Consider the following 60,948-nt stretch of genomic DNA (forward strand, 5'->3'; position numbering starts at 1 on the left):
GGAGGACAGATAGGTCACAGCTCTAAACTGAACAGGCACAGACATAAACTCACAGCATTCCTTTAGTCTGGGAAAAAAATAAAATGCGGTGGCTGCCTAGACTCAAAAATAGACTGATGATAATTGAAGAGTATGTCCTTTTTGGGCATTTATTATTTTAGTATAAAAAGGAAAAGTTGCACATTCTGGGAAATATGCTATCTAACACAGTTTCCAGTATTTGTGCTAAGCTTGGCGTACAAATATGAGAGTGGCATCAATCTCCTCTTCTAACTCTCGGAAAGAAAGTGAGTGCGTTTATTTCCCAAAATGTCGAACTTTTGCTTCAAGTAGTCCATTTGGGAGTTTGTGTTTCATCTCATAATTACAATACTTTAACATATAAATGTAAGACTTCAGTAATATTTGGTGTTTCATGCCATCACCTGTCCGTGTTGCTGTAAATGCACTCGTCTTACCCAGTATCCTGAGTCTGTTGACAGCCCCATGCAGGGTGAAAAAGGCCCAGAGGACCTGAGAGGTGTCCACACAGAGCAGCCTGCCACGTCCCACTCCATTCACCCCGTGGAGCACATCGCCGCTGGGCAGCAGACTGAAGCTGAGCACATCTCCAGAGCAAGGCATGGGGAAGCCCCGATGCACCACCCAATACTCTTTACGGTCCAGGAGAACCTCAGGGTCTGCCGGTAAATCCGCTGCATGTAGACTGGCAGGGTCACAGGATGTTAAACCAAACAACAGCGCCCCAAAGTAGGGCAGGCCCAGGTGGCTGACTTCCACGTATAAAGTCTCACCCACATGCAGCGGACGGTCACTGAACACCAGAGTCCGACTGCTGTCCAGAAAGTGGATGCAGGCGGCAGAGCGGTCTGCAGAGAGTATTACATCAGAGCCACGGACGGGGTGAAAGTGCAAGTCATTGTCCAGCGGGGAAGGAAGGCCCCGGACCACCCTCGGGGTGCTGAATCCAGTGGAGGCAGATGAGGACGGTGTGGAGGAGGAAGAGGTGGAGGAGCAGCAGGGGATGAGCTGTGTGTAGTTATTGAGCTGGAGGTTGGCCATCTTGGCAGCAGCAGCCTGGTTGTTCTCCAGTTGATTGTTGTTGTAATTGGCTGAGTCGTGGCTACTCTGGGGCAGATAGGCACTCAGACGGGCCGCACTCAGGCAGCTGGATCCCACGTTCTCAGCAAACGTGCTTTCTGTGGTAGAGAATATAAACAAATAAGTCTGTGACTTGGACATGATATGATCTGTCCCAGGTAAGCTTGGGTCACTTCCCTTCTTTTTGCTTCTTTTCTCTTTTTTCTAGAGTCCTCATTTCTTCTATGATGCCTGAAGAATAGCTACGTGCTGAGATACTATCTGCATGTGTTACTGCGGCCTCATTGATATCTGTTTTTGCTCAATGAGCGCTTTTGTTTATATGGGCATATTTTAGGACTGCAACTAATGATTAATTGCATTATAGATTAATCTGCTGATTATTGTCTCAATTGATTAGTCATCTGTAAACCATGAGAAAACTGAAAAATGGAAGACAAAGAAAACAAATATTCACAAAATGATTAATCAAACTAGTTGCCAATTACTTTCTGACTAATCGATTAATTGACTAATCGTTGACATGCTCTTGAAATTTATGACATGACATTTCTACAAATTTGTTAATAAAGGTCCAATATTGTAAAAGGTGAGCTTTCTTTTTTGATGATTAAATAGGTTGAGGCGCTGTATAAATACTGTGAAAGTATCAAAACACCAAATCCACAGAGAAAAGTACACAGCCCGTATTGAGAAACGGTGCCTTTAAAGGTCCCATGACATGGTGCTCTTTGGATGCTTTTATATAGACCTTAGTGGTCCTCTAATACTGTATCTGAAGTCTCTTTCCCGAAATTCAGCCTTGGTGCAGAATTAGCCACTAGAGCCAGTCCCACAATGAGCTTTCCTTAGGATGTGCCATTTCTGGGTCTGTAGCTATTGAGAAGGAAAGAGGGGGGGCAAGGTGGAGAGTGGGGGTGTGGCCTTGACCAACTGCCACTTTGCTCGTTTGAAAGCCATGATGTCTCTCTCTCATGGGTGGCCAAATTCTCTGGGCGGGCAAAGCAGAGAAAGGGGAGGTAACCTTGCTCCTTATGACCTCATAAGATCGGCCCATCTGAGCTTTCATTTTCTCAAAGGCAGAGCAGGATACCCAGGGCTCAGTTTAAGCCACTGGAGGACCATAGGCAGGCTGGGGTAACGCATATTAATGTTAAAAAACCTCATGAAGTGAAATTTTCATGCCATGGGACCTTTAAATGAGCCGTCAGGACTGTGATGTCACAACTATACTATATATTGGTAGATAAGTCCTGCTACGTAGACTTTACAATCATTCACCGGCTGTAATGAAGGTGCAGAGAGCGCAGATGCGAAAGACCGAGAAAAACCAACCAATCAGAGCAGACTGGGATTTTTCAGGAAGGGAGCTTTAAGAGACGCGCTAAAACGAGCGTTGCAGACAGAGGGTGACAGAGGGTTTTTTTTTAACATTAAAGCATGTAACCCTAACCCATGTTCTAGCAGAAACCCAAAATATAAGTATGAATCTAAAAATTAGCATGATATGGGACCTTTAACCAGAGATGCTCACAAGTCTCTGAGCTAGAGTCCAAGTCAAGCCTCAAGTCTTGTAGTCAAGTCAATGTCAATGTAGGTAGGTTATAGGTTATGCAGAGAGGGTAATAACATTTAGCTCATCAGACGTTTCCTGAAAATAAAGTCCCGAGTGGTGTCTGAAGTCTTTCGAGGACAAATCTCAATTCAAGACTGAAGTCACTGTCTGTGCGACTTAAGTGCGACTCGAGTCCGAGTCTCAAACTTGAGTCCCCATCTTTGCTTTTAACATATTTATTGTATATGCACTTATTTATTACTTTTTCCCAGTGTGAATGACAGCAAACAGTTTAGAAATACAAGATGAAGCATGTCTTTTACACAGTATTCGCTGTCAAGGTATTGGATAATACATGTTCATGGACACTCAATAAGAGACCTAGAATAACTCTCTACGCTGAGAGCCCTTCGTATGGTACTTTAGCTCTGATGTTTCTTGTGTGGAGTTAAATAAACCTTTGTTTTTCATACAAATAAGCTGTTGGGCAGCAGTTTATTTGACAGTCACCAGTATATTTAACTCCCTTGTTCATTCCCTTTCTTCCTTAACATGAGCTCTCTAAACTGCCAGGCTCATAGTACATAGTTATAAAGTTCATAGTACAGCTGAATTTCTCCATGTGTGATATAAAAAAAAGTCCTGCGCTAGCCGTCCCCCTTTGACTTATGATACATTCCTTCATTACTATTTCTAGTGATGCTGGAGCAGTTGAGTGCACTGGCCCCTCCAAAGCTCCTGGGATCTGCCGCCTTGACCAAACATGGCCATAGCTCTTGTCAGACTGAAGATAAACACATCCAGTGAGTATGAGAGGGAACCACAGGGGAGAGGGTGATGCAAATGAAGGAAGAGGGAGAAAGTGACAAAGTGATAGCAAGAGAGTGGAGAGTGGTTAGGAGTGAGATGTTCAGGGGGGATTGAGATCCGTGGTCCACATCCTGTTTATCTTGGGATGTTATGGTTCTGGTTTTCTAGACACACTAGTTGTGTCAAAAAGATAGTAGATCATTGTGCCGCCCCAGGCCATACTACCTACTCCTACTACATTGGCCTCCGCTGCTGCGGAGCTTCACAACGCAGCTGCTTTCTTGACTCTCAGGAAGCTGATTAAATTAGCTGTGAATGTGTTGACACTATAAAAATAAGTTCTCGAGGTTTCGGGGTTGTCAAAGCAATGATGAAAATACATGGCCTTCTGGCTGACACCGATTCCAGTCAAAAAATATGTATTACTCAAAACTTTATTGGGTATATATGAATTGTAATGATGGATTGCGTTCAGATTAATGACCAGTCAGCTGTGAAATTTGTTCATCACACTTCCCTTTGGAATATGACTCAGCTTCTGCTCGCCTCTCTCGAATCTCGCCGAGTCATGACAAAAACAACAAGTATTTTATAGGAGTCATTCCACAGAGCAAGTAAACAACTTAATAAAGTGCTTACCAAGCAGTGTGACCTCCTGAGTGATGCCATAGATGTCTATGATGGCCCAGAGTGGACAGCCGATGCTGAGGCCACAGTGGAAGAGGATGGGCTCTCCATCGTTGATGCTGTAGAAAACTCTTCCATGGCGATCAGCCCAGAATGACAAAACATTGTCCTTCAAGGCCAGTCTCTCAGGCAGAGCTTTGGCCCAGTAGCCGGGCCGTGTCACCAGGTCTGGGCAAGCATACTTGGGGATGTCTGTAGCGACCAATTCGCTGGGGTCCAAACTGGTGAAACCGAAGCGTAGAGCTCCACTCCAGCCAGTGTGCACGCCACTCAGGCGAAGACGCACCTGAATGAATGGTATTAATCAAAATGTAACTTCAATTCTTTAAATCTCTAGCTGTTAAAAGTACAGTAATTAATACAAATTAAAAAACAAACCTTCTCATAGAGGTGGACAGGCCTGTGGCTAAAAGTGATGCCATTACAGAAGCTGTTCTTGCGTGTGGCACGCCGAAGCTGCCCATCCAGCCTGATATTCTTGCCTTTGGCGTGGGGGTGAAAGCGGGGTGACTCCATATTGATGCTGACCGGAGCGGCGGATGTTCTTCTCTCCACACCTGCCCCATTCTTAGGCAGGGTGTAGTACTGCCTGCTGGCCACCGGGCGGGGTTGCAGAGTCGCATCTGTGGGTACCAAAATATTAGGGGTACAGTGAGAGGAAAGAAAGCCCTCAATAATTCAACCTCATCAATCAAATTAGAAAGCAACATGGTCTGCTTTTATGCGACACAGACAAGGTCAAAACAGGAATGTTAGTGACACCAGCTGTTGGAAAAAGAGGTGAACATATCAGCACACAATAACTTGTTTGCAAGTTGTCCACGGCAGTTGCTTTAGAGGGCAGAGGCCAGTTATGTAAAGGAACCCGCAGTCTCACACACTTCCTTTCCCACACTGACACATTAAAGCCTCTCTGCTCCTCTCAACAAGTACATTAAATAGTCTCTTTTAGTATGTAACCCACATTTACAGTATAAAAGGCAAACTGTCCCAAATCAGTCTACTTACCACATCCATATGGGACATTTATATCCCAGAAATACAACAAGGTAAATTTAGACAAAACCCTTGTGCATATATCACTGGGAAACATAAAAAGGACATTTGACTTATTTAAAATCCACATATATTTGAGCAGTGCTAATATTAATAGCATCACAGGAGAGTCGACAACAGATGTGATAAGCCTTCCTCTTATTTATGGCCTACTCACACCCTTGGCCTACAGCATAAACAAACCATGAATAGCCACTTTCATTCCTCCACGTTATCTTCAGAAGTGAGAGAGAGGGAATCACACAATGAATAGACAGTGAAAAAATACCCAATCTCCAAAATACTCAAACGCTTAATCTTTGATCTCATCTTCACAGGAGTCAATGTTCTACTTGGGAGAAGAAATTCTTCATGAGCATCACAAAACAAAATTAACGGGTCAGAAATCAAACAAGTCAAACTGGGCCTTGGCTTAAATGAGACTTTGGGGGTTTTATATTAAATCAAATGGAAACTGTAGATGAGTGTTTATGGTATATATACTGGCTGAAATCCAACATTCAAAGCAAGTCTGTGTTTCTACTCGCCTTCAGGGCCACACAGTGATTACATTTCTGTTTAAAATTCACTGTGATCTGGTGCAAAGACAATAACTCAGTGAAATGTTCCACAGTACATTTCCTAAATTAGACATTATCACTGATTATATTCTAAACTACGAAGCAGCAGCAAGAACATCTGTAACATCTCAAATGATGTGCGGGTGCCCCTTTCCTTTCTACTCCCGGGAATTTGGCTTTTGAGGGAGTAAAATACACTTTGGGTAAAATGTGTGGACAAAAAGCATGCTGAGGATCAGCTTTAGGCTCAACTGCCTTGTTGAAAAAGGAACACACTGGGACTCTGCAGTTAAAGAACCTGCAGCGAAGACTGTTATAGACACTTGTTTGCCATTATAAGATGTAAAATGTGAAAAAAAACCTTAAAGATACCCTGCAGAGTTTTTGACCTCTAGGAGCGCTGTGGAACAGTTTTTTTTTATGAGTGGGTCCCCAATTTGGTTGACTTGTGCACACGCACAAGGACACATTGATGCAATACACAGCCCTGCCAATGGTTTCACACCATGGTGGCGGTAATGTGCTAGGAAACGCAGCAATGTGCCAACAAAGACGAAGACAGTTGGCAAATAAACACGAATAACTGGCTAACAATTTGAAAACTAATAAATAAACAATTTAAAAAAACTTTTTTTTCAACAATTTGAACTTTATGAAAATTAGTAAGGTTGATGACCACATTGGTTAGACTTCAAGGTTACATACACAATGCGTTTTGGTGAGTAAGGGCCGTTTTACAGTAGCCGCAGCCGAGCTTGGGCGCGCCAATGTGACATCAAAATGACATAGCTCTCGCTGGCGCGCCAGGATTTTAAGTGCGTGACCAGAGGGCGTGCACCACTCTATTTTTTTCAGCGGTGCGCAACCAAGCGGAAACAGGAAGCATGAACGAGCTCGAGGGCAACCGGATGCCAGGTCGCTCAGAGTGACTGCAAGTCTCTCTTGTAAACTAACTGGGTTAAGATGAGTTCTTTTATGGCGAATGAAAGGCTTAATCCGACGAAGTAGGTCATCGAATCAAATCGAAGCATTGACGTCAATGCTGCTGCCAGTTCTGCCGTTGTTTACCTTTTTCTTCTTCTTCTAAACTGTAGAAATATCAAAGTCGGTAGCCTTTCCACATTAGCACCACCTCTGTTCAGGAAAAGACTGCAACTAGTTTCGCGACCACCATGCGCAAGTATAAACAGTCACGGCGCTCCCATGACGTCACACTGGCGCTCGACAGGTCGGCTGCGGTGAGCATACACCACGTTTAACACCGAATGCATACAAATTTTTAGTTTGTTTACAAGAAAACTCTACAGGGCCTTTTAATTATTTTACTGTCACTTATATTTGTCTATATTGACAAATTAATGCTTTAATTTTTTTTTAATTGTTGCACAAAAAGAGCAAGGATACATGTTGTGTCCAGCTACCTGGATAGCATACAGGTTAATAATTTTTATTGTGCAGCTGAGGGAATGCCAGATGGTTAATGACTCTTTTTTTTTGGAAGATCAGGCACATAGCTCTGTGACTCGAGTGTAATGGTAATGTGTGTCAGTGATGGATAACTACTCCGACCTTCTGTTAGGAGTACTTAACAGCAGTATAGGTGAGATTTGCATGCTGGACCATCAAAGTCATGAGAACAGCAAAAGATAGGTGAGAGACAGACATACATCTTGGGAATTAGGACTGGAAAGTGATGAGACAGAAATTATAGTGGGACCAGACAGCGACCTCATCAGGATCATAAATGTGGTCATCATGCAAAGCTCAGTCTCAATAATACCGCATATTTCTGCTGAATTATAGGAATGATGTCTCCCTGACAATCATAAGACTGCACAAGACACACAGAGAGGAGCTTTAAGAAATGTAAGACTGATTATGTGCATTCGTCAGAGCTATCTTTGGCCACAAGATGATCAGGCTCTTTATTCTCTCATATCTCTAGGCTGTGTGTTCATCATACTAACTCATTCACTGAGCAAGATGTGATAAGCCTCTGTGGAATTTTGTCAGATCTTTGCTTCTAGTTGTGAACATGAATTTCTTGGTAAAAAAAAAGCCAATGACATCACTTGATACTCTTTTCACAGCTGCTGTTATGACTTCTTCCTCACACATAGGCCTGCAAAGTGACGATATACTGACTGAGAGGAACCTATACAAACCTGATATGTTGTGCACATCTCTAATACAAACCCAGTAAACACGGGTATTCTATTAATTCCATGTTAATCAAACCCATACATTGCAAGCAAGGACCAATGCTGCTCCTGCTCCTCTGTGACCAACTTACTGTTCTCAGTCCAAACCCTACAGCTGGCTCTGGTGGCAGTAACCACATCATTTAGCCACTGAGTGGGTCTGTTGGGGGCGTGGGACTGTGACAGACATTAAATCAAAGTGATATGGGGAACTGATTACCAAGTAATGCGCTGTAGGTGTCATGACAAAGTGATTTTCTGAGAGCTCGTAATGACAGCTTAATGCAATCAATTCACAGGAATAATTCACTTCAGATTGTACATTATATAAGTCAGCTTTGATACTTGGGATAACTGCAGACTATTGTATGTAGTATATGTATTAGAGAACGGTCCTATTATAAAGTGTTTGATCAGTTTGGAGTTAAGATTGTAGTTATTCATGTTTTTTTTTTCTTATTGACCAGGTGTCCTCATCTTAGTTTTGTGATTTGTGTGACTGGGCTGCTGCAGGCTATCTATCTATCTATCTATCTATCTATCTATCTATCTATCTATCTATCTATCTATATATATATATATATATATATATATATATATATACTAAACAACAGTGTATGGCAAACAGTAATATTTCCTATCTGAAATACAAGCCGGACTTACATAGCCTATACTGTATCAGAAAACAATCTAATTATATGAAAAAAAATCATAAACTGATCAGCCATTTAATGCACAGGCTTAGAAATTGGTAATTTGTGTTACAACCAGCGATACATTTAAAACAATGCTCAATACAGTATACATTCTCAACAACCAAATTATTATGATAGAATAGTTTCAAATTAGATTCACTTTTTTTTACGATCCTGCTAGATGATCATCAAAAGTCAAATGTTGTCCTTTATGTGACTACTCTTTGTTCTTCATTTTTGGCTATTTCACTGGTTATAATTCTATAAATTGATGAGTTAAAAAAGTGCGTTTTCAGAGAGCGCTTGTTTGGACCTGCTCCCTGCAGGGAATCGCGCTCAGCTCCCCCCGTGATGGGAAGCGCGTCTCCACGCGGAGCGAACACAAGTGGAGGTATCAGGTCTAGCCATGTGTATCTCTGGCTATCAAGCGGTTTCGCGCAGACACCGCTTCGTGTGAGTGCATTGCAAGCCTCGTGAATGATACATGAATTAATAACAAGTCTCACCTATCAAAGGTTTAGGTGTCGTATTCCCCATTATATCCAGAAATTCCTCGCACCGGCTGACAAGTTAATTCCGATTGCACTATTTCTCTGTCCATCCATGTATCTTCAGTCTGATGACAATCTGCCTGGAACCGGTTCAATCGGAGTATCTCAAATTTCGCCGTAGATCCCCGCTGAAGCATTGGACGCGCTCTTCTTTAATGTCAACACCAAGCCGCTGCGACAGGCAGACACCTCCAACTGGCGCACAGCAGCCCCCCTCCTCTCTTTAGTATAGCTCCCCTCTGCACGACTTTAAAGACACAGTAAGCAGAGATTCCCCCTCAAGAGCATCACAGAGCCTCTGAATAATTCAGTGAATTATTCACCCAAAGCAAGATGAAGCCTAATGACTGTGTAGCCTACTGTACACAAACATAATGACTGAATCCAGTCTAGTCTAGTCAGTAGCTACATTTGCATACAGAGGGTCATGCAGAAAGCACAGCACAAACTTTGATAACAGTAAAATGATTATGTTCATCTGGTTGTTTCAAAAAGGTAGTATCATCCTGAAGGGGTTAGACTGATCTGAATACAGAGAAAAGACATTTACACGATGCAAGGATCCTTGGTGTCAGATGTTTAAATCACAGATCCCACAGACCCATTGTGAGGGCTTACCAAACATAAATTAATCACATATTCAAATATTGGACAAACAGAAAAGCACTCTTTAATAAAAGTCCAAGCACCATATGAGGAAATCCCCTTATTTCCCCAACCCTATCCTCTGCCCTCCCACAGCCTTGACTGCTGGGCTTCTCTCAAGCTGTTTCCTGTCTTCTGGACCACACCACTCTCCGAGGAGCCATGGCCTACGGGGTTTATGGGACTGAAACCATCAGTGAAGGGAGTGCCGGGATAGCGTCAGCGTATCTCCCATAGTGGAGAATTAGAAGAGGCCAGGGGCGCTTCAGCAGCTGTGTGTCAAATATCCCGAACAAAGCCTGCTGGTTAATAAATGAGAATGCGTGAAAATGTAGATGTGTGATGTCAATATGATGTTCGGATTGTGACTAATTGGATAACGTTTAGCAGAAGGGGTTTACTTTCTGCTTTATGTATGCAGGTTGACGATACAGACATGATCCATAGCACATATGGAGGAAAAGTGCTTCTACTGCCCACATGGTCATATATGATCTAATTCAGTTTGAGGGCAAACAAGTCTCGTGAGAGACGGCGTTTGGGTGACGGCAGGCAGGAACTAAATATAACTCAAAGACAAAAGCATTTGTTTCTACCTCCTCAATGCTGTTTGTTTTAGCAGGATATGTGGCTCTTTATATGAGCCTTGCGTGAATGGTGTTTGGGGTGAAGCAAAGCAGAAGTGAAATCCCCCCCCCCACCACGCCCTCGCCGTTGCCTCAGAAAGAAAGATCTGCTATGGCAAAGGGGATTAACACAGGAAGTGAATATGAGGCTGCAATGGAGTCTGCAATCAAGCTTTCCCTGTAAACACAGCAGAGCTGTAGTAACAAGTGCTGCTCCCCATCATGTCTGCTTTACTGTGAAGATTATGGGGTGTTAATGAATGCATAATGATTGCTGGGCTAAATATATTCCAAAGGAAAGGAAGTGTGCTTTTAGGGTCATTTTTTTAGCACAATCATTTAAGACACTGTTGGATGTCTGCAGGAGTATTCAAACGCACAGAGAAATGTTAAAGGAATTGTTCAACATTTTGGGAAATACGTTTTATTCCAGACAGCCTCCCCAAAGAAGAGCAACAGCATCAATTGTTTCAGTAAGTGCCCCAAAATGACATCTGTTCAAATGACAAAGCTCTCTGGTGGCTGCAGTGTTTTCGCTATAAAGCTGCGAAATGAACAAGCGGTTGTGACGACTTAATCTCTGCTGCTGTTGTTACTGGGGCTGTTAAGTGAGAGTGCTGTTTTCTGCAAGACTTGAAACACTCAGACAATCAGTAGCCTAAGTTTTCTCTGCACTGCTTTGAGTGGTTTAATAAACCGGTTAATGCGATAACTTTACTCTTGTCTCCGACTCATAGTGAAACATTACAGTACAATGAGCATGTGTATACAGATCTGTGAATACACGCATCGCTGAATCCAAAGTAAAGTGCACCGGACATTGGTTTATTTTGTCCAGAAAACACATCCGAAACAAGTTCACAAACGTTGATTTGTAATGGTTTTTGAGGGCTCAGACAACTGGCAACCTCATGGTGAAGACAAGACTCTGGGATAAAATCAACAAGATATAACATATTAATTGATGTCCTTTAGAGAGGCCTTTGGTAGGCATATTTTGTAGCCGTTGAACAGAGCCAGGCTAGCTGTTTCCGCCTGTCTTCAGCCATTCTGCTAAGTTAAGCTCACAGGCGGCTGGGGGTACCGTACAAAAATGAGAGTGGTATCGATTTTCTCTCTGCAAGAAAGAATTAAGCCTATCTCCCCTTGAATGTCAAACTATTCCTTTAAGAATACTGGACTTTGTACTTTAAGTAAATGTGAATAGATAAAAGATAATCCAGCACTAGTCTGGCATTGCCAGACCTCCACAGCACTGTGGAGTAAGGTCTGGCTACACCACAGATACATTCTAGGATAGGAGAAAAAAAATGCTTTGGGTTGTTTGCATTTCTTTAAACCAATCACAATCGTCTTGGATGGCGCTAAGGTCTGGCCGCAGTGACAGTAACTTGTTTTGGTGGAACATGGAACCCCGTGATGCAGGCATCTGGTAAGGATGTCCCCTGGGCGCCTCCCTAGGGAGGTGTTCCAGGCACGGCCAGCTGGGAGGAGGCCTCGGGGAAGACCCAGGACTAGGTGGAGGGATTATATCTCCAACCTGGCATGGGAACGCCTCGGGATCCCCCAGTCGGAGCTGGTTAATGTGGCTCGGGAAAGGGAAGTTTGGGGTCCCCTGCTGGAGCTGCTGCCCCCGTGACCCGACCCCGGATAAGCGGACGAAGATGGATGGATGGATGGATTTGCACCCCGCCAAAGCAAACAGCACATTAAATATTAAATGAAGTTAACTGTTCACACAATACAGTAGAGTGAGCCATTTAAATGATCTGGATACATGGTTAAACGTAATTTGCTCTTACCAGTGTATTGCTGTGTGAACTTCGTCCACAGCGATCCAGACCAATTGGTCCCAAAATTTTCCAGTTAGATAGTAAACGCCATAAACATATTCTTTGTAAATCATTCCTCGAAATAACCATGCAGGCCTGCCTTGTTGCACGATCCAAATTTTCATCAAAACTTGGAATTTTCGTGGTGACCTCTAGCTCACCCAGTAAGATCGTTCGCCCCATGTTGGCTGAGTCCTGCAGCAGCGCAGCATTCGAATCCGACCTGCTACCCTTTGCTGCGTGTCGTCCCCCATCTCTCATCCACTTTCAAAATAAAGGGGAAAAAGCCCCAAAAAAAAAAAAAAAACTTTAAATTTTCAGCATGTAGCTTGCTAGCTCAAAGTTTGTTGTTGTTTCCCCAAGCTAACGGCGTTAGAGATCGGCAACACATTAAAGAACGGAAGGTGAGCAACGTGCGGGATGTCAGGCAGTTATCCTGGAAATGTACTTCCGTTGAACCAGACTAATTCAGCACACACAGGCTTCAACAATGGTCAAATCTAAAATAAAACAACAGCGTTGAAAGAGCCAACCATGAAAAGTATGCGCCCTTGGTACGCTGTATATATACAGTACCACTCTGATATGAAGTCAGAACTCGCTCAGTGCATTCAGACAGTATGCGGACAGTGGAATTAGTTTAGAGAGAGTGTGTCGGTGGTCTGCTTCAGCCAAAGCCTAAATTACAACCTGGCATCACCCTAAGCGCTTACCCCTGGACACTATTAACATAGATACGTCAGTCTGATTGCTCTGACAGCATGACAGAAGCAAAGACGCCTCTGGAAGTGGGTGTGGAGACCAACTGAGAAAGAGCCCACACTGTTGGTTTGACCACCCATGTACAAACAGAATTCAAACAGAACTTCCCACTGCAGTACAGAGCCGCGCATGCTGGCAAGCTTTTGAGATTTTGGTGTGATTAGTTAGTGTGAAAATGATTGGTCCAGAGTTGTGATTTACACCAACGCAACTAGGTGAAGGACATAAAGTACAAGACACTATCAGAACGATGCATCTATTTTTATAGAGCAAACAGGAATACTTTGCTCTAATGTGAACCATAATGCATACTGTCCCCCTTTTGGGTATCAAGCAGATGTGATGCAGCGATCTCACAAGGGCCCCTACAGTGAATAGAGTTATTTCCAGAGAAGGAGGGCAGGCATGCCTCGTTTGCTCAAGGAAACTTGGCCCACAGCAGTGCGATTGCTGCCACGCAGCGCGGCGCAGTGACTGGTCCTTGGACAGCAAAGTGTTGCATTTGCAGTATTTTAATTCTCTTTAAAGATTCAGAAACAGTGTAGAAATGCTGAGCAGATGGCTGTTGGGAAGGTTTGTATGCGGTGGTCTCAGTATCAGGGGAGGGCTAAGCTGTCCAAACCACTGATCTAATGGGTGAAGTGAGTCATACCCACCTTCAATGTGAAAACAGCCATCTCCATCAAACACACATGGGCCAGCACAATGAGCCACATTCATACAACAATGTTTTTCTGGTCACCTCTTTTTTTTTAAGCGCTGTTTTCTACTACAGTGCATTAACATCTGTTTTTAATGTGTGCTCCTGTCTTTTCATTAGGTCGACTCTTAACAGGCCACTGGAGTCAAGCACCTGCTTTTCAAAAACACAGTAAGAGTTCAACTATTGCCAAAGCCATTGTCTCAGTAAAAAAGTCCCTCACGTAGATGATGAAACGTACTAAGTTGAAAACGTTTTTTTTTTTTTTTTTTTTTTTAAAGCAACAGTGCAGTTTGCCTTTAATTGGATCCATTTTAGGGGGCGTTCTTGCCATGTGCTGCTCAGTGCCCTCACAGATTGTTCTAATTTCCAAAATCCTCAGATCGTGAGACTGAACGCTGTGGCAGTCTTGAGCTGACAAAATGCATGCATGCTTGGTTTCACTTCTGCAATTTCTGATTTCTGTAAATTAAAAACACCACCATGAAGTGAATCACTGGCGAGTGGGGAAATAAAGCACTGCCGCTGGTATGAGCACTGCACTGTAATGCAGTGAATTGACAATTCATAATTCATTTCGGTTTTCTTCAGTGCAGGGAAAACAATTTAAATAGTTAAAAAAGAATGCTGATTATGAACAGCAGACCTTATAGACCTTATAACTACTTCTACCTGAAAAGTCTATTGCAGTATATGTCAGTAACATTTCACAACATGTCATCATGCGCTAATACCACACAGGAGAAAGAAACAACTTTCTGACAAAAACAACAAAATGTAACTCGAGGTCCACTTTATTCTTGTTGGTAGGCAGGTTGTTAACAATGGTAATGATGACGGACAGGGATATTGACTGTGAATATGAGAAATTTCCTGATTCATTTTCCATTTAGGAGTCTAAATCATGACATTATATAACATGTCAGCTACTGACATTAAATGACCCCTGCTACGCTAACACAATGGAGTCAGCGGGGCGGGATTAAACTTTTTTTTTTTTTTATATGAACATCTTTTCAGCTATTGAGCATTTTAAAGTACATTAAAATGTCAGCAAATCAATGTTGCACTTTGCTACAAAGAACTACATTTTTAGTTTGTGCTAGTGGAAGATTAAATAGTGGCACGGCTCCACTAAAATGTTGTTTTAGGCCTCTCTGTCAGTGGGAGACATGCTAAAAATGGCCTTTCACTGCATTTAACCAGATGCACGGACAGTGTTCTTCCTCCATCTGTTCTATTGTCTCGATGTTCTCTGGGATGAGGAGCGGATGCACCACCGAAGGAGATGCAGGAAATGCTCTTGGCCCAGAACAACATAGCCAACTTCTTCTAGCTTTTTGCATAGTGGCTCCAGATACAAGCACAGCTTGAGACAAAATGAAGGTATACCCTAATACATCATCTATAATGTCTTCTGTGGGTTTACGAGATGGAGCAAATAATCTTTATAATTGTGATCCAAAAGTACAAACATTGTTCCACATAAGAAGTCAGTCCTCATTCGGTTCTTTTTCTGTCATCTTCTTTAGCAGTGACTAGACAGTAGTATGCTTGATGCAGTGGAAAATTCATGGAATTTTACAGTTGTCTAAGAGGTGGCCAGTCTCTGGATGAAGAGGAAGAGGAAGGTCTTACGGGTGCCTATGTCAAGGTCTTTCTCATTTTTAACATGACTTCACACAAACAACAGCAGGCTCGCTTATACGGCCTGTCAGGCATATGCCAAGAATAGACGGCATTACAATTTACAATGTGTTAATAGTTCTTCAAAAACGGATAAAAATAAGGGAGTCTCTCAGGTATATGATGCTAAATAAAGAGAGTTGTGTGTAAATATGGAAGGAAGTTTATGTTGGTGTATGTATATACATAAATGTGTTTTTTTGTGGGATAATATTTTAAAAGGGGATGGATGTTGTTGAACCACAGCAATTCACTGCTGCACCGCAGCTGTAAAAAAAAAAGTCTTGGGCCATATTCACATTAATCCTGTCAGGCGTTTAGGGGGGGAAGCGGTGAATTCTTGTGGTATATATTAAACAACAAACCTATAGTTAAGAAAATCCAAATCAAACCTGTTAACATCATTAGAATTTATGACATAGTTCAAAAGGAAATTCTTCCCAGGCATTTTAAGGCTTGTCAGAATTTGCCTCCAGGGTCCCAGATTCTAACCTCTAAATTGCTTCACTCTCAAATATTCGGAAGAAAAGAATCCAAAATCTTATTAGCGAAACGGGAGCGGTTTTGGGGAACTGCTGAGCTCAGTTTGGGGCTTTTCATCTACAACCACTTTAACATTTTAATCACTTTCTTTTCATGTGTTGATCATGTACTGTTGTTTCTCACTAGAGCTAAAGCATCAGTTTATCGAAGATAATGTTCCGGAAAAGTGGAACAGAGTTTTCCAGCGTTAGTGTATTGTGAACTGTAATAATACAGTGTGAGGGTGAAAAGTGTTTTTTAAAAACACCCGTACCGCAAGACTAAGTTGGCACTTTTCCAAAAATCTAATATTAACAGATTTGAGTATTTCCTACATGTTGCTAGCTGTAACAAAATGTTTACACACACCAGCCCCCCATGGTGAAAGAGACCTTGACCGCAGAGGGGCTCGGCAACCCCATGAAGGCCCTGGGGTCATGACACAAAATACTTCTGCTATTATTACCCTGTGCAGTCACTCAGTACGCTAAAAAAGACATCTAAGCCCACTTTCAACAACAAGGTTGGACAACTCTAGGTTCAAGTAAAGATTCTAATGTTTCCATGAAGTGAAAGAAGTTCAAGAAGTTCAAGAACAACAGCCAGCAGTTGTCATATTATATATACTGACCATTAGTGTGTGCCCGTTTTGTCTCACAGTCCCAAAGGTAGGAGCATATAGGGATAACAGAGAGCGCATTACATAATAGCATATTTCCTTCCAAACCCCTTTCCATTCCTCTGTAGTTGGTAGCCAAAGACAGTAAGGCAGACCTGGGCTGTATGTATGGTCCCCTTCTGCTACTCTAGCTTTCCTGATGAATGCTTTTCTACCAGTTGCCCCTTTTCTGCCCCTCTCTGAAGATTATGAGGCTGTCCATCTCCAAATGTGCCATAGAAGGCAGAAAAAATCAGACTGGAAAAACTGTTCTGGTCTGCATATGTCACAGGTCATGAAAGTTACTTTGTTGTCTTGTCAATGCAGAATTTATTGGTGTCTGAGCGTTCAGTGTTATCAAAATAATGTATCTCCCTTTGGTTTCATCTTATGACTGATGGTAGATGCTTATTATTTTCATGACATCATTATAGTCACAGGCATTCTAACTATGGCTCGCTTCCTAAAACAAAAACAGATCCCCAGATCCAAAACAAATGACCTAAAAAAGAGGCTGTAATACAAAGCAGTTTTTGTTCTCCACTAGACTGTGCATCGCTATGAGGGACATACAAATAATTGACACTCTGGGGGACATAAGTCAAGACTCTCCATCCAGATCTCTGGGTGAATGAGTCACGTCAACTGTCATATAAGACATTCAAGATAAAATCACTTTATTTGTCTTGGACACACATACATACAACTATAGTGCAGTAACAGACGTAAAGTGCATAGCACAGACTATCACAGCATGATAAAATAACATCATTACCCTCTGTCCAACCCCAAACACCCTGAGTCTGCGTAAAAAGTAAAGTTGTTCCTGGATCCTAGTGCATACCGAATTTACATGGACATTCCAAGAAGACAGATTACAGACAATGTGTACACTGGAGTATTTGTAAGAATAAACCTGGGTAATACAAGCATTATGGACCAATAGTGGAAAAGATCCCCCAGATGTCCTGGATTAAAACTAATTTCTTCTGTTTTCTTAATGTTTAAAATGAAATGATGGTCATCACACCACATTTGAACCTTTAAACTAAAGCCAATGTCTGAATTAATAAGTCCCAAGATGTGTCATCAGAAAACTTGACATTAAAGTGCTGCTTGTACAATCATTTGTATATAATGTAAACAGATTGGGAGAACTCACACATCCTAACGTAGGCCTTGGGGTTTTCAAGGTAAATATAATCCGTGCCACGATTGTCTTCATAAGCAAACTGATAAGAATCCAGCTGTCCATTTATGTTTGAATTTAGCTTTCACATCATTATGTTTTCCAGACGCTTCATTACAATCGAGGTCAGGGCTAACTGGTCCATAGTCATTATTTTCCTGGGGAACTGGCTTTTTTGGAAGAGGAGTAATGACCATCGTTTTCCAGAGAGATGGAGCTACATGTGAATCAACAGACAGAGACCCAGGTGGTAAGGCCCTCTGCACATATCTTCAAGCCGCAAGCAGCAGTATACCAGCGGGTCTGGTAATAACGTGCTATGCTTTTGATGTCAAGGGTGATTTCAAGGCCTTCTACTCTCTTTGCATTAGCTTTAATGAAGGCAGACAGCGTTGCCTCAGTTCATGTAATATGCCAACAAATCATGTCCTTTGACTTGAACAGGGAAGCCACGCAGGGGTTTAATTAGCTGACATTGTGTCACTCACAGAGCATGCTAGTTTTTGTTGCTAATTCAAGATCTAACATGCAGGGAAAAGGGGACACAGTCCTTCTACCACCTGTCTTCAGCAAAAGAGCAAACATTTTTCAAATTTACCTGTCAGCTTAGCTCTACGGTCATGCCAGCATTGTTTCCCAAGTGCCTGTGTCGTTTCCTTTCCAGCCTTCATGTCCTTAGCTGCTGTCCTTTGGCCTTTATTCATGTTTCTTCCACAACTATTTCAGAACAAAGTGGCAAAATGAAATCAAAGAGATATTTGTTGTTTCTGTGTTAAGGGTCTTGAGCTGAGGCATGCTCCCCTGCCTCGCTGCTGACTCAGGTGGGCGTAGGTAATTAGAGAGCAGGTCGTGTTAGTCCCAGGTCTCCAGGGAAACAGCTGCCATCCATCCCCGGTTCCCATGGAGCAGCTTGAAGCTGAGGCGTGTACCGACTCCTCTGCTAGCTATACCACTCTGTTCTGGACGGATGCCCCTCGCTGAGCACATTATGGCTTCCCTCTTTCCTGCTACCTGAAGTATCATTTCAGAATCACTTCCAACCGTCACAAATTCTGACAGTATGAGAGTGAGATGTGAGTGAGAATGAGATCAAATTTGAGTCATTTTCAAATGAAACACGATCATGTGTATTTCTTTCCTTTATCTCGAGTATTCAGGTCAAATAAAACATGGTCTGTGAAAATGCTTATTTTCTTCCTGCTCTTATAACTTGACTGCTATTTATGTAAAGATTGATGTTAAAATAGAGGACATTTTCAGAAAATGATGGGACAGAGGGAGACAACCAGCCAGGTTTCCGTCTTATCATTAGATTTCCAGACTACAAATAAGAAAAATAAATGGAGCACAGGGAGAAACAAATCTTCTTTGTGATGGACTTGCAGCCCCGCAGCTGCAGCTGAACCAGGCAACAGAGACAGATCAGCAGCTCTGTTTTCATATGATTCACATCAGCTTGTTTTTGCTGAAGCAGTTCAGTTGGAGTCCAACACCAAAATAAACATATATTTTATTAAATAGAAGTAAATATCCAGATGAGACGGAGTATTAATGCCGATTAGTGCTGGTCTGATTCATTCAAAGTAAACTTTAGTGTGTGAATAAAAAACATTCAGTAAAAGAGATAAAAACTTGATATATCCGACACAAACCCAAAACCTGCGATTTAGTGGCTTCCATCACTGTGTTATGGATGTTTGTGTGCAATGTCAGCTTTTAGAGGCATGTTTTAAGACATATCCAAATTCAATTCAATTCAATTCAATTTTATTTTATTTATAGTATCACATCATAACAAGAGTTATCTCAAGACACTTCACAGATAGAGTAGGTCTAGACCACACTCTATAATTTACAAATACCCAACAATTCCAGTAATTCCCCCAAGAGCAAGCATGTAGTGTGATCTTAGTGTGAAATGATCTGCCTGGAATAATAATTGTGATTCTGATATAGTTTCTCCCCAAAAACGTTCAATTACCGAGTCAAAATCTTACGTACTCCCTCTCCATCCAGTCTACGAATATGGAAATATTCTAAATTTGTAAACTTTAACTGCAGGACACAAGATGTCTCCAATGAAGAGTCCATTTTCAGTGTCTGTGCCCTGGAGGCTTTAAGTTTATACATCACAGTTGTGTGACGTTTCATACTGGACCATGATTGGCTTCCAAGCAAAGAATCATGCATGCATGTGCATGTCCCAAATAATTTGAAAATAGCCTTCTAGTGTCAAACTCTGCACATACATCACTCTTCACAGTGAAGGCCAAACATCTAAGTGAAATAACAATATTTAAAACATATTTTTGAGTGGAGGGTGACTTTAATCTAAGGCATTTGACTGAGGGTATGCCAACAAATGTAACTGATAATTCCTGTGCTGTCAGAATCTAGCAATGTGTTGGATTGGACACTATCTGCTATCTGGAGGTTTACTCCTTAGACGGACTGCATACCAGACATCAAAGACAACTGTCAAAGCAGGATATGAGCCACTGGGAACTCTGTAAGTTGATATCACGTCCATGACACTTTGAGATGTTACAATGTACAGTATGCAGCTAATGTGTTCCAACAGGTAAACAACTGGGCTATGCTACAGGTAGGGATTGCAGCTCTGAAATAATCATTGAGATGAAAGACAGAGCTGTGGGGGCCATAAACACTCCTTTACGTGACCCTCGCGTTTGATTCGAAGGGGGGAAACATCGGGGTCAATTTCACAGACACTCGGTTCACCTTTAACGCTTTTACACTGCTGAGTGCTTCCGCCCATCTGTGCCCCTTTTCCTGTTCTTCACGTCCCACCGCTGCCGTGAAGTCAACCACCATCTACGCCCTTGGTCTTAACCCCTGTCTTCTTCTAACATGAGCTTTTGTTTATCTTACTCATTATTTTTCTTTGCCTCTCCTTAAGGCTAATCTTGCCTCCTACCCATTCCCTGGCCCTCTTCCTCTCTCCCTCGCTCTCTTGTCATGACATTGGCCTGTGACACGTGTGGGAAACTTCTGCGGGGCCCCTGCTTCTGGTAGGACACTGATATACTGAGAGTGCTGGGTGACGGGGCTATTTTTGGAACTTGTAAATATGAGAACTTCCTTTCCTAAAGTGTATCTAATATCCCAGAGGATTATTAACAACAAGCAGCAATACAGATGCAAAAATGCAGTGGCTCCATTATTACTTCCAGTGCAGCTTCGCCTTTTCTTTGTGTTTGAATCAGTGGTATTTATAAGAAGACGGAGCTCCAGAATAGTGGCCATGTTTTTTACGACTCTGACTCTCAGAAACGCACATTAATAGGTCAAAGAGACAATATGGCTCTCATTTACAAGCTGCCTTCATCAGCAATTGTTCTTCTTTCTTTATGATAGCATTTTCAGGTGCTTCCCCACATTAAGCCAAGTTTTATAGGGAGCATCCGGCTCACAGTTCTACGACGCCAAAACCCTCTCCCCTGCTTGGAAGTGGAGAGACAAGACAAGGAGCAAAACAGGGAGGAAACATTATTGAACTGGAACTTCAGAGGGGGAAGCTGAAATTGTAATAAGGGAGATATGGGCTCCGCTGTCAGCCTTTAACCTACAACAGATCAGGTTGGATTCTCCACAGTTAGTCGAAGATGGAGAGTGATTTTCTTGTACTGTGTTGAAAGCCATGCTGAATATAGGGCTAGGATTATGTAAACTAAACCACTAATAAGGGCTGAAACTATCAGTCAGACAATTCATTGGAGATAATTTTCATAATCAGTTAATTGTTTTTAAGTCATTTATCAAGCAAAAATGTTGAACATTCGCTAATTCCAGCTTGTCAAAAAGTAAGGATTTAAAAAAAATTATATTTCAGTACAGATAATTAATTACTAAAGATAATAGGTGATATATATATATATATATATATATGTCCAGTGAATGTTACTGATAAAATGATTCGTCTCATTTTCTTTCTCGTTTGTCTCTCTCTTTCACAGACTCACAAAAACACACACACATATTACACACACACATGCACACAGTCAAGCTGTCTTGAATAATTAAGATGGTGCTCAATGTTTAACTGCCTTCCCGTATGCCACCCAAGAGCTTCATCACATGTGAGAGAAATGGCCGCGGCCATACTCACACTCACATACACATACCTTTTACTGTCTAGACACACAGATGTGCATCATAGATACTTTACGCAGCATGTTACCCGAGTAAAACTAGGCATAGATGTAATCTGAATACAACAGATGAAGCAGTCATGATGATAGATCATTGTGTAACAGATTAAGTCTGACCTGGAATTCTATACTCTGCTTTCTCTAGGACTTATGTCTTGCTCCACTCTCACCCTCCTTCAAAACACTCACTCTGCCTGATGCTATCAGGTCTCCTGCTGACATCGTGATCGAAGGGGGGGAGTGCTCTAACATATACATTGAGCACTAGTACTCTCCAAAGACAGGCCCTGCTTTAGCTTCAAATATAGGAACAGATCTAAGCGGAAATTACACAGCCACACCTGCTGCTTGAGGGAACAAGACATAAGCAACCAATTCCACTGAACCACAGCGTAAACATGTCTTATACCACTGTTTACATTTCGACAATGGATGTTTAAATAGAAACAATGTTTAGGGTTTTATGCAGTGATCTAATCAGACTATTGGATCTAATACAGGGAATAAAATGATGAAAGATGTAGTTTAGCTTGGCTACAATAATCCAATTAACTCATTCCTTTTCTTGCCAAAGTCAGATAATGAAGTGCTGGGCTCTGTAATGGCTCTCCCCCAGGTTGCGACATCAATATAATACAGTGGCGCCACCTAGCGATGCATATTGGTATGTTCGAAAAGAATAACTTCAAACATACATTCAAAACCATTAGAGCTAGAGAGAGTGAAAGGAATGTAACATTACATCAATGCAGACAAATATAAATTATGAATGACTAATTTCAAATATGTGTTGCTGAAGTGCCCTCTATCACATTAAATGTGCTGTTTTGTTTGGCATTGAACATAATCCACATTTTTTTATCATAGGCCTGGTTTACAGTAAGAACATGACAGCATTAAAACTAAAGAAGTGCTTGTACTATCTTTTTGTCACACTCCGCCCACTTTTTCTAAAAAATAAATAGAAGAAACAGATAATAATGGAATTTTTGAAAACATACTGAAATTGCTCGTTGTCTTTTCTTCTGGATCACAGTGGTTCTTGTCCAGTGACTTCCTTTTCTATTCTAAGAATATTTTCTTCCCCATTCCCCAGTAGGGCTCTGGGAAAGCTATGACATCACCAGAGGCCTCTGTGAACCTCTCTCAGCCACACAGGGCTCAATTCAGCAAGAGATGAGTGACAGGCATTTCCTGTCTGTCTAAAACAACAAATAAAGTTTAATTAATAGGAGATGTGGTAAAACAGCTCAGACGCTGGTTCAGGATCAGCTTTTTGAGCTAACAAATTGGTGTCAATAACTGTACCAAACGTAGGCTATAATGTGATTGTAGCAGTCATAAGATGTTTGACTATCAAAAATGAAGACAAATCATTTCAATCATTCTTGCCTTGCCTTTTTTTTTTTTTTTTTTTTTTTTTACAAACATATGGAAGTGTTCAAATACGGCCTACAGATAGTCTGAAAAGGTTAGTGAATTATTATAATAATGTTATTTGTAGGCCGATTTCATTTTATGTATGTTTGTGGTTTTGCTGTGATGTTTCAAGTATCCCTCTGCTACAATCCCTGAATGTACTCTTAAGCCTGCCTAACTATTCATCTATTTAATGTTTAACAGCTTTAAGGTCATTTTTAGACTGTCAAGTCACAAAGAAACAGGAGGTGTGAAATAAGTAAAGAGTCTGGCTTACCATCTGTGGCGCAGTTAAGTTTCTTTTCTTTGTTGGAAAGAGGAACATCGTTCAAATCAAATGGAATGCACCTTGACGATTGCTCATTTCCCATGTTGTTTCCCACACACAACTTCTTGATTTAAAGAAAAAAAACAGCCAAGTTAATGACGTTTAATAAAATAAGGTTGATTCTGGTAGTCTAATCTCTTCTAGTTAGGCTAGTGGTTTTTGGTGAGAGGGATCAGAAACTGTGTTATATTAGTGACCAGACTCCCGCCTGAAATTTGAAGATGTGTAAACATGAGCTATATTGTTATCTCTTTATTCTGTCCAATAAAATCCAACCTGAGAGGGGAAGGACGTCGTGCGTGAGTGTTTGTGCGCGCGCGCGCGCGCGCGGTTAAATACATGGCATTAGAAGGGAAGACTGGTGACTTTTGCTACAGCCCTCACCGCAATTTCTAAAAAAATGGGGAAGTGGGCGTGCATGGTAATATTCCTGTCCTCGAGAGGTGAGCGTTAACCGCGGGCACTGATGTTTGCTGTGGCAGGCAGGCCTATCTTACTTTTATTTGCTCACAACAGCCTTCATTTAACTCCGCCAAAAGAGTAAAAATAAAGGTCAAATCAAAAGGATTAAATAGTTTATTTAAATAGGGTCCTTTACATTCAAGCTGGTACAGTCATATCCACTCTATTGTGTTTCTTTTTTCAACTAACCATGCTATTCATTAAAAGGCCTTTTTAACAGGACATGTTGACATGTCACGTTGGAAAAGCACAGTTGTAAATGATGAATGATGGCTGAATTCAGTTTAGCTGCTTCAGTTTCAGAGTCTTGGTATTAGTGATGAAAGTATTTAGATACTAAGTAAAAGTGACAATACAACAGTGTAAAAAAACGTTACAAGTAGCCTACAATTTATGGTAACTAACTATAGCTACCAAATAAATGTAGTGAAGAACTTTTTCCGACTGAAACAGTAGAGTGGAAGTATAGCACAAAATGGAAATACTCAAGAAAGTACAATACTTGAGTAAATATATTTAGTGTTGTGCATGCTGACTCACTGCCACAATGCCATGGCTTACTGAGCCATCTCTAATGTCATTAGTAAGGACCCTCCAACTGATATGCCTACAGCTATTCATCAATATTGTTACTTACACTTTCTGCTCTAACGTGTCAAAATGTCCTCAGTGAAAATGGTCTAAAAAACCTTAATCTGGAGTTAAATGTTATCAGAATTTGAAGCTGAATTGTTATTATCATCTCTTATTTTGAAGTTAATGTTTCCGTTAAAATTAATGATCAGTGAATATAGATTACTCATGAAAACAAGTCAAAAGTCAACTGTTTGAATCAGAATCACTCAAGTTTGACCAATTGCGGTCTAGCCTGTCTCTCAATTTATAGCTCAGCTCAGCATTTTTTATCTAGTGGACCCAGGGTATTTGTTGGACTTTAGTATTAATTTGAATAGCTGATGTAAAAACACACTATTAGCAGAGGGAGCAAGGTCAGGTTAATCTTACATTCTCTGGTCCCACTCATGAAAACTCACTTGTTGTCTGTGTTTGACTGCAGGCTGTTGCATTTTCTAAACCCACGCTTTGCTTTTTTTTACAACCTCTTCACTGTCAACAAAGACTTTGAGAATTGGACAACCTCAACTCTCTGATGACATGGGGTGATGAAGTCAATATGAAAAAAATAATTGTGTAATAAAACTGCACCCCTGAGTGAAACAGCCTGAATGCTTCTAAATGTTAAGGAAAACAATTTGGTGTGCAGGCTGTAAAGTCTATTCATTCCCATTACAAAAGTATATATTTTTTATTGGTAACACACAACATCTTCCATAAGATGGCGCTCACACCCAATCAACTTGAAAGAAGACATTGCTCAGTATCAGAGCTCTCTCTGGGGACCATTCCATGTACAGTATGTGTGATGCTCTACTGAACATGTGTTCAACACATACAGAATTCCATCCATTCATGTGAGAGTGTTGTCACAATTGTACTTTTCTGGACATCATTGCTAAATTACATAATCACACAGAATAACAGAGCTACATTTCATAAACCATAAATTTTTTAAGAGATCTTCCCTGTTGTGTATTTTGCACAGGTCACCACAATACACCTTAAACAAAACAGACAGGACAAAAATAGTTTAATTAATGATTTGTCTGATTAATTGGATGATTAAAAACTTTAATAATTCTGTGGTGAAAATTGGCCATTATATTAGCCCTAAAAACTGAATATCAACAGAAAAAGATAAAAGATAAAGTCTGATTACACTAACAAATATGATTTAAACCTGAAAAATATAAATATAAAGCAAAACATTGAGCTTGATAGACATGTTATCATAACACCATTAATACAAAATAAATTAATTAATTTAATTAATAATAAGCGCTTGGCTGCATTTGTTTTTTTAACTTGATTTGATTTATTTTGGATTTGACAGACAACATAATCCAAAGGATAACATGTTAAAGTGTGAACACTTATTTCCAACATGGTCCTTGGTGTTAGAACATTAAACACATGACAACGACCTATTGCAGGACAAAGAAAATAACATTTAACACAAATCATCCAAGGTTCAAGAGTGCTAAAATCAGAAAATCACAGAGCACATAAAATAATCAGTCTACTCTAATTAAAAAGATCAGTTACTCTATTCCATAAAAATGCCTTAACCTGATGTCTAAAAGCCCCTCTGGTATTTACAATTTTGAGGGAAAGCGGCAGATTATTCCACAATGTAATACCTGTATAGAAAAAGCACTTCTAGCTGCATTGTTGACTCTGGGCACTTTACAAGAACGGACACTGGCCCTAGTATTGTGATTATGCTGTGTATGAACCATTTTTGTATGATAGTGTAAATATTTGGGAGCAGAGCCATTTATGACATTATACATATGATTCAACTTTAACTGCTCCACTCTAACATGTACTGGCAGCAGTCATACCCTTTTAAAAGCATCTCCACCAATATGAGTCCATGGGTGTACATTTAACAGGTAGCGGATAACATTATTTTGCATCACTTGCAGTCAGTTTTTAAGTTTAACTGATAATCCACAGTAGCAGGCAGAACATGCATAATCAAAATGACATTGAATCAGTAATACAACCAGTAATTTCTTGATAGAAAGATGCCTTATCCTGCGATACAGGAATTTCAGTTTACCGGCACACTTGGATAATATTTTGTCAGCAATAGATCTACAGGTTAATGACTGCTCTAATCTTAACCCCAGGTATGTGACGCTTTTCTGAGACATTATTTCAGTGCCATTACATGTGACTGTAAGTGTATTTGTACTAGACAACTTCTTTTTGTTCCAAATAAAATTGACTCAGTTTTACCCAGATGTATTGAAAGCCTATTGTCTATGAGCCACTTGCTAACACTGTCTAATTCATTACCTAGAGTCTTCTCAATCTCACTGATATCACTCCCAGAGACCAGTAATGCAGAGTCATCAGCATATAAAAGCAGCTTACATTTCACCGCAGCTGGCATGTCATTGATATAAACTAAAAATAAAAGGGGGCCAAGGACTGAACCTTGGGGCACCCCACAAGTAATATCCTGAGGATCAGATATGGTCCCCTCAACATCAGAAACTTGAATTCTTCTAGTGAGGTAAGAGGTGAACCATTTCACCAGTATTTGCAGTATTTCTGAAGCCTATACTTTGTAGCTGTGATAGTAGTATTGTATGGTTTACAGTATAAAAGGCTTTTTGCAAATCCAGAAGAATCATGCCCACATGCTTTCCTTCATCAATGTTTTGTCGAATATAATCAAATAAATGAATAAGACAGGTTTCAGTAGAATATTGTGCTCTAAATCCAGACTGAACTTCATACAGTAGATTTTGTCTGACAAGGTACTCTTCCACCTTCTCATACACAAGACGCTCAAACAGCTTTGATGTGGCTGTCAGAATTGATACAGGCCTATAATTACCCACATCTCAGCTGCTATTTTTCTTAAAAAGGGGGATTACCCTGGCCCTTTTCATTTTGCTTGGAAAGATACCCTGACTTAAAAATACATTTATTATAGCGGTGAGTACCCTAGAAATTACATTGGCACTATCGCTCAGCAATCTGGACGGAATAAGGTCCTGTCCAGTGGCTTTGTTAATTGACAATGTGGATAGACACATTCTCACCCTCTCCTCTGAGACAGGGACAATCTCAAAAGCATCAGGAGTAGCATGCTTGTTTTTATAAAAGGAGTTTACAAACGGTGGTCCATACCTGACACACTCGGCAAATTATCAACCTAACTGGCAGCAACTTTTGTAAAAAAGTTATTAAAAAGGCAAGCAACTTGCTGTTTGTCAGAAATCATGTCGTCCTCAATGACTAATCCAATATTACCATTTCATCTGAAGAATGGCCGTAAGTACCACCAAGAAGACCACATGAGTGGTGATCATTTCTCAGTCATATGAGATGTCCCATGCTTGTTTTTGCCCAGGGCACTTAAATCTCTGAAGCATGATCTTTGCTTTTATTATTACTGACTGATTCAATTTCATGGCCTCAGATCTTACACAAACTGTAAGCACATCTCTCTTATCAGATGTCTTCCCATAAGCCCTGGAAACTGCAGTCATCAAGCCACTCTTAAAAAAGAACAATCTAGACATATGACTAATGAACAAGTACAGACCCATATCAAACCTTCCGATTTCAAGTAAAATCATTGAAAAAGCTGTTTTTCTAGTGCCAAACAACTTATTGTCACCACTAAACGACCGTTTTGATGTCTTCCGGACAGGTTTTTGACCACACCACAGCACTGAGACTGTTCTTATTAAGGTCTATAATGACATCTGCTTCAGTCTTCAGTCATCAGTCTTAGTATTTCTGGATCTCAGTGCTGCATTTAACACAGTCAACCACAACATATTACTAGAATGACTGGGAAACTGGGTGGACTTTCTGCAACAGTACTAAACTGGTTTGAATCTTACTTAAAGGACATGGACTACTTTGTGTCAATAGTTAATTACACATCTGAGTGGACAAAATTACATGCAGAGCTCCACTAGGCTCCATTCTGGGGCCTCTTCTGTTTAACATATACATGCTTCCACTAGCTCAGATGATGAAAACAACAAAATAAGTTACCATAATTATTCAGACGACACACACATTTACATTTTACATAACCAAGCAACCAGGGAACAAAATAAGAAGAAGAAGAAGAAGAAGAAGAAGAAGAAGAAGAAGAAGATCTTGGCATCTTGGCAGTGCCCAGGAGGGGAACTGGCACCACGCTCCGTACTTTGGGCCCTTCGGTTCCCAGCCCAACTCCCTACGGACTGAGCTACTGATACTGTCTCACCAGGATCTAGAAGACTTGACTACTGTAACAGTGTCTTTACAGGTCTCCCTAAAAAATTGAATAGACAGCTGCAGCTGATTCAGAAAGCTGCTGCTCGAGTCCTCACTATCACCCCAGTTCTGAGGTCTTTACACTGGCTTCCTGTCTCTCAAATAATTTATTACAAAATACTGCTTTAATGCACCATATATCTGAAACAATCTCTGCAACTCTCAGTTCTTTTAAATCAAGGCTGATGACTCTGCTGATTGCTGCTGCTTTTATTTTATGACTGTTGTATTCATATTCGTTTTTGCTGCTAAGCACATCTGCGCCGCCGTAATGTGATTTATGTCTGCTCGTATGTATGTATGTATGTTCTTTGGGTGTGACATCATCTACCCAGAGTGCAGTCAATGTAGAAGACAGGATGCCAGACATTCCTTAAATACTCCACACAGGATCTCACTGCTGCTTGTAAACACAACCCTGTACCTCCAGTGAGTGGAAAAATACATGCTCAGACTCAGTGGATGAGGCTCTGGAGGGATTGATAGATGTCTTACTGCTGGCTATCATTCAAAAGTCTCATTTGTTTTTATGATTATGAGCCATTGAAAGTTGTTACTTCAACACACTTTTTTGTTTACTTTTTTTTTACTTTACTGTTGAGAGAATGAAATGACCCCCTTTTATACCAAGGCATAGCAAAACTCTGTTATCTGGACAGGTGGAGCAACCACAAACACAATGGGAGATTAATGCAATGTCTGTAGCGGTGCCCTGATTGATGAACCAGTGCACACCTTTAGAGCAGACATTTCCACGGCCGTCTGACATTCCAGATAGGGTTGTTAAAGGAAGGGGAGCTCTGCTGGCAAGGAAAAGCCACTTCACTGCAGCCATACGTAATGTCCTGACATTCCTTGAGCTATACAAGTCTTTGGTTATCATGTCAGAGATCTGGCCTTATCTGGGCTCCTGTCATGCAACAGAAGCTTTTCCAGCTTCTTTTTGTAGGGTTTCTGGTCGAGCTTTGCTCTGGAATCTCACACAGAACATTCAACAGAAGGTTTGGTAGAGTTGTTTTTTTTAAATCAGCAGTTGCAGAAGACGTTTGAAAATATGTAGCAGTTTCATTCTCTCTATTTTTATTCTCTTTAAAACATGCAACATTGCTGGGTGAATTTAAACATTAAAGGTTTTTGAAGCAGGTTTTGGCTTTGACACATTGACCTCTTACAGGAAACTTCCATGTTAACTCTGTTTACGACAAAGCCTACATGAGATTTGGCATCTGGCACAACAGACTGTGTGCGTTTGCCTGCACTGTGCATTTTGGTTAGAACAAGCCAGCACAATGCTAGAGCCACGGGATGTTACAGAGGCCCAGTCATAATCCTTTTACAGATTTACTCCAGGTGAGTATTATGACATCAATGGACTCAGTCTTCTCACACAGGATATTGTGTGTGCTTGTGAGAATGGATGTGTGAGTGTGAGAGACTTAATCCAGTTTTAAGGTACGATAGTGTGAGAGGTTTAATTACCCTGCATCCTCCAGTTATCAGACAGGCAATCACGTTCACACTTAAGCCCTTATCACACAGGAAGTCAAGTTAGAATTAGTGGGTACGTTGTGGCCTTTGTTGTTTAGTCATGTGTGTGTCTGTGTGTCACGTTCCCATGTGGGTCTTTCAACGGAGACAAAAAAAAATGATAATGATACTTTATCATTGTGTGGTAATGCAGCTGAAATGGACTTGAAATGTAAGCAGGTGTGACGTATTCCTGGACAGTGTAATTAATTACAAAAACAATTACACTCATCAGACATGTAATTGCTAACTGAATGCAGAAGACTTTAAAGAACAGTGAGTCTTGATATACTGAATAAACTTATCAGGTTAGCAAACTGTTTTCTACTAATTACACATTCAGCAGACACAAAAGAACACGGCAATACCAATGAAGTCCTCCTGCTTGTGACCAGTCAGTGTAATGTACCACTATAACTCTGAATTCTTTATAAAGCTTAATTCTGTATGCGTAAGCTCTTCACAGGGGTGTTGCTATTTGCAGTGGCTTATTTACTACTTTAGCGTGTCCTGCCATGGCTGTCACATAACCTTCTCAAAACTGCAACTACATGTCAGGGCTACATATTTTGAAGAGAAGAAGATCTGACATATGTGTTAAGCCAGCCTTGAAATAGACCGCAGTTGGCCAAAACGTTGGTGATATGTTATTGATCTTATAGTGTTGTCATCTTCTCTGTTGTCATCAAAATATGTCACTGGTATGTCATTTTTTGTTCGCATTCACCAGATAACTTAACCAAGATCTGTCATGTGTCTGCCAAATGGCCACAATTATTACCATTTTCTGTCACAAAGACATTTCTTTGCAAATGAATGCGATATATTCCCTGATACTGCACATAAGAACACATTGCTATAGTGTTGTGACACTGCTATGACATTTAACATTTAATGTTCTACTATCTATGTAAACATCAATTACAACCATCTTCAAGTAGAACTTAACCTGTAAAGGTTAATGGAACTGGGGACTGGGATGTCATATTGTTTCATAATGATGATGATGATTATGATCTCATGTTCTTTTATTGAGACATTGTGAGCAGGCTTGTAGCAAAACTTTCAAAAGTCAGAGAGTCATTTGATTCCATATTAGTCAAAGTTTTAATATAACTTGTTTAGGTACATGTGACAGAATTCAATTCCAATATGCCATCCTCATTTTTTAAGGAAGTGGGTAAGTGTCACATCTGATGTCATGAAAACTTACATCAACTCCCACATATTTGATCCAAACTGGATTGTGTAAAATGGGAAGGGTGGGGTTATGTCTCTTTCTGTCATGGCAGCAGTTCTGACACATTATATAACCATGTTTCCTCTGATTGTGTTCATTAAAACGACTCTGAAGTTGAGTCAGAGCTCAGATGCTAAATGGATCATAGTGAAACTTGCAAATGATGTTATGGTCAAGTCTGACTGACTGATATCGACTGAAAATGTGAGGATATGATAAGAAATACGGGATTCAATACATCAGAAGTAAACTTAAGCAAGTTTGTACTTTCATTTTTTCTTGTTTCAGCATCCAGCCTCATTTGGATAGCACCTTGACATTATCTCACACCACATTTAGATTGTCTCACACACACACACACACACACACACACACACACACATCACAATGCTGTATGTCCCTGACCGGTCAATTGACTTAGGGCTTTTTCCCTCCAAAGCTCCCTCATCAGATCATAAAAGATGCCTAACGACTTTCACACACATACAGACACAACACACTCCTGCCCACCTCCCTCCTGAACACAGGAAATCTAAAGACACAAAGGCGGGTGGGCTGGTTAGGGGAGGGGGAGGGGGGAAGTCGCACATATGTCACCAAAACCACAGCTTGTCTGAGGAAGCTGGTGAGGTCATGAATGAGCCTTTCATCACAGATGCATTGTGAATGGTAATTTTTTTTCTTTCAGTGACAAACATTTGGATTACTGTCAGATAAGAAGTGGGTGTCCGTTTAAAGAACACATTTAGTCATTTCTCAGAATCCATGAAAGTGTTGTCAAAATGTAAAGGTATTCTCCCTTCTAAACCTGAGCTTCATTAAAAAAAAATTTTTGTAGTAAAGGCCTTGGGGTATCATCACCATCACCTCCGGAGGAAGTTTTTTCTCCTTTTTCTCACACCCCACACAGGGTCAAAGTCAATGTTTTAGCTAATTTGCAACCCAAACATATTCCTTTCCCTTTCACGGCCATCTCTGTCTCCACCTCCCCATTGGTGGGGAGGCAGGGGACACAAGGCCGGTGCTTGAATAAGCCCTGAATGCTCTTTAGTTGTCACACTTTTCCCAAACGCCTTGCAGCTGCTCCTATTGTGGCCACAGAGGGAGGGCTCCTTAGCTCATTCTTTAGGCCTCCTGCTGCTGCCCTGCTCTCAGATGGGTTCATAAAGAGGGAGTGTGGCCAAAACAATGGGCAATACCATGACATCATGCTTCTTATGTGGCCAAAATCCTTATGCAGATATATGATAGAATTCCATCGCATGGAAAAAAAACAGGGAAGGATGGGCACAGAGATATTTATGACATGTCAGTAGGTCAGTTTCACTTTAAGTTTGTTTGGGTGCATTGCAATTTTCAACTGCAATCTTCGAAAGCATCAAAATAAATTAAAACTTTCGTTGTTGGATACATAAACAATTTTTTTTATTTGAACAACAGAAAATGTAACTATTTTGATAATAGAAAAATGTAAGTAATTTATTTAAGCTAAAATGCTAATACATTTCATTTGTGTAACTTAAATTAAATGTGAACATTTGCTTGTTTATTTAGTCTTCTATAATATTAAAGGAAATGTCTCAGTCTTGGACTGTTGGTCACACAAAACAGGCCATTTGAATGTCGACCTGTGCTTTGGGAAATTATAAAGCCCCCTTTTTTTTTACTAATTTCTGACTCCATCTTATGGACCAAACTGTTAATTAGAAATAATCCACAGATTCATTAATAATGGTTAGTTGCTGCCCTAAAATGTTTGTACTACTGGCCATATACAAACACATTTTTTTATTTCTAGGGATATAATTTATTCATTCAATTTGAGAGACAATAAGCTTATGAATTTGCTTTGTATTTCACACTAAATTTGTATAATATTTATAACCTGAAGACAGATATATTGGTAGATAACTAGATGTGACAAAAACTAAAAATGTTTTGCCTAAAATGATTTGCAAGTCATTGTGCATCATTTGTCTCACCAGTGAATAAAAAAAAAGAAAATCTTCAACGGAGTACAAAAGTCAAATGAGATTTATTAAACGGTATAAAAACATTTAAACAAACATATGCAAAAATAGATATGATAAAGAAATATATTACTTTAGTTCAATAAATATGTCAGAATGCAGCCACTGAGGACTACGTGCCCCCATTTTAGTAGTTCTGGGGTTCTGTCTGTCTCAGCGCTGTAGGACACAGCACAGAAACATGAGGTAATTATGGTCCATTTCCCCCAATGTGTCAGGATCGTCAAGGTTTCATGATGTCTTGAATCGCAGGTATTTGCATTTGAATTGACAACGCGTTAAACTCTCAAACTGAAAATGAAGATTCCTGCCACATCTACACTGAAAAGAAGGGGATACATTCATTGTTCGTCAAATGAAGGAGTAACTCCCATGCCATGTTGCGCAATGGGTTTGAATAGCTTTCTTTAACCAAAATAGAATTTTGAGAGGATAAGTCAACATTCCTGAGACAACTGTTAATCCTCTCCATTATGTTTGCTTAAAAATGATTACGATTATCAAAAGCAGTTGCCTTCATGGAAACATAAAAATAAAAACCAGTCCTGAATAAGGAATATTCAGATACTTCTAATTCCCTCTACAGGAATAATCTAAACTACCTTTTCAGCCATTTCTCAAAGTCATCTAGGATTAAAACGGTGGATGACTTTCACATTGAGAAGGTACAACATGAATACTTTCTGGTAATAGTTCTCTAATCGCTCTTTGAAAAGATGAGGCCAACCTTCAGAGTTTTGGCCAGCAGCTAACAGAGTCACACAAACTGACCCCAAATACTAGTTCTCATTCTGTCCAGTGACAGTATCACCATCAAATGGATTAGAATCAGGACTGTGTTTTGTGCAGTGCTCTTTGTAAAGTCACTTCAGTTACCAGTCCAAACAAAGTCTGTGCCCCCCCCACACCTTCCTCAGCAGCTGGGAGAGGTGGTGATGGGGCTGTGGAGGAATGAGAGCTGACCAGCAGAGTTGTGTACAGGGATGGACACTGGGAAATTGAAGACTGTGCTGTTGTTGCGGATTGCTGGACTGCCAGCCTCCGACGAGCAGCTAGATGTGGCCAGGACCTGGGACTCAAACTGGAGGAGCTGACCCATGAAGCTGAAGTTGGGGGAGATGATGCTGCGCCGCTGCTTGACAAACTCAAAGGCCTCGTCCAGCTTCACGCGGTTGGTCCGCATGAGGTAGGCAAGGCAAATGGTGGCCGAGCGGGAGATGCCAGCTTGACAGTGGACAAACACACGGCCTCCTTTATTCCTCACAGAGTCTGGGGGGGGGAGAAGAAGGGAAGAGAAAGCAACATTAGTTCACTGTAAACCTCTATCAGGTGATTAAATGCATTTGCAAATAACAGAGGTTAAAACTCTGCAGGTCACAGGAAGGCAAAAAAAACTAAAGTCTTTGCAACACTTTCAGTTCCCTTTTAAATCCAACAGTGCTCATTAAGAGACAGGAACAGAGTTAAAAGGGGAGCAGGGTATGAGCTTGTGGGGGTTATTCCCAAAGGAGGAAGTCTGAATGGACAAGGGGGGAGGAGGGGGGTGGGGGGGATGGGGGGGCAGACCCCTGCTGGGGGGTATTGATCTGGGAGGAAGGCAGACAGTGAGAGAGGAGAAATTGCCTTTTGTTTAGCCAGAACAAAGAGTGGCGTGGAGGGAGCCATTCATGCACAGCCAGCCTACCCACTACAAAACTAGTTTGGGGCTGCTGCTCATTAGATGGGGGCATCCCTTTTTTTCTACGCCTGAGAGGTGGTGATGATGTAACCACTATTGTGGTGGAGTGGGGAGCCTGTGCTGAGCCAGCTGGTCAGTTTTGGAGGGAACTTTTTTTAAATTGGAGTCAAAGAGTGTTGTAAAGGGGGGTCGGGTGTTTGTGTTGCTTGCCATCAGCGGGCTCAGGAGTAACAGCTGTGATAGGCGCGTCAAATTTGGCAGTTGGGGGAAGAGTGTGAAGGGGGTAAAAATGGAGTGTGTACTCACCGATAAACTCGATTGCCTCGTTGAACCAGGAGCTGATGTTGGCTTTATGGTTGTCCTCGACAGGGATGCTCTTGTAGAGGAAGGAGTCCACAAAGTGGTTGGGGCAGTTGGCAGAGACGTTGATTAGAGCGCTGATCCCAAGCATGTCAAGCATGTCTTTCCTTGAAGCGTGGTAAGCACTGCCGAGGTACAGGAAAGGCAAGATCTCCACAGGACCACCCTAAACAGAAAGAAAAAACAAACAATGCAACCCCATTCAGTCAGCTACAAAACAGTTACAACAGGAAGTAAGAAACAAACATAGCGCGGTCGGTGTGCAATCTGATTAAATCAAATAAAGATACTAACCTGGTCGTATAAAGGAGTGTTGCATGGACTACAGCTTGGATCTGCACTCCCCGGATGGCTGGAGCTCAGGGGCAAACTAAGCCCTTGTGGAGGGGAGGGTTTGGTACACATCTCTGGAAACTCTGTGGAAAATTTGTCAAAGCCACCTGAAAAGGGGAGAAAAAAAAAAGGACATCTAGGTTAGATCACATCATATAGCACAGAGACACATCCACGTTTAAATATGGGTCTGCGAAAAAAAGGTGACAACTGCTCATGGAGCTATTTTGGAACATTGTTTACTCCAGTACGAGCTGGTATGGTGACAGCTGTAATCCGCATTTGTTGCCCCGTTGTTAGGATACAGTGAAACAATTGTGCGAGGCTATTTCAAGCAGTCAACAACTCACCTTTAAGAATAAAAACCCTAGACCCACAGGGGTCGCGACACATGGCCGTAACAGCAAGCATCAATGTCCCGTCTTTCTTCGCCTGTCTCAAGTCCAAACTGCGGTCGTCAAGCAGCACGACAGACTGGTACTCCCCGGACAGGAGCCGGTTCCTGGTGTCCTCGTTGGGGACAATGTGCTCAAGTCCCAGACCACCTCTGGCTCGCCTGCGCACTATGGTGCTGAAGCGCACGTTGGTTGAGCCCGATATGTGGGCCGAGTTAAAGGACAGGAAGGATCGGCAGTCCAGCACCAGGCAGCCCGCCGGGACGTCGTCCTCCAACAGACCACGGAGGGACGCACAGTCGATAGTGGGGACCTCCATAATGACCATAGTAGGGCGGCGGGATAGAAATGTAAAATCCAAATACGTAAGCTTGTACGGCAACAAAAAAGAAGTTTAGGTTGTTGTTAAAAAAAAAATAAAGAAGCTTTTCCCCCAAAGTAGCTTAATCTTTGAAGCGGCGAGTCCTTTGTTTCCGGAAAAGAAAAACAGTCAAAAAAGTTTTAAGACTATCAGTAGCTGGTCCTTTTCTTTTCTTGAGTGTATATCCTGTAGTTGTGGTTCTTCTTTCAAATATTAATATATATTCAAGTTGCGTTTGAGTTGCTTCTGGCTCAGAGAGCATCGGAAAGCGTTTATATACAGCTCGTGCTTGTGAATGAGAGGCCACTCACGTCAGGCGCCCGCCCCTCTTGGCTTCCTGTCAGCGCTGCGGACGTCATCGCATGGATCGCCACCCTCCCCCCACGAGTACATTGTGCGGTTGCAGAACGGGCCTCGCGCGCACGTCGCACATGCACGACATTTGTGCACATGCGCAGTGCGCACGTCACGTACGGGCACGCTGTGTCAGATAGCCCAGATAAAACACTAGAAAACACTAGAAGCAACATAATATAAGAGTTCAAAGTAAAAAGAACAAGAAAAAAGTAAACAAAAAAAGTTTGCCCTTTAAACCGTGTGCAGATTGGATGTGCATTGCATGTGCAAAATGGGGGTTATTATATATGATGTCCATCCATCCATCCATCTTCGTCCGCTTATCCGGTGTCGGGTCGCGGGGGGAGCAGCTCCAGCATATATGCTGTATATATGATGTAGGCTACAAAAACATTGGACTTTTCCAAAGTTGCACAGAAAATAAATGTAAATGTGAGTCCAGTTACAGTTAGCGAGTGAGTCCAGAGGGACCTCAGTCAGCAGCCTCCTGGTCTACTGATGTCCATATACTACGACAGAGTGTGGATGAATTAAAAAGTTAAACCATAAAGTTTCAACTGGGAGACTGAGGCACGGATGTGTTATAAGAGGTCATTTCTCATTAATTGTTCTTTTATCTTTTATAATACTTGTAGAATTAATCTCGTGTTTCCAAATCATAACTGCAAATAAGGAATTTGCCAAATTTTCCATGATGTTAGTGTTTAATTAGATTTCTATTTTGCCTCTTCACCTGAGAGTTGACAAATAACAAGATAATAAGTAAATATCTGCCATGGGGGCCATAAAAGTTTATTCTTTGTTTTTATTAGTCAGAGGTACATAGTGTTCAATGCCCCGAGAGCAAAGGCTAACCATAAAAGTTAATCACTGTATAGAAATCTGAAGTCCAGTAAATTTCCACATGCTGAGAAACAAAAACACTGGTCGACCAGAAAGATAACAGCAGAATGGAGATCTCTTGACCTGTCAGTTTTGTTTCATCTGTTACCAAATTAAAAAACAGATAAATGAGGCCCCCCCCACGCCCCGAAGAAAGAAATGTATATTTTAAAAAGCAAACATGATTCCAGTCACTCTGGGAAACCCTTTTCATTTGTTGGTGTGGTTTGCTGACTCAGAGTGGGCAACGCTGCTGTCTCATAATAAGTAAGCATGAGGATCATTTATTGACAGGCAACAGGCGTCTACTGACAGGAGGGTGTGTTGAAACTACACGGTAGAGATGTGCCTAGGTTGTTTTGTTGTGAAACAAATGTTTACTATGTAGATTTCAAAAAGGTGTTGTTGCGACATACCATTCAAAATCCCATTAAGTTTCAGCTCAATAGTGCTCAGATGATGCCCCATTGCCCTAAAAAATCTAATGTATTTCTAATTCTTTATAACTAAAGTATCACGTTTTATGTGGCAACAGTTTTACACTGTGTATTGCTTCAAAAGATCAGGCTGACATAGGCCGTTATGACATCATTCTCACTTAAATGTAAGCTGAATATGTGAGGACTTTCAGCCGTGTGAATCCACATCCATACTGTTTTGACTTCAAGCAGACGGAGATGTGTTATTTGAGAAAGGAAGAGGGGGAGGGGAGGGGAAGCTTTAAGGACAGAAACTTAACCAATCACAACAAAGTGCAAAAACTCTCCAGCCGGTTTAACCTCACACTCCTGTGAGATGAGTCAACTGTGAGACACATGCAGGAATGTTACAAACTATACAGGGAAGTAGAGTTGAACAGGGCTCTTAAAACAGTTTGTACCCAAACATTTTGTCCTAAAATGCATCTTGCCTCCAGTCATGAAGTGCTGGGCTTACATCCTGTAGGTTAGGCAAGAAATCAAACACCAGATGAAGGAGTGAGCAGAGACAGATATGGTGAAGCATTTGTGTATTTCCATGGAGTAAATCTTCATGTCATTCAATTGTTCACAGCACCTGCCAATGTTATCTGTGATAATGGTGCTTTCCAAAATGTTCTACAAAACATATTACAAAAAGTTCAACTGCCTAAACCCATGTATTATATTTTCTCTGTAGCTGTTTGGTCATGATAACCAGCAAAAAGACCATGAAACCAGAACTCACAATTACATTTAAAAAGAATCCTGTTCTCTAAGTGACAACATTTATCCGTGCAAATGTCCTCCCCGAGTAAGAATACAAACCTGTATGGGTGTGTCTGTACTGTGTGGGACTGAATATTTAAATGAAGGTCTTAAATTAGACCTATTGCTCTGCATGTTTGGGATTCCCATGATTATGGCCCATAATCAACCGTGGCTCTCATCCAGAAAGGGAAGTGAAACAGAGGACGAAAGAGGCGTTTCCTGTGGTCCGACCTCGCTGTCACTTGCTGTCATTACTGCCTGTTTACTGTCATTGTCACTACGGGCAACAGCTGAGCCATCAGTGGGAAAACACAGGGCCTATCCTGTCTTAGTATCTCAACAACAGGAATGTTATTTGAGCCAAAAATGTTTAGTTTCCTGTATACATGAGTGTGGGGACACCAAAAAAAAAACAAAAAAAACACAACTGATGGAGTTTGTGGGTTTTCTTGTATGACAAATGTTTTCTTTTCAACATCAAATCATGACGTATAGCTCTCTGTTTTTGAGTTATGACTGTAATATAGTTAAAAAATACCTAGGCTATATCTGACACATGTGATAACAATGGATAACCGTAATGTTAACATTTAACTAGTATTACTAGTGGAGAAAAAAAACATACAGACATACAAATTAACTTGCCCACCAATTAATCATTCTGATCTTATTTACAACTTATCAAGCACTACAAGTTATTTCCTGGTTACCTTTTTGTATGTAACAAGTAATCCATGTTGATGAAACATTTTCAGGCCTTTCTAACAATGTTCTCAGACTTTTTTCATATCGTCACCTTCCTAAAATAATGGCATAAGTCATTTTTTTCAGGTTTTTCAGAATACACAAAAATGAACCAAATACTGAATATATATGTATTAATAATATTACTCAAAACATGTTATGACAATAGATGACTATTGACATACTAATAACAATGTCTGTCAATTATGCAACATAAGTGGAATAAATGCCTTTGTGACTTAGGCAATTTTAAACTTTCAACTCTGTCAACAATCAGTTGGTTTACATGCACAGAAACCTCATCACAGGGGATGAGCCCTGAATCATGGAAATCACTTCAGTGATAGAGTGGTAGATTTTTGTTCTTAGGTTTAAATATGAGCTACTTAAATCAGCATGTGGATATGGGTACAATAATACCAAAAAAGGCATCTATCTACAAAATAATGTAAATATTTATTTATCTTGTTCTTATTTCACAAATGTAAATGATCTGTTCACTCAAGCTCAAGCTCATTACAAACTTTTAAAAACGTTCCAATACGTTACAGTTACTCAAACTTAGTTGGTAACGCTTTACTTCAAGCAGTATACTTGATAAATTATTTATAACACACCTTCATGTATGAGCATAAATAAGGACATGTTCAAGTGTGTATTAATATGTAAACAATATTGTATGTGATCACAAGTATATATGGTTATATTTCTTGCTCAATCACCAGTTGCACCAGCTACAGAGGTTTTACATGAGGAGGTACGATAACAAAGACATTATGCTATCAACCACATTACTTATACTGCAGGTTACTATTTTTTGATTATTATGTTGTAATGATATGACATGCTATACTATTTTTAGGGTGCCTTTTTTACATCTGGCTGGGGACAACAGATGAAATACACACAAATGTTTTTATATAGATAAAGAAATAAATTATATTTGTGTTGCTATTTTTCATTAAAAGGATAGCCTACCCTTTGTATAAATTGTCGAGGGAATACAGATGGAAAGTAATGTGGTACAAAGCATCTCTTCTCTCTGTATGATATTAATATATTGTGTAGGCTACATAATTATGGTCCCTGAAAAAATTATGTGTGTGTCTGTGTAAAAAACTATTGCTCAGAATTGTCATAACATTCATCAACCAAAATGTATTTGTAAAAAAAAAAAAAAAAAAAAAAAAAGGAGTAGTAAATGGTAAATAAAATATGCGAAAGGGATGGTTTTTAATTAATAAAGACATCTTCAAAATTATGAATCTGCTTCTATTATTATTATTTGTTTTTTTTTAAATATTAGACCATTTTCAACGAACGTAAAATCAAAAGCCATAAAAACGACGCGGCGCTCTCACAGGAAGAAGAATCAGAGCGAACAGGAAGTAGTGTTAGCTGTCAGCCAATCGGCATTTGCAAAGCGTCCTAAGCTGACGTCAGCCCGGTACCGATGAACAACCGGTAGCGTTGAAGAGAGCTGTGTGGTAGCCCGTTGTTTGTAGCTTTGTCCGCTCATCCCCCCCTGTCTAACGTGCAAACATCATGCCTTTCGATGTAAGGAGGTGAGTACGGAGCTTCAGGTCATTTTTGGGGTAAGGTATGAAGGGACTGCGGCGGTGTTTTACAGTCTGTGAGTTCCGGATGAATTAACGGTTGGCAAAGCATCGCCTACTAACGTTAATGAGCGGGTCAAAGTTGTAACTGTGGTGTTTTTACATTTGGCATGAATAGGCTACGTTGTCGCAGGCGGTGTAGAGTTTGTGTTGAGCCGGTAGAGTGATTCTCAGGTATGCTCACAGAGTTTTTGTGTGGGTTCCTGCCTGCGCATGTGCAGCTTTCATCATCCATCGTGATATTTGCAAGACCTGAAACTTAGTAGGCTACAGTTGCCTCGGGGCATAGTAACAGTTAATACAGTCAATACAGTTATGCCACCATAGCTGCATGTTTTACTAAACAAACAAAATTGCTTGGTTTAGTCTTATTCACAAATCAAAGTTCTAATTCTCACAATACACAACAAGGGGCTAATCACTCAGAATTATTAGCCACCAATAAACCGTCAAAACCAGGTAATAAACAGTCAGAAATACACCCGACCTGACCCATTTAACTAACCTATAGATACTTGGACAACAGGCACAAAGCTAATAGTCACACCCACAGGGTTGTTGAATCTGTCAATATAGCGCACCCTGATCAAACTAACAGACGGGGTGTTTGCACTCAGTGGTAACTAAATAATTTGGGCAGTGACCGATGATATTCTGTCAAACTCTTTTGGTTACAATCCAAACTTAATTCTTAAATTTGAGTGTAAAGTATTAACTTAAAGTACTAGGGCTACAATGGTTATTTTAATGACGACTATTATGCGGATTTCTTTCATCAAATGTCCAAAAAGTACTGAAACAATGCCCACAACAACTTCCCAGAACCCAAGGGGGATATACAGTACTTAAATGTCTTGTTTTGTGTCACCAAAACCCAAAGATACAATGACATGGCAAAGAAAAGCAGAACTTCTTCACGTGAATGAAACTGTTAGGTATTTTTTTCCCACAATTTTTGCTTGAATAAATTTGTGCGATTAATTAACTTATCAAAATGGTTGCTGAGTATTTTTACGGCGATCGACTAACTGATATATTTATTAATAGTTTTAGCTCCCTAAGGCATATATTAGGGCTGAACGATTTTTGAAAATAATCTAATTGCAATTTTTTTTTCTCCAAAATATTGCGATTGCGATTCGATATTCGATTATTTTTTTTAAGCTCTTTGTCTTCTGTATTATTCAACAAAGACAAACAAATCATTGTATAGTATGAACAACACACAATTACACACTAGACAGTTAAATAAGTAAAAACACATACACACACATTTTATATATATATATATATATATATATATATATATATATATATATATATATATATATATATACATATACATATACACACACACATTTTTTTACAGTGCACAGAGAGGCGCTGCCTCCAGCCCCTCCCCCTCGTGAAGTTGCGTGCCGACACCGTCAACACTGCACTAGCTCAGAGAGGCTAGCGTTACGTTAGCTGCTGCTGGTCTTGCCGTGGGATTAACTGTACTAATAAAACCGTTGAAACACCGCGGCCACGCTGCTGTGAAAGCTCCCCGAACCGTCATTTATCAGTCTGATTGTTACCCCTCTCAGTGGCAGCTCCTCCACCCATATTTTTATAACTGAGCTAACCGCTAACCGGAGCTAACCGCTAATCAGAGCTAGCTCGTTGCCAACCGAGCCTTCAGTTCTGCGTGCCTGTATCCATTAACTGCATGTATGGACTCGAGCCCGAACAAAACCCTTCATTTTATTAAAATGGCTGTAAAAGTTTTAAACTTCAACTCAGAATTGTTTGAATGACAGAGATCAGCTCAAGGTACAGTGTAGCGTTAGCGTGCTAAGTTGATGCTTTCTCTGCGTAGTGCAGACTGATTTGCTCTGGCGAGTCATCAAATTGAGACCAAAACGCAGCCTTTGTGATTAGGAAATCGCGTTTTAACATATCGCGATATTATCGCAAATGCAATTAATCGTTCAGCCCCAAGGGGGTAAGCTTCGCTTCAGAACTCGAGCCATCATGGCGCCATTTTGTTGCTAACTGGCCATCACCTCCTGTAAGCATTCCGCTGACCGCCATTTTTTTTTTACGTCACTTGACTGCGAATAACTTTACATCTGAAGCGTTTAAAGACTCTATTTGTCCGTTGTTTAGTTCCAAAGAAACACGACAATGTAAAAAAGGCTTCATTACCTTGTACCTCACGTTATGGCTCCGTAGCAGACGTTTTTGTAAAAATAAGCTAACGATTGTGTCATAACCAAGTGACTTACTGTCGCATAGTAGAGGAATTACCGTATAGTACAGGATAAGCTCGCAGGCAGTTTCGACTTACATGAGATGTTTAGGTTTAATTACTAATGTTAACTAGCATGTTAGTGATCAATAATTAGCCTGTGCCCATGTTATCTCCTTACATACACCTACAGTCTCCGTATCTGTAAGATTGGGAATGATTGAGATTTCTCTCGGCACAGCTACCAGAAGACTTACAACTTTCAGACACATTGCTTACGTCACATTCTCTCAGTTGGAGGCTGCGCAGTAAAGCTGGCCATCACCGGAAAAGTGCTTCTAATAGCCTTCACTGGTCTCCGTCCAGAGCAACGGGGTCTATTGGTCCATTATATACTGTCTATGTTCAGCCCTAGCATATATGTCCTAAACCAACTTGAGATGAAGGTGGGAACTAAAACGTGTGTAAAAAAAAAAAAATATATATATATATATATTTCATCCTTTAATTAGTGATAATTCATTTGGACCATAATCTGGTCAAAAATATAGAATTTACGAGGCAAGATCACACTAGTGCTGAGAAAATAATTGATTAATTGATTTGTTTGAAACTTTTCTTTTGAGGTTTTGGATTGTTGGTCGGACAAAACAAACTACTTGGTAACTGCTGATAAAAAGGGTGGTCACTTGCAGCCCTAGATGACACACATGCAGATCAGTGCTGTGTTGTAATGGGAAAATGAATTTACTGACATACAGGATCTGGCGTAACTTTCCTTGTGTTTGGGGGTTGTGAGTGAGCGCGGTGTGTCATGCGGTTATCAAATGGTCATGTCCCGTTCAGGTACCTCACCGACCTGATGCCCTGATCATACAAAACCTGCACTGCAACAAGCTTGAAATAGTTTGATTGACCAACTAACTACAACTTTACTTTCAGAAATACGTCACCGGTGTGAGAGCGTGTAGCAATAGATTACCATAGATTACTTTATTAGACATTGATTATAAATCTAATCTTTCTTCTTTTAATATTCAAAATGTATATTATTATTACTCTTTTGTTATTGATTCCAATTTGCATCCAACCAGAAATCCCAATGTTCCAAACAGAATGACTGCATTGAATTCCCATCCATAAACTAAACATCAATTTAAAAACCAACCTGACATGAGTCCACTCATAAAGAGTTTTCTTAAAATCAGTGTTTCCTCTATGTTTTTCTCTGTATTTTGTAGTGGCGGCCAGCCAAGGCAAAATTTCTGCCACCACGGTACCAGAAATAAGGCAGACGCACAATGTAGTCGTGGTTGCCTTTTAAATTATCCTGCCGACATAATGCACTACTTGTTGACTGCCGCTCAACGAGTAGAACTATTCAGAGGTTATTGGGCCCGCCCAGTTTAACTCCACATACTGTTGTGTTGATGTAGTTTATTGTCAAAACGTTCGCTTTCTTCCGAGTCGACTATTAAACCAACCGCTCCACCAAAAACGTCACCGCGGTGGGTCCGTTCTAATTGGACAACGTTCAACTTGTCAGTTCTGTCGGCTCAACGTCCTGATATCAAACATCTGGAAACATTAAAACGGTAAGTGAGTCAGTGCAATATAATATAAATTGGAAATGGTTGTTGTTGTTCGGACAGACCTGCCCCCACTGCTAAAAAAAAAATCCTAAAGGAAACGCTGTAAAATGCTCTTATCTTTACACCTCTTGTCATGTACTATTACTAAACATGTATTAGACTGAATGTGAATGTTCTAAAAAGGCCTTTTTACTTGATACATTACCTTAAATGGCTAAAACAGTGTAACAGAATGGCTTTCTGTGTTGCTTTTGAATGGTGCCTCAGAAGCAGATATTTAGAAGTAATATAGACAAAGATCAGCTTCTAATAAGGATCACCTCATTCAGAATGGCTGAACAGCAGCTCCTCTGAATGAATAACTGAAAGGGTTTCATCCCCAAGTTTAATTGACCTTCAGACAAACACAGGTTTGGTTTGGGCTAACCTGATGATTTTAGAGTCTGCTCCCTGGAATGATCCGATCATGGTGACTTGAGAGCTTCAGTGAGGATGCTCACTGTCAATAGTTGTCATATCTTTTAATCTGGGTGTCTGTTTACTGTTGGATACTTGATGTACACAACAGGCAGGTGAATGAGTAGTGGAAACCTGCGTAAAGAAAGACCTGGGCACATGCGTTGCTTATGGCTTGTGATGTCAGAATGTCCTATGTGAGAAGAACAACATTAATCATAAACATCCGTCATGTGGGTGTACTCAGCAATACTGTACATAAAAAAAAAAGGATGAACTATTGACTCACTATGACTCATTTGCGAGATTTGGTTTATTTGGTAAGGGCCCTTCCTTTCAAAGTGGCCCTGTGGTGTCAACAGAGAGATGTTAGTACATGATGTTCTTATCAATACAAAATATTGTAGCCTTTTTACAGAAGACTGAGCAGTGGGGAAGTGACGGAGGGAGGTGTGTAGACTGTAATCCAGGAAATTACAAACCTCAACGATGGGCTGAGATGTGAACTCTCTGGAGTCAACATTAGTATTCATGAATACAAAGTGTTCTTAGCGGAGGAAATTAAGTGAAACGGAGTTCTCCAACCAGGAAATGAGTGTAGCCTATTAGATGTGTTATACAGTATTTAAGTAGACAAATATTTGATGTATATTACATTTAAATTGGCACATTTCAAATTATTTATTACAGTGCTTTAAAGAAATACACTTCACGTGTGTATTTCTTCATGTATTTCTTTACAACACAAATTTAGTTTTGTCATGTCACTTTTTAATATTTTATGGGATTATATTTCAGCTCATGTATTTAAAATGCTCACTTATATGTAAGTTTCATTGAACAAAATGGATGTTATGTATCAAAAATATATTTTCAACTGGTGTAATATAAATGATGCGGTAACCCTTTACTTGAAGGTATCTACATAAGAGTGACACAGTCATGACACATGAACCCTAACCCTAACCCTAACCATAACTTGTTGTGACAAAAACCGAATGACACTTACTAAAAGAACCGCTATGTCATAAACGTTTATGACTTGTTTATGTTTATGAACCGTTCATGACAGTGTCATGTCACTCTTATGTAGATACCTTCAAGTAAAGTGTAACCAATTATGCTTTACTATACTTGTAGAAATTTGATCTTATTATTTTATAATAAGATTATATAAATAAAAGTCTAATAATTCAAATATTTCATATACTGTATGTCACTTCACAATAAACTAATACTAATATATGCTAAGAAATAGTACAGGCGATTCACATTTTCCCAGATTCAGCTCAATAGTTTGTAATGCGACAACAATAACATATGCCAATCGTACTTCTTGCATATCAAGATAGTGCTGTGATGCCTTCATGTTATTTTTGTCCTTATCTCCAACCTTTTAACTTTAAGTGTAATTCAGACCTGGTGTCCAGATATATCCAGGCTGTTGGTGGTACAGTAACATCCATTTGAGACTATTTAGAGTTCACATGTAGCATCAGTTTCCATCTCACGTCTCGAGTGACCAGACGAGCGAGATTTTGTTTCCTCGCTTATATTTGCATTTAGCAGCGGGAAACCGTGACCGTTAAAAATAAGTCTTTGGCATCCTACAGCAAGACGTCAGGATCTCTGTAACTATTTATAACCTGGTCTCAGATACAGACTTCTAAGGCAAATCAACTGTTTGCAAGGTTTGTTCAGTGTGTAAAAATATATATGATTTTTAAGACAGGCAAATATTAAATTGGCTTGTTTTTGTGTGATAAAATGCAAACTATAACCCAAGATCTATTTATGTGCTACAAAAAAATCTTTTCAGTAGAACTTAAAAAGAGCTTTATACCAAAAGTGTGTGTACCAGTTCCCCCAAAAAGATATCCATGTATATCAGTAACATATTCAAAATGCATTAAAGGTTGGGTCATTAGTGATAAACTGTGACATTGGCTGTTCTGGTTTGGTATAATGAAGCATACTTTAAATACTATCAAAATGATCTCAATATAATTTACATTCAAATTTTGTTGAATTGAAATAAATAATAATGATGGAGAATAATTTGTTCATTTAATATGTAATTTAAAAGTATACTTGCTTGATATCATATTTGTACATTTGTATGTAGTCATATATTTGTATACTTCCTACAGTAGTTTATATAGTTGCCATTGCCTTTTGGTAGTGGATGCATTTCTCGGTTTAGTTTTCCACTGTGGCTAGTACCCCTCAGTGTAGGGTTAGGGTTATTTTCGCCATCGCGAATTGCCGAGACATGATCTTCAATGCAGCGCTCGCTGGATCCTTTCAACAATGTCTGCGCTTCAATTGAGTCAATTTTCCAGCATAGTTTTGCTGGCTGCCATTTAAAAAACAAAACAAATCTATGGCAAATAAATTAAAAAAAGTTGCTGTCTCTATTAATGGTAGGACAGCATTTTTTTTTTTAAATGGCGGCTTTGTGCAGGATGTCCCGTGTCGAGCTAGTGCCGCTTCTGTCTGCAGCGTAACCTACAGGGGCGCACGGAAAGAGACTCTCCCTCTGCACATTAAAGCTCAACATTCAGGAAGTGTGCTACTCTAGAAGTTATGCTGATCCTGATACAGAGTGACCCCTCCCTGAGCCCCCCCCCCCAGCCCCTCTCTATGCTGTCTGCCCTATGTATCCTGCCAGGCCAGCTATTAGCACACAGTGATCTAATACTAATGGGACATTGGTGCAGGAAGCTATAGATGAATGCGGATGGAGCGAGGAAGAGATGGAGGGACGCCAGCTGAGGCGGTAGATGAAAACAAAGGAGTGAAAGCTGAGGCCAAATAAGACAAGCAGCAGGTTTGGGGCTGGACAGGAAGCCCTCTCTCCTACTTTCTCCCCCCGACCCCCCCTGCATAGCATCAGCTGTGGTTATTTCACCGACAGCTCTAGGTGGAAGAAATACGAACAGATGTGAGTGTTATGGAAGCAGTTGGTGTGTGTGTATGTGTGTGTGGGGGGGGGAGAAAGTAGGAGAGAGGGCTTCCTGGCCAGCCCCAAACCTGCTGCTTCTCTTATTGGGGGGGGGATTAGAAGAGGGAGGTGGGTGGGGTTTGTCTGTGATGGAGTTTGGGGTCGAAAACGTTTCACTGCCCAAAAAGGACATGCGCAAGGACTCGTGAGCCTAAATAGTTTTGGTGTTGAGAAGCAGAGTTTTTTTTTTTTTTCCCTCACCTTCTCCGCTCCCCAAATAGGCAACAACAGTATTTCATGAGAGAGTTGATTGTGTCAGGTTGCAACGATCCTCCTCCGCTTCTGATTCACCGATTCACACACTTAATCGGAAAATATCAAAAGTTAGTACGAATATGTCAAGTTAAAGATTTAGATGAGAATAAATCTGCCGCCTGAATTCCTCACTGTTGGTGTGGCTGTATGTAATTGTACACTAACTTCCACTCACCGCCAAGAAGATCAAACCTTATAATTCAAAGTTGTTACTGCAGTTGTGTTTATGATTCCAGTGTGCCTTTTTTTCCATTGGTGTATGTGTTTATGTTGGCTTTGTGTTTTCCTGTGTATATGTTGAGCGCCACCTTTGTTGAGGTCAGGTCAGAGTGTGTGGTTGGTGTTGTGTGTGTGTGTGTGTGTGTGTGTGTAATGGCAGGTGTCCAGAGCTAACATTCCACCACTCTTCTGTAATATTGCACGTACAGCCTTATGGGTACAGAATGTGCTTCTTTTCTCAGCACGTAGTGTTTCTATTTTCTTTTTTTTCTTACTCCCCTTTCCTTTTTTTTCCTTTGTCTCCTCAGATTCGATATCTACAGGAAAGTGCCAAAAGATCTCACCCAGCCCACATACACGGGAGCTTTCAGTGAGTAGTCCTTCACGACAACTTGTTTAATCAAGTTTTAGTTTTCCATTTGTCCATAGAAGTGTGTTTAGGATTAATTATGAAAAAATGTACATGATAGTTTGGTGCAATAAAGCTCTATTTGCCATTCAGTCACAAACCTAAAACACTTTCTTATTTGGTTACTTTCTGAAACAGCTAGCCTCGCTTTGTTTGAAGGTAACCTAATCCTTCTACCAGCAGCTTTATAAGAAATTTACACCAAACCAAATGACAAGTTACGGTTTCATTGTTGTTTTTTACACTTCAGTTTGTGCGCGTATTAAACAAACAAGTAACGTGTTAATTAGTGAGCATTAAAGGTGCTGGTGGTCGTTTTTTTCTCTTCTGGACAGAGCCAATCTATCGGTTTCCAATCTTTGTGCTAAGTGGCTATTGGCTCTAGCTACATATTAAAACCACAGCTTGTCTTTTTTACACTTCTGTTTTTGTACGGAGTAAACAAACAAACCTGTTAATTATTGAGCTTCAGAGGTGTTGCTAAGCTGATTTTGTTAACTTTTGAAAAGTGCAGAGCTAGCTGTTTCCAGTCTTTATGCTAAGGTGGCTACAGGCATGAGAGTGATGTCAATCTAGCTGCCAACTCTTGGCAGGAAAGCAATTAGGTTTGTACCCAAGATGTTAAACTATTCCTTTTTAAATGTTTCTGTAAACCCTATTCATAATGAGCATTTCAGCAATCTCAATAGCTGATTTAGTCATAGCAACATTTCGCTTTAACGTCTCAATATTGTGAAAGTTAGGTTCTTTTTTTCTTTCATCCAAATAAAAGTATTCATTTCAACTGATAAGCATGTCTTCTATCACTTCTATCTACACTGCCTTCTCTTAAATGACAATATCCAATAACTTTGTAATCCTAGCTGGAGTGAAGAGGTACTATTTAGCATGTTGATAGATTTTTTGGGTAGGTGCATGACCTATTCAGGAATAGTTTAGGCAGCTGTAATTCAAGTTCCTGCCTGTCCCAGCGTAGAGGTGAGTCCTGACAGTCATTTAGCATGGCAAAGTACATGTTTAGGCACAAAACTAATATGTTAAGAATGTTAATGATCATGCTCTGCCATCGCCTCAGGCACCTGAGAAGTCATCAGAAGAAATCTGAATGCTTTTGCTGTCAGGTCATGTGTTTTCTTGCTTGTCATCAATAAGTCATTGTGTAATCGGGGAATGGTATTGATTATTCACTGCTTGATTGAATACAAAAGGCCTGATGACACATTTTTGGCTCCTCTGTCATTTACTAGTAGTGGTTATTCATTGGAGAGCTAACGACAGAACAAAATGTCAACCTCTTACCAAACTGATGACAGAATGGATAGGCAGTGCTGACATTGACCGGGGAACAGTTTCAGACCGATTATAAACACCTTCCTGGATGACAGGAAAGAGAATGGATTGGCTAAAGATATACACACAGTTTCCACCCATGAGGAAATTCTTCCTGTTCACAGTCTACACCCTTTCCTGTCTCCTTCCACTGTCTAGGGTTGAGGGTATTGGGTTGATTTGGATATCAGACAACTGTTTCTTTGGGTGTTTGCTTCACCCACGGCAGGTCAACTCACATTTTGGCTTGTGCGTGGTTCAGAGGCAACCAGAAACAGACTCCCCCCTTCTCACAAAAGGCCACATATTTGACCCTGTCTGCTTTTGTTATTCTGTTTTAGGGCCGCATGCCTTTTGGGGTTTAATTTTTACGGTATTTACTGTGAACAATAACTGTGTTTGGGCCACAGTGGTTTCCGGAGCTGTATCTGTGTCAATCTGTTGTTGTGACGGATTTCTTTTGTCATAATATATGTTTGTACTGCCTGTGATGTTACAAAACTCTCATTTGTCTTTGCAGTGCAAAAATATATGGCAATGTGGAGATGCAGCGCTAGTTTCTCACGTTACTGACTGATTCATGATATTATGCGATTCTTTGTGTCACAGTTCTGAGGGGAAAAAAATCCCATTTCATCCCGTGTGTGAATAGTGAGTAGGATGACCTCGAGTGTAAATAAAACACTCGTGTAAGGTCTTTGTTAATCATTTGGCTCGTCAGTATTTCCATGGCGGAGCTGTTGAAGTTTAAAACCGTAGCAGCCCATTATGCTGATCTTTAGTAATCCACATCCAGTATTGCGCCCTTTGAAGCTGTACTCTTACTGTACAAGTCTTTTAATGAACCGGAATTGGTGAACTATGTGTCATAGCGACACTCCCTATTGTTTGTTGGTTAAACATTACCTCATGTAAAGCCTCCACCAGCCGCAGGTTTGGCTGTGATGCCCTTTCAACCACAAGGTCATGTGACTGGTGAGCTCCTAGGAGACAGTTGCCACGTAAACACGCCTCACCTGCTGAGTTGAGAGATTTCTGACCGAGGCTCTCGCCATACCGGATAGACCACAGTTGCGCAGACACGGATCAGTTCCTTCCATATTTATCTTGGTAAACACATGTTTTATATGACTGTTTGGCTGATTAGTTTGACACATGAAATAAAAAAAAAAAGACAGCCTGATTGCTTCCTCTTTTTCAATCTGAGGCTTTATCTAGGCTCAAACTGAACAAAATATACTTCTTATTTAAGGTTAATTTTCATGAGTTGGTTTCTGTCTAGCTTTTAGTTAAACTCCTTAAAGCTTCTTTGTGGGAGCCATTCTTTGCCTGGGTGATTGTCCGTGTGTAAGTTTGTCGAAGGAAACCTAAAAAGAGCTGTTGGTAGGAATTGCGTAGCATGAGCTCACCTCTCTCAAAGCAGATATGCTGTAATGGCTGCCTGTCATGTATTTAATGTGTAATTAGTGTAGGAGGGTCTTTAAAGACCTGCGTAACGGCAGACTTAACACCGCCAGTAAAACAGCGATTTAGGAAAAAAAAGAAATTATAACCGCTGTGATTTCATTAATGTCAATATCTTAGGTCATAGCTCGGCTCATTTGGTTTGCATCATACCTTGAAATGCCGGTGTAATTAGAGATTAATGTGAAATAAATGCCACATGTGTGATCAACAAGGACTTAGGGGATTAGGGATTTTAACTTTCTTCCTCTCTGCCCCCAGTTTCCATCCTCTGCTGTGTCTTCATACTCTTCCTGTTCCTGTCTGAGCTGACGGGATTCATAGCCACAGAAATGTAGGTATCACGGCATCAAATGCCAGAAAGAGGGTGTATCTTGTAACAGCCTGTGGCTGAAACACGCAAATCTAGAGGACCGTTCCTTTGTTGCCACACGGGAACAGGACCTGCTGTCTGAAATATACAAGACGGGGAGTTAATCATGACAATCAATGCCCCCATTATGATGTATTCTGCTCGGGCCCTGTTGTAACCAGTGAAAGGAAATTGGCTTTGTGCATACGTCAGCTTCTTGGTGATGTATAATAAGGGATGACTTGGGAATGGGAGGGGGTGAAACAGGAAGAAAATGACATTAACAGAGTTACACAAATGCTCTTTGCAATTTGGCAAATATGACGATGAATCCTTGACTGTTAAAGTGGTGTGTGTTTTGGGTGGCGAAAGTAGTCTTTTCTTTACTTTTCTAACCATTTTTCTTGTTTTCTGTCCATTACAGTGTAAATGAACTGTATGTGGATGATCCTGATAAAGACAGTGGTGGGAAGATAGAAGTGAGTTTAAACATCAGTTTGCCAAACTTACACTGTGATTGTGAGTATATACATACATACATACAACTCTACACCATTTCTTTGCATTACACTTCCTGTTTGTGTGTTTTCTTTTGCCACATTGTTTATGGGCTCCTTTTTTTTTTTACACTTTTCCCCCTTTATCTGACAGTATCATACTTACCATGCCTTATCATTTTACACGGCATATTGGCAAAAGATAAATGCTGCCCTAGATAATGGAGTTGACTGATAATGGTTTGTTTACCCGTCTGTGTTGTGGCGTTCTGCAAGATAACACTCGATTTAAGGCCAGCCTCCGGCCTGTGACGCCTCTGTTTGATCTCGTGTTGCCACAGAGTGATCTCAGTTTGAGTTGCCTCTCTTGGCTCGGCTGCTTTACTTCAATGTCAGAGAAGTGGCTGGGACGGAGAGCAGTCACTGGTTATTTGCTCCTCATGACTCCCGTCAGAAACTATGCCCAATGACACGCACACGCACACACACACACAGACTGGCGAGGCTCGGGCAGCCACAGCACAGAAAACACACTTGTTCACATTTGTTCAATTCAAGCGATATCCAAAAATGGCAAAGCTAATAGATGCTTGTGTGAAAAATGAGGTCCAGATTTTTGCCGGAGAGGCTTTGGCATGCAGACACACAGCTGTTGGCCATGTGTTTAGACGAGCTCACCCATGGCATGCCTAAACAAAGGCCGTTTCATGCCATTTCCAATTAAAGCGCTCGGTGATTGTATATATGGTGGTTTTGTTGATTTGCAGAATTTTAAACCTTTTTTTTTTTTTCTGCAGAAATATGGGGCCCTCTTAAATACCCGCTCAAACACGCTGGTCTAACCACACTGCAGCTGCATGGAATGAGTAGAAACGTTCCTCGGCCATCCTCTCTGCGAGTTAATATTGTACATTAGTTTATTTTCCAGACCTCCAAACAGGTTGTCGTCCATTACAAATTTACTTTGAGGGAGAAATCATTTCATCATGGATAGCTGGCATTTCCATCCCTTTTTTTATTTCTCTGCGCTGCTCTGCTGTTCCAGATTTAAACACAGTCTCCCTCCACTGACCTTTACGGCTTGCCAGATCTTGATTTGTGACTCCATGAAAAAGCAGAACTGCGTGTAATAACCCTATAATATTCCCTGTCCCCCACCCCCGAACTACTTTTACGTGAACGCACTTCCAGTTCTAAATGACTTAAAAAGGAGAAACAACCAGCTCGGACACAGTCACAGTGGCAGACTAAACTTATGTTTGTGCACTGTATTTTGAGGTCTGGATAAACTTAGGGGCGGGCGGTGGGGTGGGGTGGGGGTTGGTCGAACTTGTCTTGAATGTCAAAGGTCAGACAGACGGCATATGGAGGTTTAAGCACAGTCCAGCAGACGTCCTTCTCTGCACTGCTAGCCAACACACAGCGCAGGCCGGCTCTGAAAATAGGCCAGTGCCAGTGTGCCAACACACGGCGGGCTGCAGGAGGGGGGGGGCAGTGAAGTCTAGATGGAAAAACACAGGCAGGCAGGTCTGGGTGGGCTGTTTGGACTTTGTGTGTTTACTCTGTGTCACTCTCTGCAGAATTTCTCTTTTTAATCTCCACTGCTTGTTTGGTTTGGCTGTACAAAAAACAAAAATAGAGCTGCAGCTAATGATTGTCATTATGTATCATTTATTTGATTAACCAATTAATTGTTGAGCCCATCAAGGGTCCCAAGAATCTGTGAAAATGCCGAACTTGTTTTGTCAAAAAAAAAACTATTTTCAATTTATAGTGATGTTAGTTTTGACATGTATTCATAAGTTTATGTTTATAAGAGTTTCTAGTTTTTTCATTTTATTTAAACTCAAAGATTGTCATACAAAACAGAGAAAAAGTAGCAAATGTTTGGTATAGAGCTGAAACAAGTTGATTAATCAAAACAAAATAAATGATGAATTAATAATGAAAACAAATGTTAGTTGCAGCTCTAGTTTGGTATTTTTGCTAAACAAATGATTTAAGAGATTAAAGGTCCTATGACATGCTGCTTTTTGGATGCTTTTATATAGACCTTAGTGGTCCCCTAATAATGTATCTGAAGTCTCTTTCCCGAAATTCAGCTTTGGTGCAGAATTACAGCCACTAGAGCCAGTCCTACAATTAACTTTCCTTAGGATGTGCCATTTCTGTGTCTGTAGCTTTAAATGCTAATGAGGAGAAGGGGGGGGGAGGAGAAGAGTAGTGCCCTTTTATATACAGAGTGTGGCCAACTCAAATAATGGGCATCATATTGGAGACCAACGTCAGATGACTCCATGTGTAACCCTATGGGGCGAATATGCTATCTTGAAATAAATTGCTTATTTTCACCACAAACAGGCATATACATGTTATCGGATCGGCCCATCTGAGCTTTCATTTTCTCAAAGGCAGAGCAGGATACCCAGGTCTTGGTTTACACCTATCGCCATTTCTAGCCACTGGGGGACCATAGGCAGGCTGGGGGAACGCATATTAATGTTAAAAAACCTCATAAAGTGAAATTGTCATGCCATGGGACCTTTTTAATCAATTGTCAAACTAGTTGATGATTCATTTTCTGTTGTTTATTTGATTAATCAACCTAATTGTCTCAGCACTGAAAATAGTAAAAGAACCCAGCACAGCAAACTGTTTAATGGCTCTGTTCATATTTGTTATTTAATTTTAATGTTTTTTCAGTGGTGGGTTTGGACATCCAGGATGAGATGGGCCGCCACGAGGTCGGTCACATAGACAACTCCATGAAGATCCCTCTCAACCAGGGTGACGGTTGTCGCTTTGAGGGAGAGTTCACCATCAACAAAGTAAGGCCTCATCACGTAGTGGAGTGGAGATGAAGAGTAACCCACACACACTGTATACACAGTTTTTATATGGCTGATCCCCTTCAGAGAAAGGCAAGGTTCCTGTGCTCAGTAATTCCATTATGGTGGATCTGATAAGAGGCCTGATATTTTTGTGGGACACAAGCTATTGGACAACATTGTTGTTTATTTGTCTTGAGAGGATCGAGGCGGACCTGCTTCCTCCTCCAGTCTAAATTGAGTTATGTTAAATGGAGCAGCTCTGGCATTGGCTTCAGTAGCACCTGCAGTCTGGGCCCTGTGCAGCCCTGTTTGCCCCTACCACCATCTTGTGCGTCAGTCTTTCCAGGCCATTTAATATCATTAACCCAGCACTTGTACATTCAACACACTTGCATGTGGAATATCTGGAAATAAGTGAAACGTGTTAAAGTGGATTTTTCTTCCGGAGGCAAGGGCCATTTAGTTTCCCAACCGACTATGTGTGTATTCAGACTTGGTCATTAGTTAACTAAATGTGTTGCATGTGCTTACACAGACACACAAAATGAGTGTGTGTGTGTGTCTCTCTCTCTCTCTCTCTCTCTCTCTCTCTCTCTCTCGCTCTCTCTCTCTCTCTCTCGCTCTCTCTCTCTCTCTCTCTCTCTCTCTCTAGGTGCCAGGAAACTTCCATGTGTCGACACACAGCGCTACAGCGCAACCCCAAAGCCCAGACATGACCCACAACATCCACAAGCTGGCCTTTGGAGAAAAGCTCCAGGTTGGGACATGCACTAAAAAAAAATAAAAAATAATGGACACATATATAAGATTTACAGTATCAAGGCTGAAGGCAGATTACTTCTCTTTCTGTTGTCACGCAGGTACAAAAAGTACAAGGCGCCTTCAATGCGTTAGGAGGGGCTGACAGGCTGTCATCTAATCGTAAGTATCCACGCTGCACATGTACTCAACATAACCACTGTGACATTTACGTAAAGCCTGAGATGATCCAATGAAATGAGTCACCTAGTGGACGTCTAAGGAATCCAAACTGGAACCACAGCTGACACTGCATCTCGGATGGAAAAGCACCAGCTAGTTGCATCACGATTAAAACTACATCCATTTTTGGACACTTTAAAAAATTTAAATCACTTTGTTTCTTTTGCAGCTCTGGCCTCACATGACTACATACTGAAGATCGTTCCAACAGTGTATGAGGACCTATCAGGCAAACAGAGGTTCTCCTACCAGTACACGGTAGCCAATAAGGTGCTGTCTTCCTCCTTATTATCCCTCTTTGAATCTTCTCTCACCTGTAGGAGCCGGCCCTCTGCGTCATAGGTTGTTTTTGCACATGTCAAGGCAGCGTGACCATCCCAACATATGGCCAGAGCATGTATCAACCGTGTTAACATGTGCACTGACCCGGAAGTGAAAGCTCACCCCTAGTGACTGGAAACGCTCCCCAGATGTCAACAAACCATAAACACAGAACACAATTCCTAGAACTGTATTGACTGACCGCTGGGTTTGGAGTATTATTAGGTGGATTAGAGGATTAGGGTGCCTGAGCAGAATATTCCAAAATCTCATTGCCAAAGAACAAATAAAGGTCCAGCTGAGACACCTATCAGTGTAGCTTATTTATTTTTTTTCTTCCTTTTTTTGCATTAATGTGATTCATATAAACTCACTGATATCCATGTAATAACTCAAAACACATTTTTGCCTCTTCCCGCTTACTTCATCAGTTTTTATTCAGCCAAAATTCATTTTCAATGAATCATTCATGGCTTTTGAGTGACTTTATCCGAAACCAATTCTGTTACGACTCATAAACAGCGCTGCCGCCACTACTGTGAAATGAAATAACCGATTGCTCTAAATTGATTTCTAAACATAATGGGATTGACCGTCTCAGTGTTTATTAAATAGATTTCTCTCGCCTGGCACAGCTCCAAAACTCATTAAAATTTGTAACGCACTCTTTTTTTTTTACATCCCACACAGGAGTACGTTGCTTACAGCCACACGGGCAGGATCATCCCGGCCATCTGGTTCCGATACGACCTCAGTCCAATCACAGTCAAGTACACAGAGAGGAGACAGCCCTTCTACCGCTTCATCACGACAGTGAGTGAAGGCAATCTCTTTTAATTCAAGGTCTTCTAAAGTTCTTAAATACAGTGAAAGCTGTGATCTGACATTATTATCACCATTTCAGTCGAACTTACAAGCAAACAGTAACCTTTTTACACATCCAGCAGAGTCCAATACTCACTCTCTTTTAGCTCTAATTTGGTCTCTTCCGACTCCTATGGGAATATACTGTATAGCTGCTGTACCGCTGCCCTAATTAATGTTCTTTCTAATAACAACAGAAAGATATGTTGCTTATAACATAGTATCTGGTATCTTTCAGCTCTCTGTTTTGGTTTTACCGCTGGCAGCTTTACTGTTTCGGTTTACTCTTGCCGCTCTCGTCAACCCTGTTTTCACCAACAGGCAGCTGTTTTTAGGGGGAAAAGCTCTGATGAACCCACTGTATGCTACCTGCCCAGCACCAAACAGCAGACCTACAAAGTTAGCCACTAGCTGGTGAACATGGTGGAGCATTTAGTAGCTAAAGAGTTGGATATTTCCCTCAGGAGTCGGTGGAGACCAAAGCCAGAGCTAAAAGGAGAGTGAATACTGGACTTACATTCATTGGGTGGCCAGAAACGGAACTCCAGGTAAATGTTGATGCTGCGACGTGTCTGCTGGCTTTGTAAAAAGGCAACTGTTAGCTAACACATTAACTATAACAACTTCATAAGCTAACAATATGTCGGCTTGTTGCACTGCTCTCATGTCGCAAAAAAAAAAAAAAATCACCTAATCCACAATATACTTTTTGAGTGGGAAATCAAAATGGACACACGGTATGTCTTGCAAAACTATCTTGGGACTTTTCACACACGCTCATTTTCTTTTTGAGAGTTGGATGACAATATGGATACCTGTCTGTTAAATCTGAAGCTACAGGCAGCAGCCAGTCATTTTAGCTTAGCATAGAGACTGGAAATAGGGGGAAGCAGCTAGCCTGGCTCTGTCCAAAGATGACAAAGTCCACCTACCAGCTTTTTAAGAAAACTATTTCTATTACATCCTGAATTCCTTTTCTTGTTCCCTGCCATCTCGCCCCACCTGACGTGGCGGTTGAGGAATTTTGGCTGAACCTGTACCACCTCATCGGAATGTTTCCTTCTGACTGATAATGTCGTCAGGATCAAATTGGCTGCCTGGCTGATGAGCTGCACCGTTATTTGTCTTTTGAGTTGTTTAGGTTTATCATGCCTTGAGGCATGGGTTGGGATATGACTGTGATTGTGAGTCATGGTTTAAGATTGTGAGTCAAGCTGCAGCAGGACTCGCTGCTGGATGCCAGCGCATACTGAGGTGTCAGTGTAATGTATTGTTATGCTAAAATGTGATTGGAAGCAGCTGATACTGAGCCATTTATAACCGGAGAAGAAAACATCAAAGCTTTTAAATGGCGAGACTGACAGAGTGATTTGTTCTCTGTAGATCTGTGCCATCGTCGGTGGGACGTTCACAGTCGCAGGAATCATCGACTCCTGTATATTCACCGCTTCAGAGGCCTGGAAGAAGATCCAGATTGGGAAAATGTCATGAGGACCGCTCCCCACTCCTCCCTACATCGTATTTATATAAGTGCAAAGTTGTTAGCCTGTTAGCTAAATCCAGTCCTGCTCGAACCCACTTCCTTTTGGAGATTCTATCAGCGTGATCAGTGACGTAGCTCCGGCACTCGATCTAACTACCAGGCTGCACGGCTGCGTCTCGGTTTCTTAAGCTCCACTCGGGGCTCAATCTGCCGTGGTGACGCCTCTGACTATCACATGTCTGCTTCCTCCGTCTTCAGTGTCTTCTTCAGTCTTTTGTTACTGTGGAGATGAAGAACTGCGTGGCAGGGTTCAACCTGTATGGGTATTTGAAGGCTGCACCTGTGTTTTTTTTTTTTTTTAGAATTTCATTCAACACAAATCACATATATTCAATTTATAGGGATATTTTCAAGTTATGACTCAATGATTAACAGGCAACAAGACATAACTAATTGTTTAATTGAATAAAAAGAGGTTAATTTCTGCCAGTACATGCAGTAATATTGGTCTAACCGTACTGCGTTTGTTTCCCCAGTACCGCAAAAGGGGAATGATCATTTGAAGGAAGTGTTCTGGTTTATAAAACCGGACTGAACTTTAAAGTATTTCTGTAATTTACACTTGTCCATAAATCATGTTACGTTATTTTTTTTTCAGCCCTTCTAATTTTTATCTCCAGTATTCAAACTGTGTGCCTTTTTAGGTTTCCTCTTCTACCAAACAGGGTTACCATCATCATGTATGTTTTTTCCACTAAAACCAGTTGCACCTATTGCATGT

General features: G+C 40.8%; 3 protein-coding genes across 5 annotated transcripts in view; 1 reads left to right on the plus strand and 2 right to left on the minus strand.

Moving 5' to 3' along the window:
• neurl1b (neuralized E3 ubiquitin protein ligase 1B) overlaps positions 1-23,936 on the minus strand; it is a 26,750-nt gene extending 2,814 nt beyond the window's left edge. The window contains exons 1-4 of one of the 3 annotated variants that reach the window (XM_028589424.1): positions 23,705-23,936; positions 4,532-4,776; positions 4,106-4,439; positions 459-1,199 (exon numbers count right to left, since the gene is read on the minus strand). In XM_028589424.1, the coding sequence (XP_028445225.1) occupies positions 459-1,199; positions 4,106-4,439; positions 4,532-4,776; positions 23,705-23,798 (1,414 nt within the window). In that variant the 5' untranslated portion in view covers positions 23,799-23,936. Of the gene's footprint in view, positions 1-458; positions 1,200-4,105; positions 4,440-4,531; positions 4,777-9,171; positions 9,604-18,434; positions 18,513-23,704 lie in introns of those variants that run through there. The other 2 variants (XM_028589425.1, XM_028589426.1) reach the window with 2 other exon arrangements.
• Positions 23,937-33,911: 9,975 nt separating this feature from the next.
• Positions 33,912-37,330, minus strand: dusp1 (dual specificity phosphatase 1). The gene is made up of 4 exons (XM_028589124.1): positions 36,647-37,330; positions 36,258-36,403; positions 35,910-36,129; positions 33,912-35,194 (listed from the first exon to the last, which is right to left on the minus strand). The coding sequence occupies exons 1-4, from the start codon at positions 37,017-37,019 to the stop codon at positions 34,839-34,841; spliced, it is 1,095 nt and encodes a 364-aa protein (XP_028444925.1). The 5' UTR covers positions 37,020-37,330; the 3' UTR covers positions 33,912-34,838.
• A 4,330-nt stretch (positions 37,331-41,660) lies between these two features.
• ergic1 (endoplasmic reticulum-golgi intermediate compartment 1) lies at positions 41,661-60,521 on the plus strand. The gene is made up of 10 exons (XM_028590186.1): positions 41,661-41,829; positions 49,945-50,006; positions 53,100-53,172; positions 53,615-53,709; positions 56,391-56,515; positions 57,171-57,275; positions 57,379-57,439; positions 57,669-57,769; positions 58,511-58,633; positions 60,068-60,521. The coding sequence occupies exons 1-10, from the start codon at positions 41,810-41,812 to the stop codon at positions 60,173-60,175; spliced, it is 873 nt and encodes a 290-aa protein (XP_028445987.1). The 5' UTR covers positions 41,661-41,809; the 3' UTR covers positions 60,176-60,521.
• The last annotated feature ends 427 nt before the right edge of the window (positions 60,522-60,948 follow it).

The sequence above is a fragment of the Perca flavescens genome, chromosome 10, assembly GCF_004354835.1.
Source record: "Perca flavescens isolate YP-PL-M2 chromosome 10, PFLA_1.0, whole genome shotgun sequence".
Taxonomy (NCBI): domain Eukaryota; kingdom Metazoa; phylum Chordata; class Actinopteri; order Perciformes; family Percidae; genus Perca; species Perca flavescens.

Excerpts from the sequence above, each read along its gene's own strand:
- dusp1 (XM_028589124.1), bottom strand. The coding sequence starts at position 37,019 with ATGGTCATTATGGAGGTCCCCACTATCGACTGTGCGTCCCTCCGTGGT. Across the intron at positions 36,130-36,257 it reads ACACTCCTTTATACGACCAG|GGTGGTCCTGTGGAGATCTT; the intron begins GTTAGTATCTTT and ends CTTTCTGTTTAG. Across the intron at positions 35,195-35,909 it reads CGAGGCAATCGAGTTTATCG|ACTCTGTGAGGAATAAAGGA; the intron begins GTGAGTACACAC and ends TCCCCCCCCCAG.
- ergic1 (XM_028590186.1), top strand. The coding sequence starts at position 41,810 with ATGCCTTTCGATGTAAGGAG. Across the intron at positions 53,710-56,390 it reads GCCAAACTTACACTGTGATT|TGGTGGGTTTGGACATCCAG; the intron begins GTGAGTATATAC and ends ATGTTTTTTCAG. Across the intron at positions 57,276-57,378 it reads CCTTTGGAGAAAAGCTCCAG|GTACAAAAAGTACAAGGCGC; the intron begins GTTGGGACATGC and ends GTTGTCACGCAG.